Consider the following 72,089-nt stretch of genomic DNA (forward strand, 5'->3'; position numbering starts at 1 on the left):
TGTAGGGCAGAGGACATCGGGAAGTATGGACCCGTTTGTTGAGCTCCCTAAGGTCGGCGCAGAGTCTCCACTGGCCGTTTGGCTTCAATATTCCCAGCACCGGATTATTGAAAGTGCTGTGGACTAGACGGATTATTCCCCGGGACTCAAGGTTCTTAATTATTTCAGTAAGGGACTCCATGGATGCGAGAGGCAAGCGATATTGCTTCACAAACACTGGAGTCATGCCGGGGTCCATGGGAATTGTGGTTGTGTGGATGTTGGTGCGACCACAGTCATATGAGTCTACCGCAAAGAGATCTTGGAAATCCAAGAAAACTTGTTTCAACTTTTGCTTCTGTTCCAGAGTCACGCAGGCATCAGCTAGGTTGACTCTCTCTTCCACCATCTGCCTGAAGCCTGGAAAGACTTCTGGTTTTGCTATCTCAGCGGCCTCCTCCAGCTGGGTGGAGAAGTCCCTGGTCAGAGTGCTGATTTGGACCGGAGGCTTCAGGTGGGAAAGGCAGCCCTCATGGACCTGGAAAATCACCTCTTCCCTCCTGAAGTCACAAGTCACATCTTCCTTACCATAAGGGTAAGAAGTGTACACCAGGAAGTTCCCCCCATGCCGGGTGAAAATCCTGTCTGGTGTTGTATTGTCATCACTGTCACTGTCAAAACAGTCCTTGGGGATTTGTCCTAACAGTTCATTTCCTAAATCAATGGAGAAATGTCGGTCATCAACCGCCATTCCAATGATGGTGCCTGCGGCTAGAGTAATACTCTGTAAGTCGCTGTTATCCACCTCTATTGGAATGGTGTCATGTTCTATGTTGACTAATGGTGTTGGGTTTACCCCTAACCCTTGCTGTTGGAGAGAAGCATTTAGATGAATATAAGCATCAGGGTTTTTCAATTTTTGTCCTCTTTTAACTTTCACTTCCAGGGAGAATTGTCGGGTCCTTTCTGGGATGGTGACTTCCTCTTTAAGCTGAATTTCAACTGCATAAGGTAGCAATTGAGCTGACCTAAATGCTTTTTCTTGATCATCAAAGCCCATGGGATTATCCGCTAATCGGGACCAAGCTTTGAAGTTTATTAGGTCCAAACTAAAGGCAAAGCGATTGAGAATGTCACTGCCTAAGTAAAAGGCAGCAGTGACGTCTCGCACGACCCAACAATTATGGACTATGCTCTTGTTGCCAATGGAGATTTTGAGCATACACCTGCTTGGCAGGAGATGTTCCGAATTGGGTGTTTCCAGATCCATTTCCCATTTGTCTATCAGTTTGAATGTGGGAATGGCTGGATCTTTTGGGAGTTGGCGGAACATGGCTTCGCTGATGAAGCTCTTACCTTTGTTCACACACACTCGAGCGAGAACAGAGTCCTTCCCATCATTTAACTGAACAGGGATGAACAACTGCTCTCCAATTTGCTGAATATCAGCCTGGCTCTGGGCTGATTTCACCTCTTTCTGGACTATAGGAGTGGGAGTGCCTGATTGTGGATTAGTAAAGAATCTCAGAGTATTTCCTTCCAGTCTGGAATACCACCTTAAACTGGAAGGAAGGTTAATTTTCAGAAATAGAGAGGATCCCCCATCACCAGTCTGATGTCCTACTGCTATTACTGTCACATCTGGAATTTGGTTGTTCTGGAAGTGAAATTCTACTTGGTCAGATTTTTGTTCAACTATGTGGCAGGTGCCATTTAAACTAACATGGTTGACACTCTGTTTTAATTTTATTGGTAGGCTAGTCTGGGTCCAGAGGACCTTGTTTCCACGATCTATTAGGGGTGACAACCTTCTCAGGAGGTCATTCTCTAGGAAACAAGGGGTGCCCTCTGGAGTCACTACTATGACCGGGTGTTTCACCTTGTGTCGCCCAATTTTAATGTCCAAGTCTGCAGTCCCCTCGACAGGAATTTCCTTCCCGTCAAAGTTCTGCAGTTGTCCAGGAAGAGAGTTGAGAGGAATTCGGTAATTCTCCCCCCTTCCTGCATTTAGTTCATCAAAGGCCCTTTTGGACAGAAGGGTAGCTTGGGTTCCAGTGTCCACCAGTGCCCAAATTGTACCCTGCCCCTGTACTTGTACCGGGGTATAGTATGTTCCCTCCTTCTCCTCAAGGGGGCACATATAATGCACATTTTTGGACAACTGGTGGGCTAATTTTCTGGTTTTGGACATGGCAAGAGAAGAGATTTGGGCAGAATTCTGTGGGGAGCCTGGGGAATCTGAAAGAAAAAGTTGGCAGCTGGAAATGGTTTCGGGTTCTGGGCTGCCCCCCCACCCCCCTTTATGGAGGCAGTCGTCAGGATAGGTTTGACCCATGGGATTTTGGTATTGTTGGTTCTGGGGTAGAATGATGGGCGGCGACAGTTCAATCCCCATATCTACCCAGTCTGTTGATTCGGTTTTAGGTTCCCCTGGTTCCGGTTCTGGGCCGCCCCTGCCTTTTGGGAGGCAGTCACCAGGATGGGTTTGAATCAGGGGTTTTTGGTTTTGTTGGTTCTGGGATAGGATGATGGGCGGCGACAGCTCAATCCCCACATCTACCCAGTCTGGATTGGAATCTCTTGGGACCCATTTTTCCTTGGGAGGAGTTCCCCCATCTCGGAAGGAGAAGGTCCTTTTCCCAGGATCCTCTGTGGATCCCTTTCCCTCAATTTGGAAGACCTGTACCTCCTCCACAAAATGGGTCTGTTTGGGTCCTTTGTTTCTCCTATCCCCCCTCTGCTCCTTGGGAGGGAGACTTTCAGGGGCAGGAGATTTTGTTTCAGTTCCTGGTTTTCCAGAGGCTGTTTACAAGTTGGGAAGGAAGCTTCCTCCAAGGCTTTACACCCCCCTTCCCCTTGTGCTTCCTCCATGGGAACCGGTGGGTTATCGGGGTGCTGCCCCCGTCATTGTTCTGGCGCACCAGGTCCAGAGTTTGGGGCATTCTGTGGTGGCATGCTCATCTGAGGGTTCTGTTGAGCCCTCAGTATGTGACCCAGATCCTGTGCCATATTTTGGACCTGGCGCTCAAGTTGTTAAACCCGCTCAAGCTGATACGGGGCTCTATTTTATCCCCTGGGCTGATCCTGGGAAGGGTAGCTATCCCTTCTCTGGTAATACCCCAGATTGGGAAGATTTGGGTAGCCCTCCCCCCTTGGCCTCCCATCTCCTGGATTAGGTTGTCTGGGCTTAGGGAATTGGGGAAAGAAGGATGGATGTTTTTGGGGTTGGAAATTGGGTGGATACCTGGGGAAAAAGTTAGGCCCAGGATTTGGTGAATTTCTGCCCTCCTGGGGGAAGTTAGGAGGGAAGTTCCCCGGGTTAGGCGCTTGGGTGGATTCCCCCCCTTGGGCTGGAGGAGTCCACACATAAACCAGGATGGGTCGGTTTCCCTTGTAGCAGGGACTTACATAATCAGGGGAGCGAGGGACCCCATTTGTGGGACTACCTCCTCGACTCCCTGTCTGTGACTGGCACAAGGGTCTTCTGGGCTGTGAATTATTTGGTGCAGGCAGGTTTTTAGGCCCCCCCATCTCCAAATCTAAAACGGGGGCAACCTTTACCTCTGCCACCTTGGCAGCAGCAGGGGTGCTGTTGGTTTTGGGTTTTTTCTCCGCATTACTTTTATTTTCTATGGGCTTCTGCACCTAATAGATCTGGGTGGCTTGCTCAATGACCCAGTCTAAAGATCTTTTCTCGTGAAAATCTCTCACGAGCTGGGTCATTATGTACTTGGGAAGAGCATGGAAAAATGTGTTGATGAATTCTCTGCTGTCCGTGCGCACCCTTCTGGTGGTCTGCGCAAAGGCACGCTTCAATTCTTGCACAAATTCTTGTGGGGCCTGATCCTCCCCACATTGCAAATTGTAGGCTGCCTTGCGAGCCTCTTGGGGATTTCGATGTACAGAAAAATGTTTCAAGATGGCCGCCCTATATGTGGACCATCTTGAATGGTTTTGGTCCTCCAGCCCCGCAAAGAAACTGGAGTATTCAGGGGAGACGTATTGGATGCAGCTACTGCTGTCCTTCAAATGGAAAGTCTACATCATTTGCTCATTGAGCTCCATGTGTTCCCAAACAGAATACTTGGCGTTCTCATGATAAGGCGTGATGACACTCCTGATTGCCTTAATCTGTTTTAAGGGATCCTTAAGCAAGGCCCTTTTCACCTTATTGGCCTTTTTGGTTCGGGTAACCCTGGTCCATTCATCCTCTGATTCAGAAGCACTGCTGCCAGAGGTGCCCGTCTGATCTTCCAGGTTTTCCTGGATTCTGCGAGCCTGGGAATAGCTGGCAGAATGTGGGGACCTGGTCTCCTGTGTCCTGTGACGCTCAGAGGAGTCTTCAGATCCCTCTTTCTACCAGGATTTGATGGGTACCCCCCCTCCAGTGACCTAACTGGGCAGAGGTTTTTAGGACATGGGGGTGGCAGAGTCCAGGGACTGAGAGAGATGAAGGCCTCTGGTACTAGGGCTAGTTCCTCAGTTAAGGCCTTACTAGACTCGATCAGTCTCTCCTGCATGGCTACCTGTTGCTGGAGCCTATCATTGTGCTAAAAGAGAGCCTCATTTTCTCTCTGTGCCTCCTGATTGGTCCTGGAGTACTGGGCCAGTCTCTGCTGCAGGAGGGTTACCTCCTGAGTCCCATCCCTACTGGCCTGCTCCTTTCTTGCCAGAGCCTCCTCCACCCTCCTGGTGTGACCTAGCAAGCCCCGATGCTCTTTTTGGAGGTCACCCAGCCCCTGGAGGGCCAAGTGATTTTCTTCAATTTTTCTTTTTAAATGGCAGACTTCCTGGCCTAAGGTATCCCTTTCCTGACCAAGAGCCTGCATTTGTGACGCCAGGTTGTCCCTCTGCCTTTGAAAGGCACCAGCTTTCTGGCGTTCTTCATCAAACTCTGCCTGGGTATCCAGGTCTTTCAAAATCAATTTATTCTTTCCTCTTTCTCTCTGTCTAGTTGGATTTGCAGGGTGGCTACCTGCTCTGTGCATGGCCTGTTGAAATTGATCTGTTGCGCCAGCTTTTTCTGGCTCTGCAGTAAGGAGTCCAAACTGTCTTGGTGCTCCTTCTGCAAAGCCAGAATTCTGGTATCCTGGTCTGTCATTTCCTGTTGCAGTATATCCATGTCCTCTTTTATTTTAATGATATACTGCCTACTATCATTTTCTGACTCCTGGCTCCTCTGCAGCCTCTGCTCAGAAGAGACCAGGTCAGATTGGGCCTTCTCTAATGCCAACAGTTGCCTACTTGCCAGATCTTGGCGTTCAGCACATTTGTCCTGCATGGCTCCCATACATAGATACAAATATGCCGCTATCCTAACCATCTTGTCGTGTTCATCTTTAGCTTTATCTGCCATGTATAGTTTGCTCAGGGCCACATGTAAGGGACCCTGATCTCTCCAGATATCTAACCCAATTGTCGTGACCTGTTGTTTGATTGCCTGCAACCACGCATCCTGGCCCTGCTCAGTCCATTCACCTCTCACAAATAGCTTATGTAAGAAGTGCTCTGTGGCTATTTTGATGTCTACCAGTGTCGTCATTCTGGAATTTGAGTTCCTTCCTGACTTACAGAAATGTGTATTTTATTCTGCAAAACAGACCGTTTCCTTAGAGCGTTCCTTTGAGGAGTGCTTTCACAGTGTAAAACAGCGTGGTGATCTAACCGGATATGTGTATCCGGTCAGTTGGCACACTGTATTAAGCTGCACAAGCTGCACAAGTGGTAAATCTAATCCAGAAGCTCCGGCTACGAGCCCCCACTTTGTAAGCGGATTCAATTCAACAGTACAGCTAAGTCAATGCCTAGTCTGGGATGCTGAGGGAAACCCTTATTGATATATTTATTATGTCCAATTCGTTTACTCTGGATGACAACCCTTATATAACACCCCTCTCTTAGAATCCCCCTGACCCCACTAGGTTTGTTTTGCAAATTAAAAGGTTTATTTGAAAATTAAACAACATATATATATATATCACACTTTTATAGTAAATTAATATTTGATAGCACACTTGTGAAGATGATAGTGATCAACAATGGATAATGTCACAGTGGTGCACTCTTTTTGATGGCTTAGAAGTGATATAGAGAGGATAAAGTAGCTGAGAATGCTTTTATGGCTTCAAGGATAATGCAACGATGAATGAAAATGCAGTACAGAAAATAAACTTGATATGACTTCAACAAAAGACAATGTAATCACTTTTCTTTGACAATTCACCCCCCCCCCCTCTATGCAAGGTAAAGAGATGGGAGGAAAGCACACAGTTCTCAGGAATGCAATCAAATATAATTCAGTTCCCCTCTAGCAAGGTTAGAGGAAAACAGGTAGGAGTTTTAAACACAACCAAAATCCTTTTAAATTTGGTGGCAATGAAGTGAAAAATGTACTCAAATTGCTTTTAATTCCCTATAGGAGGTTCAGGGTGAGTGAGAGATACTTAAATTAATTCAGGATCACTTTAGCAATGCTCTATGAATGATTGTCAGGTTGCACATGAATTTCAGCAAGGAAAGCAAGGACAAATATTTTTACACGTGGCTGAAATTAAGCAAAATGTCAAACCGCTGCAAATTTAGTCGCGTGCGTCGAGCGCAATTACGGAGGCACTATAAGGAGTAGGAAGTCTTGGCTCGTTGGAAAGCTTAGAATCTTAGTTTTAAGATGACATTTAGAAACTCGCTCCTAGCACAAACGGTTCCGGAGATACGGCCGATTTAGTAAAGGTAGTTTTTCGGATTTGACATTTTAAAGCTCTGAATGACAGATGATAGTCCCGCAAGAAAGTGGAAAGTGAATCTCTCTACCTGGTTTTCAATGTTCCTTTTATGTGTTTTGAAAATGGGTGTGTGCCTGGGCCTAGCTAAGCCTGCCCCACTTATCATTGGCCAAGCTTTCCTCTCTCCCTTGATTGGGGGAAAGAAATGGAGTGTCAGAGTGATGCTGTAGGTTTTATGGTCAGAGGAACCTCCCCTTGTCAAATTGCACACACATATCTATTTCTGACCCAAATACATATTTATCTATGTACCATGTTTCTAATATTATAGGTCCAGTTACCATATTTTCTGTAGCACCAAACCATCCGAATCCTGTCTTTGTACGATGTCGTGTCCACTTATGACAGAATTTTCCCCTTTTCATTCAGATAACGACCTCTAAACCTTTCCAGATTTTACACAAATGTGCACCAAGGATATGGGTTTCAGATGATAAAGTGTCAGATTTTTAACATGCATACATTTGGAGTAACAACCTTTTTTTCCGCTACTATCCCCAAGAACATACCACAGGGTCCTAACAACTCTTAAAATGTGCACAGAAAAATCACAAGAATGATGATGTTATTTATATAATTTTGATAAGTCCGCACTGTGAATTATCCATCTTTTTAAAATCATGCTCTGGCCCCAAGTCTGAGCCAGGGACAGTGCTTTGTTTAGTTTCCTGTAGTCCCCAGGTGCCACTCCCCTAATTCAATCAGAGAGGTGTCATCTCCTTTTGGCAGGGGCACCAGGATGCAGCCAGGCCTGGGAAGAGTTGTTGAGCCAGTTCAACTCCTGTCGGGGGTAGTTGTCAGGGAGAATTCACTCTCTTCCAGCCAGGCTTCAGCTAAATGTCACTTTAGTTCCCAGTTTTCTACATTCAAATTAAACTGACAATTTTTGCACATGCAGCTAGAATGCTGATTCTAAGTTCAAAACTATGACATTTAACAGTTGCAACCTATGTTACACTCAAAAGTAGGTCACTCATTTATTTTAAACATTTCGATTTTAGTGGCTTTCTGTCCATTTAACTTAAGCTGTTGACATCCACAGCTCAGCCAGTTTTGTTATGAACATAGTTTTTTGGCTCTTTCTCTTTCCAGATTTAGTATGCACGCAAGAATACATTCTGCCAAATGTCTGCTGGTGTTCATTGAGATTTTTGAATATCTTGTGATGTTTAAAATAGGCATTTTGAGCTTGCATTCAGGGAAACAAAGGTGATTTTAAAGTGTTTTTTTTTAGCCAACCGGCACTGCTGTTTTTCCTTTGGCACACATTTCCCTCATGGCCCTCCTGGCCCATCATGCTTGCACTGGTGGGTGGCAGGTCAGGGGACCACTTTGCTGTGCGCAGAACTGAACGGTTCTCTAGGATTCTGGTGCAAATGTGGGCTTTTCCGCCCTCTTGGATTTCCTAAGCCCACAGCACCAAATGTTGCAACATAATCGTCGAAACGTGGGTCAGGACACCCAACATCACAGACTTCAATACAAAAGGGCTGATCAAGCCAAGTTTGAGAATCGGGTGTTGGTCAAAACCCACGCTAACCCCAATGGAGCAGATGCTTCAGAACCCATGCAAATCTGAGGGGTTAAAGGATCCTTAACCCAGAAGGAAAGAGAAAGGAGACGGCAAATGCAATCGTGTTTATATTGTGGAACTTCTGGGCATTTTCTACGGGATTGCCCTGTAAAACCACCCAAGAAGGTGGTAGGAGCTGCTGATAAAAGCCATAGGGAGTCAGACTCGGGAAACGACCACGCCCGACAAGCGTAGAGGTCCGCTTGCCGAGCTTGAAGAAGGATACTCAGACCTCGCATTTCATCATACCAATGGTCCTCGTAGATCCAGGGCAGCCATCGCGTATGCACGCAGTAAGGGCATACATTGATAGCGGGGTCATAGGAAACTATGTGGACTATAAATTGGCTTCCAGGATGAATTTACCTCACTGCCGAAAAACCACCTCAGATGTCATCACCACAGTCGATGGAACTGAAATTGCCTCTGGGCCTGTAACTCATTCCACCGCAGAGATGACACTATTGGGTCAGGATGGGAATCGAGAGACTATTGTGTCTGATCTAATCAAAGCCCCACAGTTCCAAATAACACTGGGGATACCTTGGCTGGAAACACATAATCCTTGTATTGATTGGCGAGAGAAGAGAATAACCTTCCCGGATTGTGCACAAACCTGTTACCCAAAGAAAAGTCAGAACGCAGGCCTGGCCACAGTAACGACAGCAGTCATGCAGCTGCCTCCAGAATACCAAGAATTCCAGGATGTCTTCCAAAAAGAACAGGCAAACACCTTGCCTCCTCACAGATCGTACGATTGTCAAATCGATCTCATACCTGGTGAACAATCCCCTTGTAGCAGGATCTTTGCCCATATGGAACCTGAGAACCTTCACCTACGACAATACTTAGACCAGTACCTTGCCAATGGCTTTATTCGCCCATCCAAGTCCCATGCATCTTCAGCTTTGTTCTTTGTGCCCAAAAAGGAGGACCTCAGAACGTGCATAGACTACCATGCATTGAATCAGATAACTGTTAAGAACCGATACCCATTGCCTCTGATCCCTGAACTACAATCAACCAAGTGAAGGACGCTTGTATATATACTAAATTGGATCTCCGGGGGATCTCCGGGGGGCATACCATCTGGTACCTGTAAAAGAATGTGACGAATGGAAGACTGCGTTCCGCACTAAGTATGGGTTATTCGAATACCAGGTGATGCCTTTCGGGTTGTGCAATGCACCAGCAGCCTTCCAGTACTTCATGAACGATGTCCTTCATGAACTCATTGACATTTGTGTTGTCGTATATATCGATGATATTCTAGTATACTCCTTTTCAGAATCTGACCATGTGAAGCACGTCCGAGCAGTCCTTGAGAAATTGCACCAGCACAAACTATATGCAAAACTGGAAAATGCGTTTTTCATTCCACAGAAGTTGAATTCCTTGGGTTTATCCTGACCTCAAAGGGAGTCCGAACGGACTCACAAAAGGTGGACGCAATCCTTAAGTGGCCATCACCAAGTTCAGTTAAAGGAGTACAAAACATGCTCGGCTTTGCCAATTTCTACCGCAGATTCATCCCGGATTTTTCACATGTTGTACATCCCATCACAGCACTCTTGCGAAAAAATAAACGCTTTATGTGGACTGAAGAAGCTGAAAATGCCTTCCAAGAGCTGAAAGCAAAATTCACGTCTGTACCTGTATTAAAGCATCCGCGCCCTGAACTTCCATACATAGTGGAAACTGATGCATCCAGCCTAGCCATGGGAGCTGTCCTGTCTCAAAAGGACCCTGGAACTGGCCAGCTTCATCCAATAGCATTTTGGTCCAGACAGTTCTCGGCGCCCGAGTTAAACTATGCGGTTACCGACAAGGAGTTATTGGCCATTAAATCCGCCTTCAAGGCTTGGCGGCACTATCTTCTCGATGCCAGGTATACCATAACTGTGATCACCGATAACCGGAACTTACAGTATTTAAAGACAGCCAAGGCCCAATCGTCACGTCAACTCTGATGGGCATTGTTCTTTGCCGAGTTCGATTTCGTAATAACCTATCGACCAGGTTGTAAGAATGGTAAAGCAGACACCTTATCCCGAATAGGGATGGGAGAGGCAGAAGTGAACCCAGAACCAGTACCTATAATTTCCGAACAAAGAATTCTTGGCATGACTACTCTACAGCACTAGAGGACATTCAGGTAAAGATCCAGCAACTCTTTGATCCTAAAGCCCTGCAGGACTGGGTAAAAAAAGGCCCAGACAACTCTGTCACCAATGATCTGCCTTATTACCAAGGGTGGCTATTTCTGCCACACAAGGAACTACAAGAGCCAGTCATTTCCCGTTATCATGATACCCTAATGGAGGGGCACCCAGGTATTGCAAAAACTGAAGCTAAAATTAAAAGACAATTCTGGTGGCCCACCTGGTGAAAGGATATTAAATCATTTGTTATGTCTTGTGGCATTTGCGCCCAAAACAAAAGTCAAAAGAAAAATCCAGCTGGACTCTTACAACCTTTAGACATTCCGCCTACACCATGGCACACCTTATTGTTAGACTTTATTACTGATCTACCCCCATGTAATGGATTTAACACCATTCTAGTTATTGTGGATCTTTTTGCCAAGATGGCACACTTTATTCCTTTAAAGGGATTACCTTCAGCTTCAATCCTGGCCAAGGAGTTCCTCGAAAACATTGTTCGCATACACGGATTCCCGTCCATATTGGTCTCTGACCGGGGCAGTCAATTCATTTCACATTTTTGGAAAAAATGCTGTCAATTGGCGCAAATCGATGTGAGTTTATCGACCAGTCACCACCCCCAGACCGATGGTCAAACGGAGAGGACCAACCAGACTCTCGAACAATACCTGCGTTGTTACATCAGACTGAGAGTAATTGGAAAGGCATTCTTTGGATCACCGAATATGCATACAATAACTCAGTACAATCTGGAACTGGACAAAGCCCCTTTTATACCTAATATGGGCACCATCCTCGAACCTCAAACCTTGACTCACCCCAACACTTAGAAATGCTGCAGTGGACCATCTGCACGCTATGATTACACATGCATTTAAGAAAGCAACTACACATTTAAAACAGGCGAATGAAAAATACAAGAAAGATGCTGATCGGCATAGAAGTGATACTCCACAATACCAGATAGGGGACCAAGTATGGTTAGCCACAAAACATATACCTCTAAAGGGAACACAGACCTTTAACCCCAGATATTTGGGACCTTACTCTATTAAGGCCATTATCTACCCGGTGGCTGTCAAGTTGGACTTACCTGCTAATATGCAAATTCACCCCGTCTTTCATGTGTCACTTTTGAAGCCAGTGCAACCAGGGACAAGACTAACCAAGCCACCAGACTCTATCCTTGTAGACAGAGAACCTGAATATGAAGTTAAGAACATCCTGGACTCCAAGCTGATAAAGTCAAAACTCTTTTATTTAATCGACTGGAAAGGTTACGGACCACAGGAAAGGTCATGGGAACCTAGTGACCATGTTCATGCACCCCGATTGGTGAAAAAATTCCACCGAAATTTCCCAGACAAACCGAAACCACAGGGAAGAACGACTTTAGGAGGGGCCTTGGGGGGGAGTGCTGTCATGATGCCTACCCCCGGGGACCCAGACCAAGTCCAGCAACCCCGGAAGCAGGCATCAATTTATCCTAAGCAAGCCCAACAGCCCCTGCTAGGGGCTATTTGGGTCCAGTCCTGGTGCCTATGGTGCCAGGCTCATATGGAGAGTCAGTCCTGATGCCATAGGCGCCAGGCTCATAGATTAAAACTTACCTGATGTAGATCATGCTGCAAACTTACCTGATGCAGACCATGCTGCAAGAGCTCCAAGCCAAAAGAGGCTTGGAAGGGACTACTTTACTTAGGGACTATTTTTTTACTCGGGCGGGGCTGGAGAGGAATACTTATCTGGGACTACTTTGGAGGCTATTTAAACCACGCCCGAAGAGCAGAACACACTTCACGTTATTCTGCATCCAGCAGCGTAACGCTCACCGTGCCTGCAAGTCTGCATCCAGCCTTCTGCCACGCCCGCCTCGAGTTTGGAGCTCCTTGAAAAATAGAGAAAGAAGGAGAAAACGTTAGAACAAGAGCAATACCTTTGATCTTTACCTGAATTCCTGATCCATCGCTCCTTCGAGCTGGAAGAAAGAAGTTATTTTATGCGCTTCGCATCGCCTGCTGCAGCGCCACGCTGAACTCACCGGCCTTCGCAGCATCTTCACATTCCACTGCATCCTCCTGCATGTTCCTGCCGCACTCCGGCACCTAAGGAGAAGACAAGAACAGCAAGGTGAGCCAAGGGAATACACAGAGGAATATTAGTTACCCCTCCATAGACTTACCTGATTTTACCACCGGGGGTACTATTCCCCTTCACGTGTCGGCGCAGCTTCCACTGCATCTTCGTCGAACCTCGGCCCTTAAGGGGAAACAAAAGGACAGCAAGGTGAAACAAAGGGACTTACAAGGGGAACCCTGCTCACCACAATAGACTTACCTTATTTTACCGCTGGAGGTATTATTCCCCGAGACTTCATACTTTCTCTCAGCGCCTGAATAAGGGAGAACGCAACAGGTTACATATTGACATTATTTTATCAAACTGTGTTGGAAAATACAAATCCTTACCAGAATACTACCGGTTGCCACGAGGAACTTTTCATTAGGGTCAAGCTGCAACCTGCAAGGGATCAGACAAGAGTGAAAGTCAGGCTTTGAACTCTTACAAACTTTATACTTACGGCGTCTTGCCGGGAATCTCAAAGTCAATATTGTTGTGGAACTCACCAATTCCTTCGAGCCAGTGAAGCAACTGGTTATCAACGCGCCCCTGCGCTCAATGCAGACCACTTTTCAAACCATCAGGTGAGACTATAAGAGGGGACATCAAAGGTGATCTGTGGGGAGAACAGCGGGGGTGGGGGGATTTATGCTCAACTCCACTGGTGGTTAATGCCCTTTCTCCATTTGCAGAAGAATATTCCTACGGGCCAAGCAAACGAAGCTAGGTGGGCCAGTCCAGTCCGTCATCTCGGCCCTACGCGTCACATTGGTGGAGACCGCAGCTGTCCAGTTCCGATCGACGCCTCTGTGGGAGCCAGGTGAGTGTAACACTGGGTAATCCTTCCCTTTCAAATATGCTTTGTAGAAATTCTATCATGCATTGAGATGGCACATCCCTCACAATTCTAAATTCCGTCCACCTGGAAAACATATCAGTTACCACAACAATATACCTTCCACGCCCACTTCCTAAATCGATTGGACTAACAATATCCATTGCCAAAGCACACAACACACCTGCCTGTGCATCTACCTTAATAATGGGTTGTCATTTGGCCACAATACCCTTTGCAGATACTTCACACTCAACACACGATCCAACTGTTCTCTCTGTGTCTCAGTCAAATCCTGGCCACCAGTAATCTCCCTTAAGTAGTTCTTTGGTTTTAAATACTCCAATATGTCCTTGATGACCAATTTCAAACAACCTTTTGCATAAAATGCCTGGTACAACAACACGATCTCAGCGATATAGAATACCATTCTTCACACTTAACTCTGACCTCACCTCCCACATTGCCCTCTCTTCTCAACTTAGCAACCTTTTTTCAGCACATCCACGTAGAAGAAATCCCATTATGCTTGCCCACATTTCCTCAGAATTCAATGCACTCTCCCATTCTGCACGAGTAATCACTCTGTCATGTATTAAGTAAACCATATCAGTGGGATTATCTTCCAACTCAACCTCATTCTTCTCATACCCTTCATCCTGCAGCCTAGACAGATGATCTGCTTGTAACCTGGCCACCCAACACGCCACCCTCCTTGATACTTTATCCAGTCCTTAGTTCTCAAATATGGCCTTCAGCGGCCTTTGATTCTTCTCTGCTAGCTTCAACATCCCGGATGCATGAGTTACTACAATGTCATTGCCATCCTCTCCAATTTGAGTCAAAACTACCCCAATACACAAATCGCTAGCATCAACCGATATTGTCAACCTTTTTCTGGTCTCAAAGAAAGCTAACGCCTTAGCCATATCAATCGTCCTTTTTATTTCTTCAAACTCGGCCTCGCATGACTTGTCCCACACAAATTCCACACCCTTCTTCAACAAGTTTCTCATCTTATCAACTCTATCAGCAAAATTATCTACTTATCTCTGATAAAAATCAATAATTCCCAAAAACGATCTCAATTCAACCTTATCCTCTGGTGACCTGACCTTATCTTCTTTATCCCTTCAACCAAATCCTTTTTGGGACAAAGTCCCTCCTCTGAGATTCCATGTTCCAGGTAGTCCACAAACTGCTTCCCTATGATACATTTCTCTGCCCTTAGGGTAATTCCTTTACTACTCAACACTTTCACCACTTTCCTTTCATTCTTATCAAGTATTTCCTCATTTTTGCCGCAAACTAATATGTCATTTTGGAAACACCATACATCATCCATATACAAATCAGCTTGTCCATTACCTTCTGAAACACTGATGACGCTGAAATCAACCCAAAGGGCATCCTACAAAATTGGTATACACCATCATGCGTTATGAACACTGTGAGCTTTTTAGATTATTCATCAAGTCGAATTTGGTGATATGCACTCACCATGTCCAATTTCCTAAAGTATTTATCCCTCCCAATTCTACTCAGCATCTCGGACATATTTGGTAATGGGTGCCTCTCTGCCACCACACAATTATTCACCTCTCTCAGATCTACACACACCCTTAATTCACCATTAGGATTTTAACAATTACCAATGGGGATATCCACTCAACCCCCTTGGCAGGTTTGATGATACCTGCTTTTGTCAACTTCTGGAGTTCCTTACGAACACCATCCATAAGTGCAAAAGGAATTGGGCGTAGTTTGGCATTCAAAGGTTTACTACTCTCTTTCATCACAATTGTATGTACCATAACTTTAACACACCCTATTTCTTTGTTGAATACTTCTGGAAAATCATCAATACGATGACAGTTCTCCTCTACATTCAAAACCTGTTTATCAGTATCGGGATCTAATCTTATTCTCAATCCTTTTTGTTCCCTCCATCCTAAGAGAGTTTCCCCACTCCTTGTCACATATATCTTCCCTGGGTTTCCCTCCCTTTAAATTTAAATGTGGCAACACATCATCCAATCACATCAATTTTCCCACAGTTGTATCCTCCGGGTTTCTTGTCAGATGGTAACAAACCATCAACCTTCCCATTGAAAGCATTTTCATAAACTTCTAGTGATATTAGTGTTATCTTAGTGCCTGAATCAACCATCATACGAACATTTTTACCATTGACCTCAATATTGGCAAAAGGACTTTCACACTCCTCCTCATTATCAGATTTCACTATGTTTACTGTGACACTCTCAACCTTTTCATCGTCATCTTCACCAGATGACTGTTGTCCTTCCCCCACTATATACAGTATTTTCTTTACATCTCCAATTGCATAATTCTTACAATAATTATCAAAGTGCCCCCATCTCTTATACCTATTACATTTTGCTCTCTTTCCGGGACATACTGGGGACCTCGCAAAATGTTTGGAACTTCTGCATCGGAAACATAATCTTTCATCTTTTCTGTTTCCCTTCATACCCCTTTCATTTCCCACCTCTGCCCCTTGTAAAGCTTTTTCCTTTCCTTTCTTCTTGACCGTCTTGTGGGAATCTTGTTTTTGTTCACCAACCCTCAATATCTCATTAGTGGGTGTTTTACTCTCCATGTGAGACAATCTTGCCACACACTGCATTGTATGCTCTACCCTTTATGCCATTGTGATGACCTCCTCCAACCCTGGCACATCTTTTAACCATACGTCCTCACGTATTTTGTCATTGGAACAGTGTAACATAAATTGGTCATGGATGAGCTCTTCCAGTTTATCGCTGAATTTACGATATATTCCTCAACACCCTCCCCTTCGTGCTGTTCCCTCATGCCAAAGTTACACCGCTCTTCTACGGTACTAACCCGTACCTCAAAGTGACGGTCCAGTTTCAACAGAGCAGTATCAAATTCATTCATGTTACTCTCAACATCAAGTTCCGCAATATCAGGTAATGTATCAAAAATCCATTGACCTTCATAACCAATAAAATGCATCAACATTGATACCTTCCTTCCTTTCTTTCAGAAGAAATGGTGTTGCCGCAAGCTGCTTTAACATAATGTAAAAAGCCCTTTTTCCACGTACTCCACTTTATCTTAATTAGACCGGGGCTTGCCATAAACATTAGAGGCCCAGCAACGCCTGCCATAGACATCTTTAACAATATTTGCAAACTCGCTCAAATTGCCTGTAATGTTATTGATTAGTATCCAGAAATGGAGGTGATCCAATGGAGGAATGATTTAATAATTGAACACTTGAGGTGTATATACCCTTCCCTAATGGGCCCTTGGTATATTTGTCATCATCAGCGTGATCAATCCTCCATCTGAAACTATCGACTCTGCGCTCCAGTACTTATATTTCTTTAATTGCTTTTGTGAATGCCTCTCTTTTCATACACGCATAGACCTTCCTTGCAGTACTGCGCATAATCTTATTCTGTTTACTATGTAACACGTGCTGCCAGGATATGCTGCGTGTCTGCGCGTCACTGCATCTCACGTGATAATGCCATGTTCCTTGGATATCCTCTGAGCTGTCGTCACAACGCTGCCCTTTCCAGGATGTAGTCACTCCAAATGCAGGTATGTAACACTTCTGAATGAGCCGCCGGCACCCGAGGTAAACTTGAAAGATGCACTATTCAAAGCATGATTCGAGGTAAACTTGAAAAGTGCATTACTCAAAATACGCTTCTTACCTGTGCATTTTCTTTCTCGTTCAGACTGTAAATAATTGTGTGCCCAACCTTTACCTTGAAATGCCACAGAATTGACACAGTTCAGTTAAAATGCGATGCGAAGCACATAGTCTGTGAGTGCCAAACCGCTCTCTAAGATCCTTTGCCGGCCGCTCGGGACAATGCAGGTGTCCAACTGCTACAGTATTCTCAGCAATGGTCCTTTGTAGATTTGTGGCTGTTTCCTCCCGCTCCGTATTTCTGTCAGTCGATTACCATATCTCAGGGCTCATAGGAAGAGGCTGTTCCCCGCAATCCGATTCATCTGCACTGTGCAGGCACCCTCACAGCATAGGTACTAAGTTGGGGGACTTGTAAGGTTCTTTAAAGATCCTCGTCACCATTGTAATGATGGACCTCCACGCTGTTGACATTCTAACTTAGCTTTATTAGCAAGTAACATAGAAAGATAAAGACACCCAACCATCCTGTGACAGCTCTTCCTCCAACTGATCTTTTTCCATCACTCATCATTCCAGGGTGGAATTACAACCTCATGTTCCATCATAACATTCCATGACCACATTTTTAAAGCACAATACATAACAGGTAGAAAAATGCAGCCAATAGTTGTTAAAGCCAATGAAATTCACCAAAAGGAACAAGTGAGAACAACACCTATTTAAATAAGTAGGTCTTTAATTCTGCTCTAAAAGTCAATAGAGAATTTTCCCTTCTTAGATTAAGTGGAAGACTGGTCCACAGTGTTGGTCCGGCAGCTGAAAAACTGTGATCTCCTCTTGAGACACAGTTCATCCTGGGAAAAGTAAGCAGACATTGGTGTTCCTACGTTAGAGCCCGAGTGGGATGCTACTGCTTTAATTTGTTTGTTAGGTAGATTGATGCAAACCCATTGAGGCATTTGAACACCAAACACCCTATTTTGAATTTTATGCTGTCCTGTATCTCTAACCAATGTAGGAAGCGGTGGAGGCCTGAAGTTGAGGTGTTCTTAGATGCATCAAACACCAATCTTACTCCAGGGTTTTGAGCTTTCTGTAAGCAATAGATCTGTTTGGCCAGGGCTCTGGCCAAAAGTCCATTACAATAATCTAGTTTAGAGTTGACCAGAGCTCCCACCATCGAAACACGGTCAGTGTCAGGTACATAGCACAGTGCTTCACGAAGGAAGTGGATACTGTAGAAAACTGACTGTACCTTGGCTGAGACTTGACCACTGCAGCCCAGGTCACTCTGCCAAATACAGCCGAGATGTTTTACTTTGGTGGCATATTTAAGACTAGACCCCAAAAACTGGGGTGGCGGAGGGCTGTTTTTACCTTCAAGCAGGTGTTTGGGTCTGAATAGGATGACCTCCATTTTTTGGGATGAAGTTGCACCCAATTTTGTACCATCCAAAGCCCTATTTCCTCCAGGCACTTGCTCACCAAGGCAAGGGCATCGTCCACATCATCAAGCCTGATGTACAACTGTGTGTCGTCCGCATATGAGTGCAATCTATGGTAGTATTTCTCCAAAATATCCATAAGTGAATGAAGATAGATATTGAATAGGAGAGGGGAAAGGGCCGATCCCTGTGGGATGCCACAACACTGAAGGAGGATTTCAGATAGGAATCGTCCCACCTGTACATGTTGTTTGCGCCCAGTAAGGAATAAGGTAAACCAATCCAAAGCACAGGAATCTACATTCACAAGATTTTTATATGAGCTAGCAGAATGCCATGGTCCACCGTGTCAAAAGTGGTGGATAGGTCGAGCATTACAAGCAGGGAGAGCTTGTTTGCGTCCCCTGCCTGCAACATCTCATCCCATACCACCATCAGTGCCGTCACTGCCCCATACTTGGGGCGAAAGCCAGACTGCAGTGGGCAGAGAATACCATTATCTTCACCATTATCTTCAATATAGTTCTGGAGCTGGCTTGTGACCACCTTTTCCAAAACATTTCCAGGAAGGCCAGCAATGGGACGATAGTTGTTATAATCCTCCGGGTCGAGACTAGCCTTCTTCAATAATGGGGAGACAACTGACAGTTTCAAAGAATCAGGAACTACACCCTGAGTTAATGATGTATCTACAAACCTAGTCATAATCAGGGTAAGTTCTAAAGAGAGTTGCCTAGGAACTAGAACAGGAATTGGAAAGAAAGAGTCATTTGTAGGTTTTAATTGTGACAGGAGGCTACAGATGTTGTCCTCTACTACCTGTGCTGTAATAATGTATTTACTTGTATTTGTGGCATCCGAGTGAGGTATAGAATCAGATTCTCTACAGAGCCTAATATTATTTTGGATGTTCAGAATTGTATCTCTAAAAGACATGTTCAACCCATTGACATAGTTTGCAGATTAAATCTTTGCAGGGACGTTTATATTGGAATTAACAAAGTTGACAATTGTTTTAAATAACTCTTGTTGGGGTAATTTGCCACTGCAGTAATTTTTGTGGTCAAACAATTAGATTTAGCTCTAAAAACTGCTTTTTTTGTTAATCAGTGCTGTTTTTGCTAACGAGGCATGTTCAGGTGATTTCAACAAATACCATCTGTTCTCATGGTATTCATGTTCCTTTTTTAACTCAGAAAGTTGTGTAGTATGCCAGGCCTTAGATTAACTTTTGGGAACAATAGCTGCCAGAGGGGCATATTTTTTACAGATGTCACTCATTATTTGAGTCCCTTGTTGGAATAGGGCATCACACTCTAGTGTCAAAACACATTTACTCAATGCGTTACCTAATTCCAATCCTGGTATACTATCCAGATCCTTCCTCTTTCAAGCAAGTTTAATCTCCCTTGGAACTGGGGTAATGATTTAATGATAAGTTGCCTTAATAAGGAACAACCTAAGATAGTGGTCTGTCCACCGAATAGGGAGTGTATCAATTATACTAACCCCCTTGCCTCTGGCCAGAACTACATCAAGACCATTACCCTGTTTATCTCAAGGTGTTTGGACAAGTATTGACACCTCATTTTGAAACAACAATTCAAGTAATTGTTTTGAGTCTGGCTTACTGTAATGGAATGTAATTGTCCTTTGTATAGTGCCTTTCACCATTGCTATGGTCCCAACGGGCTGTAGGTTGAACACCCTCAGGGGACAGAAGTCCAGGTATGGGAACGTCATCAGAGAGGTTTAGAATGCGTGTCTGCATTTTTGCCAACATGAAGGTAGGTAGGTATGGCCGAGTTGCTGCTAGCCCCCCATGTCGAGCTGGGATGTATATGGGTGCTAAGAGTTAGTTCAGGGAGCATCGGAGAGCAGGGGAGACATTATGTGCGCAGCTAGTCAAAATGTCTATTGTGGGGGATAGCAGCATTCATATGGCAGAAGTGTTGTGAAATATATCTTACTGTAGTGATTGTCGTGGGTGGGTGATGAGAGCTAGTCTGGAGAGTTTGTGGGAGCAGGAGAAATCATTAATGTGTGCACCTAGAACTAATTTCTGTCGGGGGATACGTGCATTCTTATGGCAGGTGTGTGTTGCAACGTGTCTTAGATTAGTGCATGTAGTGTATGGGTGCTCAGAGGTAGTCTGGTGAGTATTTGAGAGCAGGAGAGTTATTGTGCATGCAGCTAGGCCACATTTACTGTGTGGGGATAGCAGCATTCTTATGGCAGAGGTGTTGTGCAATGTGTCATAGAGTAGTGCCAGATAGTAGATGCGTGCAGGTGAATGGCAGTGCCTTTGGCTAGTTTTGGTAAACATGGGTTTTGGTATGTACCCACGTGGCCTGGCTGGTTTCTTGGTTCCATAGATGCAGAATATTTAGAAGGGGGTGAATTCAAAGCGCAGCTAAATTCGACCCATTGATATATAAAAGCATCTATGGTATTATATAGTAGGAACAGTCTAAAATTCACCCAGATTCAATATCTTGGATACACTTAGAAATTTAGCTAGATTCAAAGACATTAGCTAAACTCAGGCATTCATCTAACAGTGATAGATTGGTGACGCTCAACAATACATCTAACATGCAATACATTGGCAACCCTCATAATCCATCTATAATCCATCTATAAGCAATGCATTGGTTACCCACAATATTCGACTAGATGCAATACATTGACTACTAGATTACATCTGTGGATGGATAAGCAATGGCTTGATCTGGGTCTATAATGACCCCAAGGAACTCTTTCTTCTGGTATGGCAGCAGACTAGATTGTTTGGTTTAAGTAGATGCCAAACTTGAAGTAGGTCTACGATTCTCTTAGAGTGTTGTACAGGCAGTTTGCCTGAATACCCCGTTATGAGGCAGTCACCCAGATACGGGGGTATCAGGTAATATAATCGTGGCAAAAATATTGGGGTAAAAAAATATTGCAGCAAAAATGCTGCCGTTTGACCCGGTAAAAGTGTGCCCCATTATACCATTTAAGGGGAGCGGGGGTTGCGGGGGTGTCCCCCGCTCCCCTTAAATGGTATAATGGGTCCAGGGGTTGCGGGGGTGTTCCCCGCATGTTTTACATAGACTGCAGCGCAAAAACTGTGGCATTTTTGCTGCGATATTTTGTTACCACAGCAATTTTTGACGCGATATATCACATGGAACCGATACGGGTACATTGGGATGTTTTCCCTGCATAGATGTTCTGCTACCACGACTAGAACATTTGTCAATCTCAGTTGCCAATGAACATTATTCCAAAAAAGTAGTATCTTTGTACCTCCCCCCCAAAAGAAAATATCTTAGATTCAAGTAGTTAACATTAAAATATGGAAGCATGCATCTTGCATGTCTAGTGCAGTCGTGAATACTCCCTTTCTAAGGAGGGGAATTAGCTCTTCGCATTGTTGTTCTGAAATTGAGGTTTTACATATTTGTTTGTCGGTCTTCGAACGAAATCAAGCCTTTGTATTGTCCTTCTTGGGCACTAGGTAGCAGAGAGATTAAATTCCCTTGATTACCTGGTTTTGGAGGGTCTCGCTTGATGGAGACCATTTGTAGTAGAGCCTCAATTTCCTTTTCTAGGAACTCCTCATGGTCCCAAGTCAATCTTCTGCTGTGGAGACAGTCTGCATGGAGTTTCTAGTAGTTGTATGCAATATCCCTTTGCTACTGGGTCTATCCCCCACTTGTCTGATGTTCTCCCCTCCCACGAGTGAGTGAATGATGTGATGCGATGCGATCCACTACAGGAGTGACATGAGTAATTGTTTAGATGAGGTGGGCAACCCTCGAGCTTTGTCCTCTTCCTCTACACCGCTGTGGAGAGGGGGTTCAACAGGTGTGCTGATTATGAGCATCCTTATGTGTGGGAAACATTTTGGGCATGATCCAACTCAAGACCTATTTGATTCACATGAGGAACTAGCCTATAATGTATTAAGAGTCAATATGATTGATCTTTAACTTAATGGGCTACTCTGTGACAGAGGCTGACAGCCAGTTAATGGGAGACTCCCGAATCAACATGCCATGGCCCCAAGGGTAACTCCACAATTGATTCTTTTATTTTCACTATAGAACGTTGAACGCTCATTGAGAGTTTTACAGCAGCATCCAGGCAGTAAAGCGACCGCTCATCCTTACATTTAGAATTAAAACACCCTCTTAAAGTAATAAAAGTGCAATGACAAAGTGTGTCAAATATAGTAGAGGGCGCAGTGCCAGCAAATAGGTGCCATATACAGTGGAACTCTGGACTGGCCAAACATACATTGGAATTACTGATTAAGAAGAACTTAAACAACTTTGTGTGCTGCCATTTAGGGGCAGCTTACTCAACAACCAAACCTGTGAAGGCTTGTAAGACAAATACATGTTGGCTAGCTAAAGAATATACCTTCCCTGACCCTCTGCACTGCACTGGCCTTTCACATCATTACTAAAACCCAGGACCTCCTGTCCTCACTTTCCTCTACACCACTCCATTCTCCCTCATCCGCTCCCAGGCCTCCCTTCCCCCTTCCCTCCTACTCTCCTCTTTCTTTCCCATACCACCTGATGAGGTCTCTAGACAAGTTCCCTCTATGAAAGTCTCATCCAAACAGGTGCTCCCCTGCTCCACCAGAACTATCAAGGACCACATTGCTTCCCTTGCCCCGGCCTTGGCTAATTTCTGAAATCACTCCTTTGCCACTGTCTCCTCCCCACTACTCCTCAAGCACGCCCTTGTGCACCCTCTCCTCAAAAACCCTTCTGCCGATCCCTCCTGTCCAGCTAACTACCGCTCTATATCCATTACCCCCTTCCTGGGCAAACTCCTGGAGAAGCTGCCCATATCTCAGCTTATCCACCACACTGAATCAGTTGGTTCTCTCTATGATCACCAGTCTGGCAGATTTCAGAGCAGCCAGAGGCCTGGGAACACCTGTGAAGACTTGCTCTCTAATCTCGGTTGCAACTCTCCTTCCGTTCTCATCCATCTTGACCTTTCCTCTGCCTTTGATATGGTCAATCATGCCAACCTTATTAACTAGCTCTGTGATACCCTTGGCATCATGGACCTTTTTCTGAATTTGTTGAGCTCCTTCTTCTCTGACCAACCTTGCCAGATTTAACTGGATCCTTTTCTCTTCTCTGTCACACCCCCCACCTGTGATGTCCCTCAGGGTTTTATCCTCTCGCCATGGCTCTTCAACATTTACCTTGCCCCTCTAGCACATTTGATATCTGCCTTCTCTCTTAACTTTCAATGTTGTGTGGGCAACACACAGCTCTCCCTCACACTTTCCTCTACTGCCTCCTGTTCGTCCTCTCTCATTCCTGACTGTCAGCTATTCAGGCATGTTGCACTGCTAATGATCTCTGCCTTAATGTCAGTAAGACGGAGATCCTTCTCATTGGACCCCAGCTCTTGCCGGCCTCCATGGGCACCCTCTCACCCTCCTGTGAGGCAAATAATCTTGCTGTCATTTTTGACTCCTCTCTCTCCTTCCCTCCTCACATCACGGACCTTGCCACTCTTAACATCTGGGTGTGCGCAGGAACAGTTGTCTCACACTATCTATGCACAGGACGTGTGCTGAGGGAGGTCTGTCCCATTAAAGGCAGGCAACGCGAAGCGTCTGCTCTGTTGTGGTATACTGCTCGAATACATTTCGAGCAATATACCACAACAGAGCAGACGCTTCGCTTGGTTATGCAGCAACAACGCCGATCAGCGTTGCCTGCCTTTAATGGGACAGACCTCACTCAGCACACGTCCTGTGTATAGAGGAGGTGCTTGACCCTGTTCAGACATTCTGAACATTTTTGGATTTATCCTTTACATGGAATGACGGTCCTGATGAAGATGGCTTAAATCTCTATATGCCATTGAAACCGGTCGACCTAACTAGGCCATGAGGGCTCTCATGACCTACAACAAATATCTCTACTAAAAGGAAATAGATATTGTGAGACAACAACTTTTCCTGCATACACCCGGATGTAAAGAGTGTGCATTTTTTAGAAGAGCCTGTCCTCACCCCACAGCCCAACGGCCAATTTAGATTGTGCATCTCCACTATTTTGGACTCTTAGTATCTCCTATCTTCTGTGACCTACGGGAAAGATTAAATATTGACAGATGAAAAGGAATACGAACAATTGACCTGTCCCAGGTCTTTCCAGTTACAAACAAGGCAGCTACAGAATCTAATCCCCAGTTTTGGACAGCACTGTATTACCATAAGTGGGCGTGCCACCCTTCCCCTACCCTTCGCACTCGAGTTTGAGAAATTGTATTTCCAGTTCTTTGTTTCATTGAACCTTATGAATCAACAAAAATGTTTTTCCTATAACACCGTTGCTTTTGTATTATCACGCCTAGTCCTAATAACGGTTCAAAGGAAATCAACGGCTTGTCTGTGCCCCTTTTTTTCCTACAACAGCCAAACCCTGTTTGTTGTTATGCTGCCTTCTCTTGACACAGAGGCCCGGTACGGACTCCAGCTTTATCCGTGCCTCTTCAGTACTGTTTCTCCCTTGTAACTCTACATCCTCTGCCTTCGAGTGATACATAGGCTATGCATGGTCTCCAACATTGTCCTTGCTCATTATGTTTGGATATTTCCTGTCTTCTTTTCAGACACATGCCCTAAGTGGCCTGCAGACAATTCCTGTGACTTTCGCCCCAGGGCCTGGAAATTCTCTTAGATCAGTTATCACCATGCACAGATTCAATGACATCAAACCTCTATGGATTCTGCCTGATTTCTTCATTTCTAAGAAGCAGGTGGGAATCCGTACAGATTCAATCTTCTCTGCCCGCCCCAATATCAGATAGGAGAAGAGAGGCTGTGGGTTTCCCCTCATGGAACAGGGAGAGACAAAGAGCATAGTTCCAGCTCTGTGTCCCGCTAGTCCAGGGGGAAATTGAGCAAAATTGACACAGAGGTCAGAAAACATGCAGATAGCTTGTCTCTGGGCCTCAGTACAATTCTGGTGGTAGCCGTGCCGGCACCGGCACGGCTGCCGCCAGAGTTGCATTTTTACCGGCACCTGCGAATGGGCTAGAACCGGGTCATGCCGAGTTTGGTGGACGCAGTAATTGCCCATGATCGCCGGTGACCACAATAAGGGACTCCCCATCCCCATTCAGCCCCATAGGCCAGGTCTCACAGGCACCCGCGAGCACAGCTCGTAGTATTGCGGACCGGAGCAATGGCACTGGCAAGCTTACCGGTGCCGTTGTATCTGGACCGCCAGGGTCATAATGAGGCCCTTTGTGTATGTTTACTGACCTGTGCCATGTTGCCCAACCACGGAAATTAGACTGTTAATGTGGGAAGCCTTTCTCACAGGCCGTATATAAAACATTGCAGTCTCATTAACAAGTCCAAGGCCAGACTACATGGCACACACCTTCTAATATTGCATCTGGCAAACTAGGAACGGTTGCCTCTCTACGACTAAAAAACACCTTTCATAATGCGTGCCGCCATGAGAAGACACTCAGCTCACACTCAAGGGCTTTGTGACTGCAAATGCAAAACACTGATCCGTGCATTGGATGATGGTAAAAAGTGCTGCTCCTGAGTCAGTCTAAAGGAGGACAATGGGATATACCAGAGCTTAGCTTTCGCTTCATCCACCTGGGCCTTGCGTAGAGGCTGCAGCCTTCCACCTCTGGGTATAATGCACTAGGCCCAACACTGGGCTCACAAGTTAACAATGTCACAGTTTGGACATTTGTATTTGGGGAGGAATAAACACTGTGTAGCCACCTCATATCACTCACATGGACAGGCACGGTTGGGCATGCTTTCTTGATGGCTGTGGAGCATCAGTGACCCTGGCTGTGAGGTGGAATTCAGTATTGCACAGTGAGGCCCAGCACCTCTCGATTCCCTGGGTGCGTCCATGGTATGCACCATGGAGCTTGAGCCGAAGTTGAAATTGTTCATTGGAGGGTGTGACCTCAGACTGAGGTAACCATGTCTAACATTGACATTTCCAGCATCAACCCTCCATTCACTCCACCTGGAAAAGCAAACTTCAGGCAAAGGCCACGTCTATTTGTATTGTCACAAGGACCGGAGGAGACCTTTGTCAGCATGTTTGCGGAATACTTAACTCTTCACAATGTCTTCAAACAAGACACACTGCTTCCTCTGATGCTTGAAAATCAACAGGAAAGGGCGATTCGTTTTCATGGCAGTGCAAATAGCCGGGCTTAGATTGCGTTGCTAGCGTCCATCCTTTCCGTTCTCGCAGGAATGCCCACCCCCTTTAAAAGCAGCCCTTTCGTAATCGTTTTCGATTTGTGGTTTAGTAAGATGGTTTGTTTCCTGGAGAAACACGCAGAGTGGAGGGTTTGAATCAGTGACAGATTTAAGACAAAGCGACACATCGGCCGGCCACAGTGAGTGTGGCGTCCAGGCCTCAATCTGCGGACATAAGGATGGTCTTGGGTGTATGTTAAGGGTACATGTTTCGCCGTCTTGCTGAAACAGATTCATGTATGACAGGCCCTCTCTGACCTCCAAATCTGCAAATGGAAACGTAGTGTTAAAGTCTTATAATTTATGCACTGAAAACAGGAATTGGTCAGCTAGCTCGGGCTATTGAAATACCTGCAGAGCAACCAGTTAGTTTCATGTGTGTCACAGATTGGTTATTCAAAATGTGACTGGGTTCGTCGTGTAAAATGACATTATTTTCCGTTTTGGTTTTGGCGAATTCTTTTGATGTTTTACCATTGTTGCAGAACAGAGAGAAAAGGTGGGTGCTGGGGGTTGAACTGAGAATATAGGGTTGGCATAGCAATATGAAATACCATTGTATCAAATTGCCAAATTACTAACGTTTATTTTTCCAAATGCTTCTGCCGTACCATCCAATTATTGTATTTATTTATTTATTTATTTATTGGTCACTTGTAAAGCGTCTATACACAGGAACAGTGTTTCAAAGTGCTTCAAGGCGGGACAGGAAACAAGGGTAAAATGCAATCAGACAACATTCTTACTAGGCCTTGAGTCATTCTGAATGTGCAAGTGCTAAAGTGTTATAATGGTACAGACACGGAACAACGCAGGACAGTAGTACAGAATACAGAGTAATACGGGCAGTATATAGAACAGGACTACCTTACTAGGCCTGATGACATTTCAGATAGTGCAAGTGCTTTGACATGTAATACAGGACAGACAGACAGATGGAATATAGAACAGAACTACCGTAATCGGCCTGACAGTTCTAATAGGGCAAGTGTTGTGACATAAAGGAAGGAGAGGGGGGCAGCCAAGACAACGAGAGGAGAGTGCAGTGCTGTGACATAAAAAGAGGTGAGAGAGGGTGGGGGAGGAGATGGAAGGGCAGGATAGGGAGCTAGAAGAGGGTAGTAGGGGAAAGTGGAAGCATGCATACGCAATGCAAGATGGATGGTGTAGAGTTGTAAGGCCACCAGAATTCGAATGCCACAAAAGAAAGCAAATGATTGCAGTACAGAAAATGGGGGTGGGGGTACAGATGTTAAAAACACACCAAACTTTGAAATTGCCCAAACAACACACAAATGCAATGCAGAAATGGGGTGGGTGTACAGATGTTAAAAACACACCTAACTTAAAAATTGGCCAAACAGCACACAAATGCAATGCAGAGAAAGGAGGTATAGAGGGCCTGGTGAGGCAGCCCGAAAGGATCTGGCATGGCTCAGTGCAACAATGTGAAAATAGTAGATACCAGATAGTCAGAGAGCAACTCACTGTGCACTGCAACGGGAGGTCAGGGTTCCAGGAGAGTCACACGTTTATGGCCAGCTGGGTGCAGGCTGAGAGTCGGTTAATGAGTGGGGGCGTGTGGAGTTGCAAGGGACGAAATGGGGGTGCCTTCCGAGTCCTCATTCTCTGACAGGATCAGGCAGGGGCCTTAGTTTGGGTCATGGGAGTGGGCGGGTGATCGCCTGACAGCATTGGTCTCCTTCTTCAGGGAAGGGCTGCGGGTGTCCAATCACTCTGAGTTCCCTAACAACATTTGCTCCAATCAAGAGCTTTCTGAGAAGCAAGTCGGGTGCCAGGATTTCTGTTTTCCAGCAACGCAATTTGCAGGGTTGCTATAATGGGCTAAATTGGGCTAATAAAACCTCATCTATGTGGGAGATTATGGCTTTGTGTGGATTGAGGGATGATGGGGGTATTTTGGGCTAATTTTGACAGCAGGTCTATTTTTCTACTCCTACTGGGGCTGCTTTGTTCTTCATGTGTTCTGCCGTGAAGCCTTGATTTCTCTACCCCAGCCCACATCACCCCCACTCTCTCTACCCCCACTGACTGCACCCCCACTTGGTCTACCAATCACAACCCCACTCACTCTACCTCCACCCACCCCACCTCCATTACAGGCAAGTGCAGGTTGTGGAGATTTTGGGCTATTTTGTGATACATTCAAAATGAGAACTGTTTATCTAGTCCTCCTGAGGCTGCTTTGTTCTTCTTCTTTTCTGTGGTGAGGTCTTGATTTCTCTACCCGTCACCCTGGCTCTCTCTACCAATACCCACACACCCCACCCCCACACTCTCTGCCCCCACCCTTCTCACCCCCATTATGGACATGTGCAGTTAAAACATTTTTAGCTGTTGTGGACTACTTTAAACATCAGATCTTTGTTTCTAGTCCTCCCTTCATGTGTTATACTGTTAAGCCTGAATTTCTCCACCCCGCCCACCACTCTCTTTACCAGCACCCATCCCACCCCCCACTCCTTCTACACCTGATCCACCCACCCCATGCCCACTCTCTCTACTCTCACTGACCCAATCCATCCCACTTTCTCTACCCCAACCACCCTCCCAACACCCACTCTTGACACTACATATGCTTACTCTCTCTACACCCACCCTTCCACCACTCTCTGTACTGTCACCCACACACCCTGCTCTCATTCTCTTGGCCACCAGTAACCTTATCCCGCTCTCTCTATCCCCACCCGCCCTACCACCACCTTCTCTACCCCACCCACCTCTGCTAGCCCCACTCTCTCTACTTTCACCCACTGTCCCTATTTCACTTCTCTCTCTACACCCACCCATTTGCCCTTCCCCCTCACTCTTTCCCCCAATTGGCCCCTTAACCTCTCTCTCTTTCCACGTGGCCCGCCCTACCCCCTCTTTCTCTCTACCCCGTCCCATGCATCCTACTACCTCTCTTTCTATACACCTACCCACCTGTCATACCCCCTCTCTCTCCTTACCACACCCACCCTATCCCATCTCTCTACCCAGCAGCCCTTCCACCTTTCTCTGTACCTCCTTCGTCCTCCCCCTCTATTTATCCCACCCACCCTACCCCCTCTAATCTTTCCTCTCACACTCTTGCTTCATTTCCTACACTTTTACCCTTTCTCGCTCATATTTCCTCTTGCTTATCAATGGCATTCATTCTCAATGGATTCCTCCCATGCTCTATTACCCTACTCATTCCCTTGCACATGTGTATCCCTTCTCGCGTTCCCCTTTGAACAGGCTCTTCCTTCCACCTTGGTGCATATAAATTCAAAATGCAAACAACAGCAGTAAAAGACAAAACTATTGGCTTTGCCAATGCCTGTATGCCTAGGTTACAGCAATCATATTTGAGCAGGAAGTTGAAAAGTGAACCATCATTGCAGAACTCAAATGCCAATTTGCGATCTTACATTTCCTAATGTCACATTTTGCTATTTCCAAGGGCAGAAAAGACCCTCATGTTTGTTTTCATTTCCCCCCAACAGGGGTGTTGCTAGGTCTGGAAAAGATCAGGGGCTAAGCTAATGTCGGGACTTGCGAGATACGGGGCTAGTTATAGCCTTTTGGTTGTAGTCCCTGAGCTTCTATCCGGGGCCGCAGCCAATAGACCTGGGTCTATAGCCCCCTCGCCCCCGCTAGCAACGCCTCTGCCCCCCAAATAAATATCGCAGAATTGCAAATAAAAAAATACAAAGCAGAACATACAGGCGGCTACGTGTAAAAAGAGCTAGTGCTGAATTTACTGCCAAGAAGATGGAAAAGGGAAACACAACAGATGTGGTTTCTCTATAAATCAAACGCAGGGGCTGCACAAACAAAGCCAGGCGGCACCAATGCCAAGACGCAAAGTATTTCTAAGCAGATACATATTTAAAAATGATGTGCCATTAAATGTAAGACAGTATTTTCCTCCTTTTTCTGTGAAGAGCGTTGCTCTGTCCCCCAGAACCAGGGGCCAGCACATGACTAACCTGGGACCCAGCACATTACTCTCCTCGTCCCTGCGCCTCAACAAACAGACCGTCTTCAGAAGACTCGGCAGGAAGCGCTATCTAGTCTTCCGAAAGCCGTCTGCTAGTTACATTGCACGAAAGAGTAACTCCTTTTTCATCTGAACTTTCAGAAGATGAGTACTGCAGCCAGAAACTGCCAATGCCTCATATACAGTGTTTCAACTGTCCAAACTAATATATATGTTCTGCAATTTAGACATCTCTTTACTACAGTGAATATTGTGACCAGTCAAAACAGCAGAGTACATTTTTCACTTAAAAGGGCTTCTTACTGAAACACTATTAGACACGTTTAACATTTAACATTTTTGGCATTGTGAGGTTCCCATAATGCTCTTTGCTTTTATGCAAATCACTATCATTGTGTACTATGAAGAGATACTGGGTCTCATCATGAGTTGGGTCCTTAGCCCTTAAATGTGGTGGTAACCCTATTACCGCCACATTTATGGGTTGGGCAAGTCATGAGTTAGGCGGTAAGTGGGAGTTTTAACTCCAGATACTCGCTGCAGGTAAAAATGTCCCCTTACTGGCTGTTTTTGGCTGTCCTCGGTGATATTGCTGATGGCACATTTACTACCGACAGTAACAGTGCCCCCAAACCCCATTGGGTCGAATGGACCAAATGGAGAATGGTAAAATACTGCTGTACCACTACTCGTGAAACAGCGCTACTAGCACCGGCCCAAGTAGTGGTAACGCTATTTGATATTTCCACCAGACTCCTGATAAGGCCCACTGTGTTGCAAACTGGCCAGGGGCCATGCCCCTGGGCCCCACCTTCTCAGAGCCCCGCCTTGTAAAACCATATTTCACATTATACCGCCTAATAAGGAACATTGGCCTTAAGTACATTCGCATCGCACTGAAAACCGTGTCCGAATATTCGCCGCCATTTTAGAATCATCCGCCATTTTGATTAAACTACTGTTTTCTGTCTCATGTTAAAGTGTGTTTTTGGCTCTAGCTGAGCAAAATTAACTTTGCAATGTATCAACATGTTGAGGCTGCTGAAGCAGAATGTTTGTCCTGCACTAAGAAACCTTGGAGCTGTACTGAACTGCAATTTAGATGTTGTCTGAACCAATAGCTTCATCCTTGTTCAAAGAGAGGAACTGAATGCTGAACAACCAAAACCGTGTGCCTTTGCAGAAACCCATTGTGTTTGTTTCTTGAAACTGGATTTACCTTAATATAGAGAACAAATGTTACCATTGTATTTTGTATACAGAAAAGCATCTCATGTGTTTGAAGACAACATTGCTATATTTATCATGTGAACGGGTATGAGCCCTAGTAAATTTTTAACTTGGAGAAGGGCTGGACGATGCAACCGGGACTGTGCATAAAAGATGCATGCTTTGTAATGTCCAGCACTCTCTCTCCTCACAGTGTCTGCTGGTACACACTGCAAGGTTCTGGGATCCAGATAGCTATCTGCATATAAATAAATAATACATTTATCTCTGAACTCGTGATTGGCGTATTTCATTTTGGTGGTACTAAGCCTCGATATTTCTTTGGTCTTTTAGCCTCTCCAAAGAGGTGACCGTGCCCCAAGTAAATGTTTTCCATTTCCAGTACTGCACAAATGATTTCATTAGCAGGTGATGTGTACTTGCAACATAATTGTCGTCCTTTCCCTTTTTGCCATAATCACAGCTTTTTCAAGCTGCCTCTACTATGAAGCAAGGGATGTTTCTTTCTTTCAACAGGGCCGAGCTAAATGTGGCTCCTAGCCACACAATGCCAATATTTTCATTATTGGTGGTTAGATTCTTGCATACATAGCATGATTGCTCAGTGATCTAGTGAAGCCTCTTTCAGACATGTGTAGCTGAACAAAAAAAAAGAAAAAAGCCTCAGAAATAGAAGCCACTCCCTTAGACTACTCATTGTTTACAGGTTGATTTCCAGAGCTTCAGAAGTATTCTAAAATTGCTGCTGGACATTTTCTTTTCTGTTGAACATCTCCATGAGTCCACATATTCACTCTTTGTTTCCAGATTTGAACAAATACAAATCCTGATGGTTGTTATGTCTTCTGAAGCAGAGGTCAGGACTGTTCAACATGGTTCAATACCAATGTATATTGAATTTCTTATTTGTGTCCCCATAAAGTCATATACTGCCAAAATGTTAAGGTTGGATCTATTTTGACTCCCTATGGCATGGAATGACTTCTCATATTCAAAGCATTGAAATGTATGACTTCCTATTCCAAAAAATAACCAAAGCACTGTGAGAGCCACCAGCGATAAACAATGTTTCAAATGTTTCACTGTTTCAGCTGAAAAGGTTTAGCACCATATCTCTATAGGGGAGGGCATGTAGATAGCTCCTACAGGGTCCTAAACCTATTTGAATCATCCACGGACCATTCTCTTTCACCCATCTCTAGCCCTTAATTTCATCTTTGGATCTCCAGCAGCATCAGACAACTCAGGGCTATAGTTTATCTCTTCAAGTTGATTCCATAAAGCCCGCTGCCCTACTATCTCGCCATCCTGCAAGTAAACACTCATTGTTTTATCCACTGACCTTGAAACTGTTCATGCCATAAAAACTTAATGTATTTTTTCTGTTTTAAATACTGTGATCTAGACAGTACTCTACATATTATATTTTCCCCCTTACACACACTCTTACTGTATTCTGGTGGTAAATCTGCTGGAATTCTACCAAATGGAATTACCGTTCCCACTACTTGGTCCGGCAGTTTTACCGTCAGATTACAAATGGTGGTATGGTGGGATTATTCCCCATTATTCCCCATTGGGATTTCACCAGAATTACCGGTATTGGAATTACTGCTGTTCTAACTCTGCCGATTTTGCAAATTTTAGGTTGTAGGGTGGCGGAATTACCTCAAGCAAATTGCTAGAGATTTTTCTTCCACCTCACCACCAAAGTTATGGTATGGTGGTATGGTAATGTGTCTGCAATGCAGTGGTAATCAAGGTGCCACTCCATTACCACTGTATTTTCCTGTACCGCTGAACTTGTCATGAGGACCTTTGTCTCCCACATCTCATCAAGATTTACAGAGATGTAGATACTCTGACTGACCTCCTTTCTCTTCCTCCATCTCCATCCTTCTCTCCTGCCAAACCCTCCTATGCTTCTGCAGATAATTTTGATCACCAGAATGTTAGGGACATTTCACAGCAATCCTGCTTTCACCTTTCCTCGCTCTTTAACTTATTGCTCACCTCAATGATCTTCACAACATACTATCATCAAGTCACCCTTATACCCCACTCTCCAAGGTTCTGAAACCTGTGGTCATCAACCAGGCTAACACTTATTTGAAAGTGAATGAACTTTGTGATCCCCTGCAATCTGGATTCCAAAGCAAGCAACTCAAGAAAAATAGCACTTATCCACATCTCTAACTTCATCACTCCTGCTCATCACTTCCAATTCTCTCGGTCCTATCACCTACAACAGTTGTGATAATCTTTCTCTACTGGCCATCTCAAACAGTGGTGTACTGAACACTGCATTGACACGTTATTATATCATGCTTTTGATGTTGTGTTCTATGCCAGATGTATTCCACTTAAATCACTGTACATTTGTAGCTGGTTTATTAGTCAGTGTAAGAGGACTCAGTGTATTTACCTGGATGGATGGAGGGTTCAGTGGGCCAGGGTGGAATTTTTAAGTGCAGGCTTGTCCAATTTTAGAATCAAACCTTCGACCTGTGAGCTATTCATACTGACATTGATAATTACTCCTTCTCCTTCTCCGTCGACTGGAAAAATTAGACATTTTTTGATGGTGACTAATCCCCAAGGATCTGTTATTGCCCCTCTACTCTTCAAAATCTACACCCCTCTCTGTAAACTCTTGTCCTCCTTCGACTTCTCATATAACCTGTTTGCTGACAACACTCAAATAGTTTTTTACTTTTCACACTTGTCGGGGGGAAATTCTCCCGGGGTCTGCTGGGCCGTCCACGGACCCCCTGGTAGGGAGGCCCCAACTCCTCCCACGTATCCCAAAAAATTAGTATGAGGCACATGCAAGAAGCAAGGTGGTTCTGCTGTTTATTAAACAATGGCAGGGATGGGTCAAGGATCGTACGCGTCCGTCCTGACTCTCTCTCGAAATTCGGGGGCTCACAGGCCCTTTTTACCTCAGCATGACGCGCTACTTGCGTCACCTGGGAAAGTTAGCAAAAAAACCTATCGTCACTCTGGATTGGTTCCTCGAGTGGTAGGGTTAGTATAGCATACGTATAGAGAACGCTGTTACTGGTTAAGGGTCAGTCAGGTGGTATACTTGGGTTGGCCCTTCTATTAGATACATGAAAATTGTTACATGAAGACCCTTGATGATTGGCTAATGTTAATGGCGTCAGTGATAAGTGCCCCATGTTCTGATTGGTCCACTCGCGAGCCCCCCAGCCTGGGACCATCGTTGTTCCCAGCTCGCGGTGCACCAGTCATTTGCAACAATGTTTGTGCAGACAATGCGTGGATCTGTTCATATGCTTGAGGGCAGACTACTCCCACCGCCGCAGATGTCCATTGAGTCGCTTCATTGTTGCTGCCTGTGTCTCAAAACGTGGGACTCAGGCGCCTCCTCCCTCCTGGGTCTGGCACCCTGTCAGGTTCGGCTTGGCCACGTGAGGAGAGACTGTGGTTGAGGCAGAATTCTGCACATTTAATGTTGCATTTTCCACTGTGTGTCTGGCTTAGTTTGTAGGTGTGACCTTGGCTTTGGCTTGTGGTATGCAAGTTTGCAACATCGTTCCCTTGGCTGTCTGTTCTCGCCGGGCTCATTCTGCAGGGTGAGCAATTGTACTCTTACTCGTTCAATGTTCGTGGAGGCTCTTGCTTGCGGCCTACTTGGGCCTGGTGCGTAGGTGGGGATGTTTGATGCACGGCACTTTAAGTTACGGTATCATATTTCTTTATCCCCAGTATTATGTCTTCGTTATATTTCTCATTGCAATGCATGGGTTAGGAGAGGCGTCAGCAAGCATTTTAGATGAGTTTGTTGTGCGTCTTGCGTTTCTGCATTTGAAAAACCTATATGAAAAATAATAAAGATGCGTGTCAGTGGGTGTGTCCGTCACCTACGTCATAGCACTGAATATGGTCTTCGTGTGGATTGGTGTGGGAGTGTCCAGTGTGCATGTTTGCACGGGTGTTCTGACCGTTGGCTAGGTCGTCATGGCATCTCTAACGATGTGTTTATTTACTGTTGAATGGTTCAGTCGAGTTCATCCATGCCGCAGGTGTCGGCTTGGGCAGGGCAGGCTGGTGGGCAGGCTGGTGGGCACATCCGTATGTTCCTGTACCAGGGTATTTGGTCGTCTGGTAGATAGGCAAACTCCTCTCATGGCAGGTGTCTGGGCTGCGATCCTCTAGGCCAGGGGCGTGAGGGGATTGGTGGGACTCTTTTGTCCCATTCTCCCACTTCACTCTGTTATCAGTGAACTAGCTTCATACATTACTAACGGTCCCACACCCATTTGTCATTGGATGGCACGATGTTGTGTGAGAAACCTGCTGGCATTCTTCCACCTACTCGTTCTGGATCTTCCATTCAGGTGGCCAGGGAAGGGTCATCGCTTTTGGATCCCGACCCTGGGGATGGACAAGCGAGGCAGGATCACCTGAGTGGAGGATCACAAGGGATTGGGTGGAGGATACCGAAGGGCAAGACATGATATTCCCCCATTCCCAGTAATACTCCAACCCACTCTCCCTCAGCATTCATGGTGTATTTTCAATTTCCCCACATCTCCCCTTCCCCATTTCCAACAAATACTGAAACAAGGAGGAGACAACTAAAATCAGTGAAGATTACCCACAGAAACAACATGGGAATAGTAAGAGAAACCTACTATGGAAATAATTTCAGCTGTCCCACTAATAGAGTCAGGCCGGGTCTGGCTCCACTTGACTGTTTTTTCAACTATAAAAGGTGTGTTTTTTACAAGAAGAAGAGGAAGCTGGGGATGCATGCTGTCCGGTCCAGACAAGCCAAGGAGCAGAAAGCAGCAGGATGTAAAGCCTGGGGGAAAACGGCATGTCGAGATGCTGGACCGGTGTTTGTGAGGGACTACAGCATGGCTAGGGAGACGTGCCTCCAAGAAGCCAGAGTACAACAGGCTGTATCCTGCTGGTGGTGTTCAGTGCAATGCTCGTTCCCTTGGGACGTGTGCTGGTCCCAACGATGTCTGATGGGCAGGTGCTGAGACCCTGACCTCAAGCCTGTGTATCCAAAGAGACTGCTGGTCAATGCGATGCTGCTCAATGAGTAAGAGAGAGAAACACGGGAGCATGCACTTGACTAAAGAAAAGAAAAGCACATCCTCTCAAAACTGAATTTGTGTTGGAAACTGAAAGGGGTCTGAGCTTGGGGAAGGGAATCCTGAGAGGCCTAGCAAAGTTGGAGACTTATTGTTTTGTAGTGTTGAAATGATTGAAGCTTGGGAAGGGAACCCTGAGACGTGTCAAAAGGAACTGTTACATTTCTTTTACGGTGTTTGGAACTTTGACAAGTTGAAGATTGAGGAAGGGAACCCATAGGAACCAAAGACAGTGAAAATATTTAAGAACATTGCAAAGGCTCCGTGGAGAAGGTCTTATGAACAGCCCTTTTTGACTGAACTCATTTTTGTGACTTTGACCAAACTACACCTGGTGAGAAGACCACCTGAAACTTGCCTTATCTTGCTCTCCACCTCTCAACTTTCCATGGTGCTCTCAGTCTCCCCTATCTTCACTAACTGCTATTCTATCTTCTATCCTATCTTTCTCACTAAATCTGGTAGGAAGAAGCTTAAAAAGGACATGCTGGACTCCAACCAAAGCCTCCCTACTGCTGATACCTACACTAGTGCTTCATCCAGAAAGACTCTCACTGACATTCTCTATGTCGTTCCCTCTCCAGGCCTATGGACCCCACATGTGGTCTCTGTTCTCTCTCCTTTTTCCTCCTCTCCCATTAATAATGCCACCCAGTGGGAAGTCCTCCTGTTCCCCTTCCACTCCCCAAGTCCATCATTAATGTCTAGCGGAATGGCACTGTCTTGGTCCAGGGCCAGCAGCCCAATCTCCTCCTTTTCGATAGATGCTTCCAATGTCTTAACAAATTCCTTCCTTCTCCTGCTACTCCTACCTACACCTCTCGGGCTCCTCTGCCAGCTTCCTCTTCCACACCTCTCCTGCACCCTCCTCTGCTTCTCGGACTGCTCTGCCTCCTCCATCTCTGCCACCTCTCTGGCACCCTCTTCTTCCTCTCTGACTAATCTGTCATCTCCTTCCTCCTCCTCTGCCCACTCTTGGGCACCCCTAACACCTCCACAGGGTGCACCTTATTCCTGTACCCCTCCAGGGAAGTCTTTCAAATGTGGCAATCTGCTTCACCTCGCTACCCTTAACTCTTGCTCTGCTGTCAAATACTCCTCTGACATTTGCCGACTGCTTAAAGAACATGATCTGGATGTCCTTGGTCTCAACGAGACATGGTTCACAGCTAGCTCTGTCACAAGTTTTGACACTCTGCTCCCTGATCCCTACAAAATCCCCTCCAAAGCCAAAACCGTGGAGGCGGTGGAGTAGCCCTGATCTTCCTGGAGTGGATCCCTGCTTCTGTCATTCCTATGCAGTCCTACTCCTCCTTTGATTGCCTGGTCTGCAGGCTCTCTATCTCTCCTGGCCTCTCTCGTACTGTGTCCAGAATCTAGAGGGCACCTGGCCAGGTCTCCCTATTCCTCTCTGAGTGGACCGACCTCTCCTCCTCCCTCCTAGTCTCTACCTCTCAACTTCTCCTCCTTGGAGACCTCAACATTCACTTGGATGCCTCTCGCCCCTCCTCTGGGCTTTTTCGCAATCTCTACGACTCTCCCTCTCTCTCTATTCTTCCCTCTGGCCCGACACCCTCTGCTGGGCACACCTTGGGTGTTCTTATCTCATCAGACATTCCCCTCTCAAACCCTCTAACCACTCCTCTAACCTGTACTGACCACTTTCTTCTCTCCTCTCGCCTGTCACTCTCTGTCCACGAAGCAAAGCCGAGCCAAGCTCTGCCACCAACCTTCTCTGTCATCTGAGCCAAGAAGCGTGTGTCAATGGAGGCTTCTTGCCATTACTTTCCCTCCCTGTCCTTCACCTGTGACTGACTCACTCTGACACAGCCCTCGCCAACCTTCATCTCTCAGTCTCTAAGACTCTTGATGTCCTTGATCCTGTCATGAGCATCTGTCTGAAGTCCACATTCAAGAGCAGCTCTTGTTATGATTCCGACCTTGTCATCCTTAAATGCAAGTGTAGAGTGGCTGAAAGGAAGTGGGGGGCATCAAGCTCATCCTCCAACAAACTGGCATGTCTACTGCTCCAAAGGCAATGTAGACTCTTTGTCCTGTCCAAGAAAAGAGCCTACATCCGCATCTCTGTGGCCTCTAATAACTTGGCTGGACTTTTCAAATCTGCAAGAAGCTGGCCAATCCTGCTGCAGTCTACACCAGTCATGTTCCCTCCCAGGCCCTTTGCACAGCACTGACTTCTCACTTCACCACTAAAACTTAGGACATCATGTCCACTCTCTCCTTTGCCTCTCCCTCTACCACTCCCTGCCCCTCTCTGACCGTCGCTCATAATACTAAACTTTACCTGATAGACACATGACTTGTATGCATGTGCACAACTCTAGTGTGATGACAATGTGTGAATGTATTCACTGCTCTTAAATCAGACAAAACCTACCTGCCGATGTGTATTTGCTAAAGGAGCGTGACCTACCCACACCTGATCAATGTGATGTCTACATATTATGCTGTATTATATTGTTGCTAAGAATTATCAAGCAACTATTGTCACACCACATGGATCAGCCAGTGGTGCCATTAGACCCTATATCTATAGTCATTAGACTCTAGGCTTGCTACCTTTAGAATAATGCGTATTGTGATTAGAATATTGTGTACTAGCCTATCCACTACTATATACTAGCCCAACTTGCCCACACCAGGTATACTAACTACCTCGAGTTGCCCACCAGTACAAAGCTACCTAACATTACGGTGGCCACCCACCAGATTCAAATAACCACTCCCAGATCTGCTAGACTCATGTTGTTACACATAATAATGGCCTGCAGCCTGACGCTACAGAATACTAATGTCTGCACATGCATTTCTTGCCCTAGTGTGAATTCTATATCCTAGTGAACCTTGCCTGCACTTGCATTTTTAGCCATAGTGTGAATACTGTATCTTGGTGAACCCTGCATGCACATGCATTTTTAGCCCTAGTGTGAATTCTGTATCTAGGTGAGCCTTGTCTGCACATGCATCTCTAGCCCTAGTGTGAATTCTGTATCTAGGTGAGCCCTGTCTGCACATGCATCTTTAGCCCTAGTGTGAATTCTGTATCTAGGTGAACCCTGTCTGCACAGGCATTCTAACGCTAGCGTGAATTCTATAAGAGGTGAACTGTGACCACACATGCATCTTGCATCCTTGAATTCAACTAGCATACCTCCCCTGCTTATTAATTGCATTGCATGCTCCCTGTTCCTCTTTATCACCATCATACTGTCCAACATGCTGCCTCAACATCCAACTACCACGTGCGTGACCTTTCCTAACCCCAATTCATCCAGCTGCTTACCGCCAATGAGAAATGAGGCACCCTTAGTGCCACCAGCTAGCATCCCCTGCCTCACTATAGACAGGAAGACTAGACTCAGAGCTAGATTAGCCAAAATCCACAAGCCACTTGCCCTCTCTGTGCCTACCATAAAGAGACCTAGCACCACTCCCACCAACCCTAACAACTTCAAACTTAAATCATCTCTGAACCACCACACAAAACATCCACTGCACCCCACTAACCAGAGAAATACTAAACCCATACGTTGTCAGCCCCTACTACCACTACACCCTTAATGAGCCCCCAAATCAAGGGAGCTCTAATCAACGTTAGATCTTTAGTAGCTCACGCAACCGAAATTGCAGACTTAATTATTAATGAGGACCTAGACCTACTTGCCATTACAGAGACCTGGCTCCATCCGGCAGCAGGCCCCATGCTTATGTTAGCAGTCCCTGAGAATTACACTATCTTGAGACAAGACCGACCTAACGCTAGAGGAGGTGGTGTTGCCATCATTCATAAATGCAGCCTTCCTATAAGAGTAGCTACCACCATCAGTGTCCCCTCCTGCGAACTACTCTCAGCCAAAGTTCCCATCACCAATACTCAAACCCTTAACATCCATGTGATTTATCGCCCTCCAGGCCCACTAGGCACATTCGATGAGGATCTTAACACTATCCTATCTACTAACCTAAAAAACTCTACACAGGCGCTCACCTTGGGAGACTTCAATATGGGTTTCAATGACCCCAAAGACCAAGCCGCCATCACCACGCTGAACACCCTGACTGAATTAGGATTTATTCAAAGAAGCCTACAACCTACCCATGACAAGGGAAGAATACTTGACTGGGTGGCTGACTATAATTGCTTAGCTAACATTACTGACATCTCACCTCTAGCCGGGACCGACCACCACCTGGTATCATTCCTACTGTCCACCACTAGACCCCCTCCTATGCAGTCCAGTAGGACCCCACCCATTCTCACGAGAAACAAAAAGAGCATCACGGTGGAGAGACTTATCCCCAACCTACTCCCTACACTAAACTCACTCCCTGACAACCTGGATCCTGCGAGCCTAGTTGAGGAATATAATAAAATTATATCCACTTCCTTGGACTTAAACGCCCCTCTCAAACTCAGGCCAAGCAAGCCCAAAACACACTTGAACAACTGGTATACACCATTCCTCAAAAGCTTAAGACAGAAAAAAAGAAATTGTGAAACTATCTGGAAAAGAGACCCATCAGCAGCCAACAAAATCAAATTCACCAAACTAGCGGCCATGTATAAAAAAGAAATCATCTTAGCCAAACATACTTCCTTTGACTCCCATATCTCCCGAGTCAGTTCAAATATGAAGGAATTATTCTCTATACTGAAAGAAGTGGAAACCCCCATAGCACCACCAGACACCTGCATTAAAGATAAGAACTGGTGCACCGACATCCAAAATGCCTTAGCCAACAAAATTGCCACGTTACAAAATAAAATATCCTGCAAAAAAGCATCTCTGAATAACCCTGACATGTCCAAGCTACCCGAGAAGCAGACTACTAGTGAACATACCCGCTTCAACTTTACAAAAGTGACCATCCTTGAAGTTGAAAAATTCATCTTGTCACTGAAGCCCTCTAACTGCCAGGGAGACCTATGTCCAGCACAGCTTATAAAAGACGCTGCCCGTGTCCTCTCCCCATTTATCACAAAGCTAATCAATGCCTCCTTCTCCACTGGGTCCATCCCAACCAACCTAAAACAATCCTGGGTTCTACCTTTACTAAAAAAACCTACCCTTGACTCAGCTACCCCCACGAATTACAGACCCATAACAGCGGTACCGTTCCTCCTGAAAATCCTGGACAAGGTAGCCTATGTTCAAATACAGAAGCACTTGGAAGAACACCACTTGCTAGGAGCCAGACAATCAGGCTTCCGACCCCAACATGGGACTGAGACAGCTCTCATCGACCTTAAAACACAGATCGATTTGCTCAGAGACAATGGCCAAGCAGCATTACTCCTCCTCCTCGACCTCTCTGCAGCATTTGACCTGGTCGACCATTCGGTCCTCTGCACTCACCTACACACGGCTGCCCATTTCTCCCCTGAGGCCATTACATGGATTAGATCCTTCCTCGATGGCAGAACCATGAGGGTTTTCTCGCCTATAGATGCTGCAGACCCTATACCCATCACCTGTGGCATACCTCAGGGCTCCTGTGTCTCCCCTACACTGTATAACATATTTGCCAAGCCCCTTTTCGATGATCTGGATCATCTCGGTATCACCTACACTAACTATGCAGATGATACTCAGATCCTCCGTCCGCTTTCTGGAGATTATGGAAAGGATTTGGCCTTGGTGAATAGGGTTTACATCATCATCCAGGCATGGATGGCCCCCCACGGTCTATGCCTGAATGATGATAAAACTGAACTCATCACCTTGGGTACTACGGCCAGCCTAAAGAAATTGAGCCCAGCCTACTCATCCTTCATGATTGATGGTAACACCATTAGAGTGGGACACAAAGTTAAAACACTGGGCTCCTACCTGGACTCCAACTTCTCCTTTAATAGACAAGTGAACTCACTAGCCTCCTCCACGGCTTACACGTGCAAATTAATCCGCACAGTCAAACCTTTTCTATCTGTCACCAGTTGCCTGACCTTGGCAAGAGCCCTCATACTATCCCGCTTAGACTACTGTAACGCGCTTTATCTGGGAACCTCCAAATCCATTACTAGCAAGCTTCAAACCCTCCAGAATAATGCACTCAGAGCGTCCCTGGGCATCTCCAGAAGAGACCACATCACAGCACACAGCCAGCAGAACAACTGGACCCCTATCAAAGACAAAATCTCCCTTAAAACTGCTTCACTTACCCACAAGTCCCTTAATAACGCAGCCCCCATCTACCTGATCGACAGATTTCACAGACTGACATCACCTAGACCGACAAGGTTAGCATACAGAGACTGCCTCTCCGTCCCTAATTACAAACGCTCTACCATAGGAGGTAACAGCTTCCCAGTGAAAGCGGCGAAACTGTGGAACTCCCTACCACCCACTCTTAGAATGGACTTAGGTTACCAAAACTTCCACTCCAACATGATATCCTGGCTGAAGACATCCACTATCTAAACATATTGAGCCAGGACGCCTTTCCTTCCTTAACCAGACACACAATTGTTAACTGTATATATGTATATATTGTTTGCTCTCCTACATTACTACTGTGTATATGCCATGTATATATTTTACTGTCTGTAACTAAGTTTCGCAAATTCTTGTATCTGCTGCGCCCTGTTACCCAAGGGTATTCCGGCGCATTACAAATAATAAACTAAACTAAACTAAACTCTCCTCCTACTTTCTCCTCCTTCACTGTGTTCACTCCCGACAATGTTTCTAGACAAGTCTGATCTATGAAAGTCTCATCAAAGCAGGTCCTGCCCTGCTCCTCCAGAACCCTCAAGGACCACATTGACACCCTTGTTCCAGCCTTGGTTGATTTCTGAAATCACTCTTTTACCACAGGAACCTTCCCTTGCCCACTTAAGCACTCCCTTGTGCACCCCCTCCTCAAGAAGCCCTCTGCTGATCCTTCCTCTCCGGCAAACTACTACCTGATCTCTATAACTCCTTTCCTGGGAAAACTCCTGGAAAAGTTGTCCATCTCCCAGGTTACTCTCCATACTGAATTTGTTGGTTGTCTCCATAACCACCAGTCTGGCTTCAGAGCAGCCAAAAGCATGGAAACTGCTCTTCTGAACACTCGTGAAAACCTGTTCTCCAATTTCGACTTAATCTTCCTTCTGTCCTCATTCTCCATAATCTATCCTCTGCTTTTGATACGGTCAACCATGCCATCCTGATCAATCGTCTCTGTGACAACCTCGGCATCAGGGGGCAGGCCCTAGCATGGTTGACCTCCTTTCTCTCTGATCGACCCTCCCAGGTCCAACTTGGGTCCTTTCTCTCTCCCACTTTTCACGCTAGTGGAAATTGCTCTTCTGTGAAAGTATGGTGAGCTAAAGACTCTGGTTGATACTCTAACCCGGGATATAGGCCGGTAGTAGAGAAACTCCCAGAACCCACTTGTTTTTGAGTTTTCCAGGGTTCTAACCTCTCACTAGGGCTCTTCAACCATTACTTGGCTCCTCTAGCCCACCTCATCTATACCTTCTGTTCTAACTTTCAGTGTTATGCGGATGACACTCAGATTTCCTTCAGGTCCCCCTGAGCCTACTCTGACCTTTCTTGCTCATTCCTGACTGTCTATCCACGATTCAGGAAGGATGTGCCTCCAACGACCTCTGCTTTAATGCCTGTAAGAATTAGAGCCTTCTCATTGGGACACCTGCTCCCGCTTTCCCACTTGCACTATGGCCGCCCACCCGCACCTTCCTGTGAGGCAAAGAACCTTGGTGTCTTCTTCGACTCCACCCTCTCCTTCTCTTCTCACATCACAGACATCCCTAAAAAAGTCACACTACCAGCTGCACCACCTCAGAGGTATTATTCATTTTCTCACTTTCCCCCAGAAGCTCACTGTCTCCAGAGCCCTGGTTCTCTCTAAACTGGACTATTGCAACAGCCTCTTTCTAAATATGCCTGCCTCTATTCTTTGCCCTTTGCAACTAATCCATAACAGGACTGCAAGACTTGTCCTTGGCCTTAAATCCAGGGATCATATCTCTCCAGCCCTAAAACCTCTCCACTGGCTCCCAGCGGCTGCAAGGATCAATTTTAAGATCCTCTGCATTGCCCACAAGGATTTATATGTCGGGGAACACACTACATCCAACTCTCTCTACCTAAGCATCTTCCATCTCGTGCCCTCTGATCATCCATCTCCAACTCGCGGAGGGTCAGATGCTTCTCCAGGCAGAGAGTGGGGGGTAGATCTCTGTCCTCGGCTGGGGCCAATGTTGTACATACTTTTTGGATGTCTTTATATAAGTAACATGTTACTTATACAATCATTTCATCAATTCTGGCCATTGGATAGGCATCACATTTCAGGATCTCATTCAACTTCCGAAAATCAATGCAAAAGTGCAGACTTCCATGGGTTTACATACACAAAAAATGGGTGATGACCATTGACTTTGGGAGGGCTCGATGAAACTGAGTTCCAGCATCTCATTGACATATTACTCTACCACTTTCCGGCTTCTTCTGGAAGGTGGTAGACTCAGAGCCGAACCAACTTTGCAGGCAGTGTTACAATTCAGTTCAAGTAACTCTAAGAAAATGTAAAAATATAATGCTGCACGTATTCTCATAGGTCTTGCATATGCTTAATCAGAATGTCAGTGTGGATAATTCCACGAGTACCAAGGTGCTCAGAGAATTTACCAAGGGGGCCATCAAGGTGATGTGATAAAATGGACTGGTCCTCATGCAGTCATCCTGTTAAAGATGCTAGTTGTGAATACTGGGCCCCTGAAATGAAATGATAATTTATGTATATTGCGCTCGTACACAAGTCTTTCAGACCTGCATAATATTATATGGTCCATGCCATTGGGTCCTTTGCGTTTTCTCTGAAAGCAGCAATAAGACCTGGACAAGGCCTTCTAGCTTGAACTTCCACAGAGGATTTCCGGGGTCATATAACAGCTTCTCTTTCTCATGTCACCCCTACATGTGTACAACGCATCTGGAGATTATTAGCTTGCCTTGGGTACGTTGGAAAATCTCTCCAGTCTCCATACGCATACTGGTCTCTCCTTCTCCTCCTTACTTCAGAGCATCCATGACATCACAGGACTCATTGCCATAGAATAGCTGGGTAGGCGAAGAACCTTGGGAGGATTGTGGTGTTTCCCAGGTAGCAAGGAAGCCTCAAGGTAGCAGCTCATCCTAGTTTCTGGCATCTTCTTATGCCAATTCCATAACAAAAATATTTATAGAGTGGTTGAAGCCGTCCAATGGCCCATGGGCCTGGGCATGGTAAATTGAGGTACAGAGAGTCTCCATTTGTTTGGCCTGGTCATTATTAAGGACACAAAGGGAGTTTTGTAATCTGTGAGTATCTCCTTATTTGGATAAATCACTTTGAGGTGCTACTCTTCAAGGGAAGGCTTCTGGCTAAAGAGCCGAGTAATCTAAGATAACTAGGATGTGATGACTATCTGACTTGGAGAGGCTGAGAGGTCCCATGGCATCCACACTAATTCGGTAAAAGGGCTCTTCAATTATCCATAGGATTTGGGGAGGGCCCTCTTTATGTCATTCCAGAAGAGTTTCAAGCACAAAGAGCAGGCTTTAAAATTTGGGATGTACTGATGTACCTCAGGCCAGAAGATAGTACTAAGTATATGCCCCTGATGTTAGTGGCCACTTGGTTTCTTTCTGAAAGCTTTGAATGAGCAAGGTCTTGGACAGATCCCAGAAATAGAGGCGGGACTAACAGTTGCTACTCAGACTTACCATTCTATTTTAACTCGTTAGCAGCCGGATAAAACAACCCTGTCTTTTACAGAAACTAAGGTGTCCCCTGCGCGTTCTATTCTCCTCTGCGGGGACTGCAGAATCTAAAGCTGGCTTTAAGGCTGGGTATTGTGTTGGGCAGTAGAGAACGCTTCCATAGACATGAATGGCTCCTGCCGCTTGATCTCAGAGGATGGAAGAAGGTGAGGGTTCAGATTCTGGTTCTCCTGTGAGATCTCTACCTCTTCCACTAGTAAATAAGTGAAGCCAAATTCTGAGCTGCCCTCTCTTTAGATTCCAAATTGGGGTTCTCCTCTGCATTGGCTTGCGTTCATTGCTCACAGGTTAATTTGGCTATATGTTCTTCATCCTGCAGAAGGGAAATCAGAGGTCCTTAATCTCACTTCTATATTTTACATCAAAGACACCAGCCCCCAAATATATGCTATATCTAAAAGCCAACACAGAATTTGGGGCCAGGCATCCCCTCTGGACTACCTCCACTGCATAGGTAGTAAACAAGTCCAGTCATGCAGAATCTGGGCGAAATAACCGGGGAGTGGATGCATGTGTGGGGTGGACACCAGTCTCGATGTTCAGATATGATCAAATTCCATAGTGGTCTTGCTGCATCCCCCTTTTGACACCATGTGCCAAGGGTAGGGGAAGCCAAAATGTCTGCGAGTGAATCCAAGCATGAAAAACTCACACCTGATTTCACTTCTGTGTTCTTCACAGAAACAATATTTTTTCATGGTCCTCTTTCACCGGTTTTGCATACTGCATGCCACTTCACGCATCCCAACATTTTGCATGCCTCTTTCTCTTGTTTTGCCGGTCTGGCAGCACTTGGTTCATTCTGAAATTTGAAGCAAAGTGATGCCTGTGTCAGTCACCCCAAATCGCTTTGCGTAAGCCATTATTTTGTGTGGCATTTTGGCATGGATCAGTTAAATGCTTTGTGATTTGCTAATGGTGGGATATTCACAGTGGAGCAAAATTCAACATTTCAACATTTTATTTCAGTTTTCCCAGGCCTTAATGGTGGTTAATGGGCCATCCATTAGAAGCCATTAAAACAATTGTGGAATTGTAAATTCTTGGCCGGTTTCACTTGAGCTGTTAGCTTTGGCTCAATCATTGAGGGACACAGAGTTTTTGACTCACCTGGCTAATACAAATATGTTTGATTGCTGTTGTGTTCAGTCAGAGCTGACTGCCTCGGTGGCCGCCATTTTCTGTTGCTGCTAATTCTGCTACTGCTACTTCTAAGGCTGCTCCTTACGCTGGTGCAGCCACTGCTATGCTGATATAGCTGCTGCATTTTGTCGGCAGCCAAGTTAATGATCTCGGCTCTCGCTGCCTTTGTTGCCTTATGGCCAGTGGTGTGGTAGGGCGAATTATTTGCATTATATCTAAGCTGTTTTTCAGAAGAAGTTACAGCAAGGCACTGCCTGCCAAAAATTCTGCCTTTTTGGGGAAGACTGATAGGCCTGGATTTTCACACATGTCTGACAGTGTAAGGCAGGGGACAGGTTGACATATTGTTTCACAATTCAGCATGGACTACGGGGGAAGTATTGGAAAATCTACTTTCTTACACAGGTCTTACTAGAAAAATATATTGAAAGGTGTGTGAAATAATGGCCCAGCTTGCACTGTTGTATGTCATGCTTGCATATGCACTGTGCCTGTCTGCGCTCCTGTCACCTCATCAAGATCCCCGGTTAGAAAGACAGCACAAGGGATGGCATAGGCTGAAGAATTGTTTCACCTTTTAGTATGGTTAAGCATTTGGGGGTCAGAAGTGTAACACCTGGGTTCTCGCTCAGGTGTTATCTGAACACAAATATTGAAATGTGTGCGGGAATAGGGCCAGTTTATACTGTTCTATATCATGTGTGCACATGCACTGCGTCTATCTGCACTCCTGTCACCTTACCTAGGCCTTTGCTTATGAAGACAGGTGTTGTGACTTGACTGTCGTGTAGTCAGGAGAGACCTCTGTCCACAAGTGCCGCACAGGGAGGAGCAAAAAGACTCCCTGTGCAACCCTTGAGGCCACAGGTGGGAGATCTTCTTCCTCTGGAACCGCAGACCCTCAGAAACCCCAGACCAATGCAAAGAAAGCACCAGTTAAGTTATGCGCCCAACAACCACCACTAGTCAATACAACAACAAATTGGAACAGTCTTACCCAGTGGAGCGGTGAGGTACTCCGGTATGCCTATGGGGTTTTCTTCGGGATTCTCCAGAACCCTCCCAATCAGGGAAGTATTGCCAGAAGGTCCAACGTACTTGAGATGGAACGAGCCCACCTGTTGTCAAAGTTCAGAACAAGGACCAGTGATCGTAGTGCCAGGGATAAAGAAGACGGAGTCCAAAAGCAGTCCGTGGTTCGTGGCCAGTAGTTCTAAAAAGACAAAGCCAAGGAGATCCAAAAACAATTCTGTGAAACAGTCCAAGGTCGGTATCCGGGTAATCAAGAGATGAGGTACGTAGCGCCAAACAGTGTCCAAGGATTTAAACAGCTGTGAAGCGCCGGTTGTACCGACGCGGCCGTTTAAATACTGCCGCTTCGTTCACCATCTGGACACGTGACCCGCAGCCTCCGGTCACGTGATCTGCTGCTGCACGCATGCGTACCTTCCGTGTCACATGACCAACAGCCATGTTTTAGGAACGCGAAGCATTCCTGGAATGCGGAAGTGCGGCTGCACTGCGTCGATCCCTCAATCTCCATGGGAGACGACAGTGAAGCGGGCGCCTTATCAGATGGGCTGCAAAACTCTGGGGACCATGTGGTGGCAACCTAAACGAGGAGGATGCTGGTAAATCCCGGAGCTGGGCATGAGATCGGGAGGGGTTAGGCACCATAGAGGGGGGACTGGAAAACCTGTTGTGATCCCTGCGGTACAAGCTGAAATATTGCTTCACTTTATGACTAAGGCGCTCAGGTGATATTCTGTGTGTGTTGGCTTTTCACAGAGCACGAGCAAATACCATGCTCACCAATAGGCACAATGTGTCTGCCACTCTTGCTTTTGCACATAGAATCACCCCAGACAGTGGTGCTGCCAGTCTGTGTGGGCCATCACAGTCTGTCCCAGTGGTGTTTGCGACTGATGTTGTTATAGATGACAACATAAATTTGGAAGCATATGTCTGACAATGGAGCCTGCTGGAAAAAGATCAATGGGGCTCATCCTCGTTATCACATGCACCATTTCTGGACTCGGGAGGAGAAACTGGTGGAGGACTGCTCTGTGATTGAGGAATATGAGGAAGCCCATGGCATCCATTCCAACACACCACAGCACGCTAACTGGCAGAAAGCAAACATCAATGGCAATGTGTTACATGTTGTCTTTGTCAGAACATGCACCAACTCTTGCCTGAACTGTATGTCTGTAGCCCACCTCTACCGGCACTAGTCGCACGCCCCCAAACTGAGTGCAGCACACCATCTAACACAACATCAGCAGTTTAGGACTACTTCACTGTCCACAAAGAAAGAAGGCACAATGCGGTTTGTTCCTTGCGCAAGAAGGAGGGGAGCAGTACCAAATTAGAGTTACATGTGGGTAAATCGGGCCAAATAACAAACATGGCAAAGCACTACAAGTATTATAGAGCCAAGAAGGCAAGAAGAGAGGCAACAGTGCTGCTACAATGTAGGTGGGTGCAGGCAACATGCACCAGCAAATCCCAACTCAGGCTTTGCAAAAACACGCATCTTATGACTACACACAGCCGGTTTCCAGGCAGCCCAAGATTCTGACAGTAAAGATGGTTGCTATAGATTTGCTGCCACTCATCTTTTTTGAAAAACATGTCTTCCAAGAACTGATGGCGAGCGCAGCACCACTTTGAAAGAGTATGTGCCGCCATCATTTCTTAAAGCTTACAGTTCGAAAGCTGTATGTTAAGGTCTTTGCAGCGCTAAACAAGGCACAACAAGAGGCAGAGGAGGTGCAGCTCATCAGTGTATGTGGACGAGTGTGCAGAGAATTGATCACATGACGGTAACTGTGCACTGAGTATCTGTCACCAAGCCACGCACTGCACAGACAACAAAACAGAATGGGTCCACATGCATACGAAACCCTGCTGCCACACCTTCCAGCACACAAAACAGAAATGTAATGCTCTGCTTGCAGAGCATTGATCGGATGTCAAACAAGACATCATATATTCCCGCAAACTTGAAACAGTTTTCACAGAGTGGGCCTCATTACGACCCTGGCGGTATGGGGTAAACGGCGCCGTAAAATGTGCCGGCGCCGTTTAACCCGTACCGCCTCATTTCGAGGTCCACTCGCGGGACCCAGGAAGCAACGCCTGGTCAAACCAGGCGTGTTTACCGAGTCCCGCATGGGGAAGAGGGAGCAAACAATGGGCCAACTCGTAATGGCCCGTTGTTTGCTCCCTCTCCCATTCCCATTCAGCCTATGGGGGCTGATATGGGAATGGGGAAGGACCGGGTCCGGGTCCTTGGAGGGAGAAATTACCGGGCCTTCCAAACCCGGAATGGCCCGTTAATTCCTCATTCTGAAGACCCGGACGCGATTTCGGCGGCAGCCATGCCGCCAATAGCAGCATGGCTACTGCCGAGGTCGTAATGAGGCCCAGTGTCTTGATTCATGCTCTCAGAAGACAACGGCAGCAATGTTGTGGCATCCCTGAACCAGGCTCGGGAATCCACCGATCCATGTTTTGCACATGTGATCAACCTTGTTGTGACAAATCTCTTGCAAACACCATCATTTTTGACATGTTACAGTGTGCAATCAAGGTGTGTGCAGACCTAAGATGCTCTTAGAATGCTCACCATGCATTGCTCCTCTTTCCAGACACATACCATCTCCCACACCACCAATCAAGCTGGAGGTTTTCACTAGCTGGAACATCACCCTCTATATGTTTGAAACCCTCTGTTATCAATGCCTTGACATAGTTGACTATTGTATGGCACTCCATCAAGCCAAGGCATAATGTGGCAATGCTCTGTCAAAGAAAATTTGGGAATCAAATTGCAGAACCTTTACATGACACAGACAGTGGGCCCACTCCCACCTTAGTGGAGGAGAGTGGAGGGTGTCCTTGTGCTAAAGGTTGCAGCAATGATTGCCACCTTTTTCACTATTGTTTCTCATCATTTTCCTTGTGCTGCAGACACTATAGAGGCATATTTGCAGCTTAAAGGCGTTGCAGGTGCATCAGGTGAGCCCACTCAGTAGTGGGAAGAAAATCGTGTGGCCTAAGGTAGCAGAAGTTGTGGTGAAAATTCTTAGCATCCCCCAAGCAAGTGCCCAATGAATGCATGATTTCAGTGCTGCTGGAGGGATAGTGACAGACAACAGGAAGCTTTTGTCAAGAGCAAGGGTACAGATAATCAAAAATGATTGATAACTGCATAACTTTCCAGCAACCTCTGGGTATTAAGCACGTTATAAATAACTAATTACAATTACAATTCATCCCACTCATATCCTTTTGAGATGATGATGAAAGCAGTGATGGCGATGATGGGTTTCAGTGGTGATAAATTGTTCCCCCGAAGTAAGAGCTTCACATTCATCTAAATTACTTACGACAGTTTGAATAAACATGTGTGATTTACAATACAATTGAAAAACCGCAAATATGTGTCTCCTTTTGTTAAGAGAATTCTGCTATGTAAAACGAAGGCATTGAATGTCTGTCCGTGTGCGCACGTTTGTGTATGTAAGAGAGAGTGAGATAGACACAGAGAGAAATAGACATAGGGAGAAAGAACAAGAAAGTGAAAGAGAGAAAGAAGAAGTCTTCTCAGATGATGATTTTGGTCATCCCATGGAGTTGGTCATCCTGTTAATCCTGGCCTTCTTCTCTGCTGCTGCTGCTGCTGCTCGTGTGCTCATGGCAAGCATCCAACTCACTCATCTCTTTGAACCTCATTTCCAATTCCTAAAACTGGTATGATGTCACCAGATATCAAAGGAACAATTTGTGTGGCTGCGGCTTCTACTTCTACATGGACGAAGCCCAGCTGATTCTAGATCAGCATAAGCAGGTGGCAGCCACCCGTCTGAGGGGTTGTTTGGCGGAGATCAGAGGGTGGATAAATAGCAATTGGCTTAAGCTGAATGGAGACAAGACGGAAGTCTTGGCAATTGGCCCTCTGGCGGCACAGGCATTTTGGTCTTCAGATACCTGGGCTTCTATTGATCCTCTCTCGGTCCTGGTTGATTCTGTAAAGAATGCGGTAATTAAAATCCCCCCCAAACTTCAAATTAATTGCCAGGTGTAGTGTGGGCCATTTTAAGTTAAAAACAATAAAAAAGGACGTTCCTTCATTCCTGTGGATCTCTGGGTTACTGGCATGTGCCTCCTTAGTTCTGCAGATGATTGACTATTGTAATGCTACCTTGCTGGGCCAGCCTAAGCATTATCTTAATAGGCTACATTCTGCAAAACTCGGTCACCGAGCTCGTGGCTGGTCCTCCTAAATGTGCTCATACTTCCCCAGTATTATGTAGCCTTCATAAGCGTCATGTAAATAGCAGGATAAAGTTTAAGGCTATTTGCCTGGTTCACCAAGCCTATCGTGGGCAGGGTGCTTCTTATCTTTGCGACAATCTTACCTTCTACAGGCCAACCAGAAATCTCTAGTCCTCTAATTATTAACTTCTCCGTGTTCCCCAGATCTGGAAAGTGATCTATGAGTGGAAGGGCTTTCTCTGTGGCTGACCCCAATCTTTGGAATGCTCTTCCCTGTGTTTACATTTGATTGAAAATGATCTGTCTTTTCAGAGAGCCCTAAATACTTTTCTTTTCTCATCCCAAAAAGGTAGTACTTTTTTGATACTTTTCATACTGCTCAATTTTTCCGGATTGGGTCTCTCAAAAAAAAAGTGCCAGAATACCAATTGGTCACAGTGCGCTGTAAAAATGACTTTAACATAATACAACATAACATAACATAACATGGCCCTGTCTTGCGGCTACTGATATCCTAAATATCAGAAGAGCAGGAACCTCAGCAACCTGATAAGCAGTTTTCAATGCATGCTGGCCGTTTTCACCCCAGTTGTATTAGACTCGTGGCTGAGGTGCTTACAGAACTGTTGTTGGTTTTTGCTGCTGTGCTGTTGTCATTGCAGTGCCAGTGGTTATCTTGGTACCCGTGGTCATCTATGTTCTTATATTTGCTGCTGAGAAACTTTGCTTGATGTTGTGATGGCATTCCAGGGACAAGGCCAAGGCACATTATCCAGTAAGGACTCCCCTGTGTACATCCACGCCACGGTGGCTGGAGACAACAGTACCAGCAGCCTTCGTAGCAGTCCCTAATGGAAGGTTGGATTGAATTCCTGTTCATGACTTCCCACCTGCTGGTCTGGCTGTGATCGTGGAAGCTGCTGATCTGTGGCTGTTGGTCTAGTGGTTAATGGTACAACAGTGGTCACTTCTGCTGGCCTGGTGGTGGTGGCTGCCACTGGTCTATAAGTGCTGGTAGCAACTGTGTCCAGTAGCTGCTGGTTCAACAATAGTGGTTTTTGCTGGTCTGGGGTGGTGGTTGTTGCTGGGGCAGTGGCGTTGGTGGTGGTATCAGATACTGTTTTGGCTGAGTTGTTGGGAACTGCTGGTCCAGCACTGATTGTGACTGATGGTGGCTGCTGCTCTGGTGGTGGTGGGTGCTGCTAGTTTTTCAGTGGTGGGGTCAGCTGCTGGTCCACTGGTGGGGCTGGCTGCTGGTCGTCCGGTAGTGCAAGAAGCTGCTGCTGATCTGAAGCAGTGGATGTGGTAGGTGGTATCAGATGTTGATCTGATGGTTGTGGCTGATGCTTTCTTCCTGTGCTAATGTGCGGGTGGTGGGGTACTCCTTCTCACATGCCATTTAGCTTACTCATTATCTATAATAAAGACTCTGTCCCCTTCATCATATTAACTGGTGGTGGAAGTTCACGTTCAGCAAAGCATAATGTCGAAGCAGTGGCCCCCCGTTTTGCCAAATCCTCATTCGCATTGATGATGGTACTATCCTCTGAGTCTGATTTGGCATTGGAGTAAGGATGGAGACAGTGCTGTGCTAGCAATATGTTTTAATCCAGTAATTGACAGCTGGAATGCCAGGCTTCTACCAGCTGCCACCGTGCTGCTTGCAAGTGCCATCAAGTACTACTCCTCCTCAGGTGGTGTTGTACTATCCCAACTGCTAGACGCATGCAGGCGATCGTCTCCTGTCACCAGATTGCCTAAATAAATGAAGAAAAGAGGAGTGTGTTTTAAATCTGGAAAGGGGGATGGGAAAATTCAGAGGTCAATAAAGGGAGGAAGCAAAAAGTAGGTGATAGGGATTTCAAATGGAAGGAAAAGGGGGGAAAAACGAAGAAAAGGGGAGGGTAAAGGAGGAAATAGCATGAAAGTGACTGAGTGATGTGATATCAGTGCTGATGATACTACTGATTTGTTGCTGGCAGTTGCTGTCAACGGCTGGAGATGATGAGGCTCCTATCATGACTTCTCTCCTGAACTGGAACATGCATGATGGTGACGGGAGGAAATTATCACGTATATAGGGAGGAACAAAATCCAGTCAATTGCGATTGGGCAAAGCACGTGCTTGAGCAAGAGAATGCATGCTTGGCTTTATGTGAAATGTTGTGAAGCGCATGCACTTGCAAGATACATGTTTGCTTCACTAAGGACGAAGAGCAACATGACGTGAAGCTTATGCCTGAGAAGGAGGAACACATGCTGACCTTTTCCCAAACAGAAGACTTTTGCGAAGCACATCTGTGATGAAGAGATTGCTTGCCTCACTTCATACAAAGCGAAGATGTGAACTGCATGCGTGAGCAAGAGAAACACGCTTTGCTTTATCTCAAGCAGAGCTTGTGTTGCTCATGCATGAGTAGGAGGAACGCATGGTTCACATTTCCAAAAGCACAAGATGCAGTACATGTGAGAGCAAGGGAAAGGCATGCTTCGCTTTGCCGGAAATGAAGCCTGGTGTGAAGTGCAGGCATGAGTAGGAGAAATGCGGCAAATGTATGAACTAATGAAATGTACACTTCAGTAAAATCAAAGCAAAGCGTGATGTGAAGAGTATGCACAAGTATAAGCGACATGTACGTTTCCAGGGCCATTTCTTGGGGTGGGCAAAGCGGGCTGCTGCCCGGGGCGCATGCCGTAGATCGTTTTAGTTGGCCGCAGGAAAGGAACCCATCCACACACTACCAGACAGAAGACGCAGCCGGTGAACAGTTAAGGCTTGTCCGATTATTTTAGACAAGCAGCTATTTTCCCTTTCCGTCCCAGCCACGCTGTGCTGTTGTTAACTCCTAGCCACCTGCGACACCCAGGAGACCTATCTCCTCCCCACACCACTAATGTTGCTAAGCAGAAGCTGTAAGCCCCCCCACTGAGGTTTCACAAGTATATCCCTGTTTTCGCTCTTTGTGTTGACAAAGCTTTTAAAGTGGAGGGTTTAGCGGTGGTCGCCTAAAAACATTAACCCAAACCACACTCCCCTATTAAGGAACTAGTGCAAGTTTCTATGTAAAGCAGGTTTATTGTACAATCGTCCGGGGAGGAGCTAGATGACGACCGAGAGTCAAACTAACACAAGTCTCATTGAACCAAATAAGTTGCCACATTATGTACATTTTTGCACTGTTAAAACACTCACATATTTTATTACAGTCCACCCCCACACATAATTGTACTAAACCTATACAAAACCGATACAATGAAATTCCACCGTTCTCCAATTCTTCCATTCTCATTAGCCACTTGTTATCTTAACTATCATCTCCAGATCATATTCACCCTTTCTTACGATTCATCCGTGGTAGGTTGTGACATGACATCATGACATAATAAAACACTGACATACAAATATAATTCAATACTAGTAACAACGTTCCTGAGCCCTCTAATCTTAACCATAATTTCAATTGGTCCACATGTATACTTTGAGCAACATGAGGAAAGCTGAATAAACAAGTTCTCTTTGAACTGAGTATAACTATCTCATCCGCCATGGCTTACTGGCTCCATAGAAAAAATTTGATCTAAATGATTACCATTTCAACATGCACAGCACACCTGAAAATACCATTGGAACACCTGAATATTGATTACTTTGGCTTCAAGTGCCATTTCACTCCATGTTTTTTTTCTGGTTAAAACAAATGCCCAGCTCACTCTGCAAGAGTGCACTGAAAGAGATTACTTTTGTTCCGTCCAGGACTATTAAGCCATAACCAATGTTCTTCTCAACGGCTAACAATCTGCTTAGTTAATCAGTGTTCCCCTCCCACGTCTCCATCCTGCAGAACTAGATTTTCCCAGCCACCTGAAATTCATCACACAAACTGCTGGCTGAAAAGTCTGAATGCATTCTTATAAAGCCCACTACATGCAGATTTACAAATTCCCTTTGTATGTTCCTCAGTGTGCATGTATGTTTAATAAATATAATCTCTCCTTTACAGTGGGTTCTTCAGGACAGGTCCCTTATTTGCATGTGCATTAAAAAACTGCTTGTCTCTCCATTTCTAAGTACTTCATAGGACACTATTTGTGAATCGCGTAACACTAAAGTTACATATCCCATTCACAATAAACTACACTGGATACATATGAAATTGCAACATTGTGCCCAGTTCACCACACCCCCTCACAAATATGGCATGTGCAACATGAACTCCTCTTCCTTGTGGGAACTTTCCTGACCATTCCAACATTCCCCCCTTTAGTTAATGTCTTAACAAACAAATCATAATCATCTTCTCGGACAACCCTACAATCATCTTTCATACTTTTACCAATATGGGCATTCTCCTCCACTGAACAAACCCAAATCATCCCCCCACCATTTCCACAATCTACCCATTGCTCCATACAATCATCACAATTTGGTGGAGGACATAAAACAGCTTCAGTCTGAGTAACCATATGATATTAAATGGTAGTGATTCTAGCTTTTGACAGGATCACAGTCATCATAACAGCTGCTTTCGGTACCTGGGCAGAACAACATTGTAAGAGAATTTGGTAGGAACAGAGGATAATAAGAAAAAAGACAAAAATTGGTAAATAATCTTCACAGTGAGGCTCATCCAAGGTGGCACCCAAGAGAAAAGTGACTCTAACAATGAAATATTTGCAATTCCATCCTCATTTTCCATAGTTACTCTGAGTTGTCCAAGGCAGCCATAGTTTGTGTCACGGTCCCATTTTCTGAATCATTTGAAGAGAAACGTATAACACATGCTCCCTGTCTTCTGGCACACCTCTCCGTCCATGGCTCTTAGGAGGTTGAGAATGTACACATGTTGTAAAGTCATGGGCCTCAGGGCCTGCAGCTCTTCTTCTTCTGTATGACTAAAGAGTTGGTACTGCTCAGGAATGTCCATTAAAGCCTTTGATGATGCCACCAAAAGGTAATTGGAACGCTTCGTCCATTGCAATAGTTCCTGCTACCCGTCCTTGAATAAAGTCATTGATTTGCCCATATGTGATGATGAGGGGGACACAAGGGGCACAGGGGATAAAGGGGGCACGGTTGTGACTTTGAGAATTGGGTGGGCCAGGACCAAATGTTCCTCAGGGATTCTGAGGATTGGCACATGAAGTTTAGCAAAACTACACACCTCACCAGGCTGGAGGCAACTGCCTTTAGGCATATGATCCAAACATCCAAAAAACATCCAAAAGGGCAGCTGTACCTCCAGCCAGATCAGCAATGTGAAACATGCAGCTGCAGTTTCCATTTGTGCCTACCAGCACTGTGCCACCGACCTTAAGACATAGAGGAAAAGGTGTAAGTGTCTGTATCTTAACTGGCTTTTCTGGCTCTTTGGGCCATGTCAGATGCTACAAATAACCTTGCCACACATTTCCACATCCTCGGTTTATATATGCCACCCCTTCATCCCTTATTACTCCAGCTCTGAAATACTTCACCCCTTGCTTCCATACATTTTTGGTAAGAATATCGCCTTCTAAACTCATTTGGGCTCTTTGTGTACACCAGACATTCATCTGCTCTTTACGATCTGCAGCTGAACATTATTTATCGATAGACAAAAAGGATGCTGTAACTGATTGCCCTTTATAATGCCCTTGGACCCTACACAATGCTAGATGCTCTAGACATTGTATGTCTTCTACCTCTACTTTATTTGGGATAAATGCCCTAGGCACGCCAGAAGTGTGGGGGATGAAAGAGCAAATGTAGCAATAGCCTACTGATCTTTCTCTCCCACCCTTTCTAATATGGCTGGATCATACATTATCTACTGCAAAACCATGTGCATTTACTGTGGGGTCTATGTCATCATCCTCATTGTTCGAGAAATAAACATCAATATCTCTTGTTAATCCTAACTATACATCCTCTGATTCTGTAAATCTAGATACATTTAAACCTTTTACATATACACTTGTTGCCATCTTAGAACATGATGACAAAATAAACACCAAGAACAAATAAACACTCAATCTAGGACCTAAGCAAGACTCCACTTACTGACCTCATGGCGTTTCCAGGATTGAACTCTTCGCAAATTATGCAGTTTCCTATGTATCTACTTACAGTTCCTGGAGGTTCGGTATGAATCATTCCTCCAGGAGCTCTTCTGCAATTTGTCAGCAAGAAGTGTGCAACTGGTAATGTAGTTGCCCTAGAGCCACGAGGAGCAGCTCTATGTGCATTTCTACCTTCCCCGTCATCTCCTGTGTTTACAGCAAATCTGTAGACAAGAGTGCACATCCTCTCTTTTTCCAGAGCTCCTGTACATCTCCAGGGGCTTTTACTTGCATCTCTATTATTTGAAGCACCTGGATTGCAGTGGATGGGGCTGGCAACTGCAACTGCTTTGATACAGCTTCCATTTTCTGGGAATCTGTGAATTGTAAGTATGCTACTTCCTTCACCCCCTTGTCTGCAGGATTGGTGCTGAGGGCTATTGGATTAGTATGGTTGGTGTGTGCAGCACATTTAACTATGCCTACCTGTGCAGATTAATGATTTGATAAATTCTAGAGCAATGCAGCAGGCTGGACAGGGGTCCTGTCAGATTTCCTAAACCCTCTTCTCTGCCACCTTGATAACCCCGAATGCACAGTGGAGGTGAACTACTCAGAGTCAGAATAAATAGTGACTTTTACCAGTGTCTTGATTCATTGTTGAGGACCCACTGTAAAGACTGGAGGGGGTGTCTGTACGTCTGCTCTCTATATGGTAGAGGAGAGGCACAGAGGACCCCAGCCAAGATTCTCTATTATTGGTACGTGGTCGAGCAATCAAGGCTTAGCTTCTCAGGAGGTGATGCAGGCTGGTTCTTAAGTACAGTGTACCCCAAGCCCCCACAAAGGAATGTCCACACACTGTATTACTGAAAACACAGTATTATATAATTAATATTCAATGGTATGTACACTATCATAATAGCTCACTTTGTGCTCAGAAATCAATAATGGCAAATATATACAATTCTAAAGTGGTACCACCAATATTATCAGATTAAAGTGCACCAACTATACTGTCAGAATGTCAAACAGATCAATACCAAGGAAACCAGCAGTAGAGAAAGGAAGAAAAGCAAGATGGTTGAAACAATAGGCAGATTACTGGCCCCTACCAATAGGCACAGTTCTGTGTGGAGATCCCCCCACCCGGGGAACCTGTAAAATACAGATATAGCACAAGCCCAGTCCATATATTGATCAATAAGTCTTATTTTCTCCTATGTTTTTACCCCCCCAATGTACCTGGTGGAGCAGAATTCTTCGGAGAAGCGTTGACGGATCCTTCTTGAGTGAACCCCTTTCAAGCAGGAGTCACGGATCGTCGAGAGGCGTCGAAGAAGGCGAACTTGACGTCGATGGCGTCAATGAGAAGTTCGAGGATGCTGAGACCACAGCATCGATCCAGGTGGTGCTCGTCGGTGACGTCCTGCGAGGATGAGATGTGCGGGGCACCTCAGCGTTTGATAGTTCTGGACTGCAAAGAGTTTCAGAAGAACTGTGGCCCAGCAAGGGCAGTGAGTCGTCAAAGTCTTTGTGGCCTTCAGGTGGTGGGAAACCCACAGACGGATTCTCCTCGGCGCATCCGCGGCCTTGACTCTCTCCGGCAGGATAAAGCGGTCGTCGATGTAGACAAGGGAGTCCTTCGATTCAAATGTTCTTAGGCAAAGGAGCGGGCGGCTCCCGTTGTCGGCGGCACGGCGTCAAGCGGTCCCCCCTTCTGGAGCAACACAACTTCGACAGGCCTCAAGTGGTTACACAAACCTGCGAGCCCTGTTCGATGGCAATGGACTTCGACAGCAGCGAAGTCCTGGTGCTTCACTTCATTCTCCTCTGCGGTCCCATCTCGGGTCGGCAGCCTTTCGAGGGTCTGACTTCCAGGGAGCTTCGGCGAAGATTAGCAGTGCTCGATGGTCGCTCGGAGCACTGCAAGAGGGTGCCTTACTAGGCCCTCTCTCGGATCAGTCTTTGACGGATTCGGCAGCTTTCAGATCAGCTTGAAGCAAATGCAACAGCAAGTCTTCTTCTTCCAGCTGGGCGTCGAGGATCAGCAGTTCCAGTTACTTTTCAAGTGTAGACACAGCTTCTGAACAATTTCCAGTGGTGAGAGGTCCCCAGATATACTATTCTGTCTCTCATCCACACTGCTGGGTCACACTCAGCAGCCAATCATACAGAAGGGCATTCATGCAGTCAGTCAGCCAATCAGGCACACAGTGCATTCAGGCCATCCTCCTCCCTCTCAGACACGCACAACAAGGGATGTGGATTGGGACAAGTACCCAGCCATTCAACACTACACACTGCATTCAGACCAGTTTCGAGCAGGGCTGTCTCAGTCTTTGTCTCTCATACCAGAAACCAGACAGCCACAACAAGAAGTGTATATTGGTCACACTCCATTCATCCAGGTCCCACCCACAGGGTGTACCCACAACATACAGTAACTGGGAAGGCTCCAGCCAGTCTGGACTGGACTTCACAACAACACCATATATGGAACGTCCACCCAACAGCCAGTCAGGGGGAAGGGACAGAGTCAGGGCTTCCCAGGACCTTGGAAAACAAGGTAACAGGCAATAAAAAGCAAGAAGCCACAGGGGACATCTTGTTTTCTATCAGGAATCAACTGATTTCAATGGCAGGGCATGGGTATCCCAAAATGGAGGATACTCAGAGCACCTGTCAAATTCAGCATGGATCTGCCACCAACCCATACCCTACTCTGTGGGCCACCAACAGGCACCCAAAAACATACACTAGGGGCACAGGGTTGTTCCCCCACCAATGGATGCCATAAGGGTATCCCTAGGGTCTGTACGCCAAACCAAAAACAGGAAGAGCTGCACTGCCAGGAGTCCCACATGGACTCCTTGGCAGAAAAAAATACAGCACACAAATGACAAAGGACTACAGGACAAGGATAGGGAGGCCCTGTCCCTCCAATGCATTTCCAGCATCACATTCGCCCCCACAGACTGAGGATAGGGTGCCTAATCTCCCACGAGATAGACATCCTCATCCAGACGGCCAACATACCTTCTGGAAAGGCCATCTGCATTATCGTGTCTCTTCCCTGGTCTGTGCTCTATGGTGAAGTCTAGCCCTGCAGGCTAATGGACCACCTGAGCAGTTTTGGGTTTTCACCCTTCATCTGCATAAGCCACTTCAGGGGCTTATGATCTGTTTGGACCTTGAAGGTAGACCCTGTAGGTAGGGCCTAAAATGCCTAAGGCTCCAAACTATACTGAAACATTCCTTTTCAACAGAAGCCCACCTAAGGTCTCTACCCTTGAGTTGTCTACTGATGAAGATGATTGGATGTTCCCTCCCTTTGTCATCTAACTGGGACAAGACAGCTCCAATTCCGGTGTCGCAGGCATCCGTCTGGACGATAAAGGGTCAGCTGTAGTACAGGTGCCCTACACAGACTTTCTTTCAAGCCATCAAAGGCCCTCTGAAAGTCTTCAGCCCAATTAACCTTCCTAGGTTGTTTGGGTGAAGTCAGAGCTGTCAGTGGTGCAGCTATGGTTCCATAGTCCGCCATGAAATTGTGATAATACCCAGTGAGGCCCAAAAAGCCTCTCACCTGGGTTTGAGTAGTGGGAGTCTCCCAGTCCTGTACATCCTGTACCTTACTGGGGAGAGGTTGGATTTGACCCCCTCCTACCTCATGACCAAGATATGTGACTTGCCTCTGAGCTATCTGGCACTTGGTGGCCTTGATAGTGAGGTTAGCCCTTTTCAAGGCCTGCAACACCTTATCCAGATGTGTCAAATGCTCTTCCCAGGTGGAACTGTAGACGGCGATGTCGTCTAAGTAAGCCACACAAAAGGCTTCCAGCCCACTGAGCACATGGTTGACCAATCTCTGGAAGGTGTCAAGGGCATTCTTCAACCCAAAAGGCATGAACCTAAACTGGTAGAGTCCCTCTGGTGTTCAGAACGGCGTCTTTTCCTTGGCATGGTCCGTCAGAGCTATTTGCCAATAGCCTGAGGTAAGGTCAAAGGTGCTCACAAATTTGGCAGCACCTATGGTGTCCACGAGCTCATCAGCCCTGGGAAATGGGTGCGCGTCAGTTTTGGTGACGGCATTGACTCCTCGGTAGTCCACACAGAACCTCCAATCCTTGGTACCTGCCTGGGAAATTGCCTTGGGGACAAGGACCACGGAACTGGACCAGGGACTATTTGAGGGTTCAATAACACTCATATCCAACATCTTGGCAACCTCAGCCTGGATGTGGTTCTTAACAGTATCTGACATAGGGTAGCTCCTGCTTTTGACAGGCCCACTGTCACCAGTGTCAATCTCGTGTTTACACCACGGTGTAAGGCCTGGTGTCAGTGAAAACAGAGAGGCGCACTGCTGGAGCAAAGCCCTGCAGGCCTTCTGCTGCTTTGTTGTCTAATCTGGAGAGAGATGCACTCCCTCCACTGAGCCATCCTGAGGGTTGCTATACAGCAAATCAGGAAGCGGCTCACTCTCATCCTCTTCTTGCTCTGAAGCTAGCAAGAGACATGAGACTTCTGCTCGCCTGTGGAAAGGCTTGAGCCTATTAACATGGAATACCTGAGGGGCTACCCCTGGGATTCCCATGCCAACCAGATAATTGACCTCGCCCATCTTGGAGATTATCCTGAAGGGTCCAGTCCATTTATCTGCCAATGCCTGAGGCTTGGTGGGCTCCATCACAAGGACCTCCTGTCCCGGAGTCCAATCCACTTGCAATGCTTTAAGGTCATGCCAGTACCTATTCAATTCCTGGCTGGCCTTGAGATTCGCTGTTGCCTGACCCATCATCTGTGTCATCCTCCGTCTGAAGCCTAACACATAGTCCCCCACTTGCTTGGAGGGACCTGGAGGGGTGGCTTCCAAACCTTCTCTGATCAAGGCAAGGGGCCCCCTCACGGGATATCCAAAGAGTAACTCAAAGGGGCTGAAACCAACACCCTCTTGAGGTACCTCTCGGTAAGCAAACAGCAGGCATGGCAGGAGGAGATCCAATTTCCTCCTTAGGGGCTCTTCCAAAGCACCTATCATGCCCTTGAGAGCTTTATTAAATCTCTCAACCAGACCATTGGGATGGTAAGAGGTGGAGAACTTATAGGTTACCCCGCACTCTTTCCACATGGTTTTCATGTAACTAGACATGAAGTTGAATCCTCTGTCAGAGACAACCTCCTTAGGGAATCCAACATGGGTGAAAATGCCCAGGAGAGCCCTGGCAACCATCTTGGCAGTAACAGTCCGAAGGGGTATAGCCTCAGGGCACCTGGTGGCATGATCTACCAAGACTAGGATGAACCAATGTCCACCTGAAGTGGGAGGGTCAAGGGGACCGACAATGTCGATGCAAACCCTCTCAAATGGTGTGCCAACCACTGGCAATGGCTGCAGTGGGGCAATTACACTGCTCCAGTCTTGCCAGACAACTGACAAGTTGGGCAGGTCCTGCAGTGGGACTCCACTTCTACTCCCATCCGAGGCCAGTAGAAATGGGCAGAGAGCCTCTGCTTAGTCTTCTTGGTACCAAGATGACCAGCTAAGGGCACCTCATGGGCCAACTGCAGTAGGAAGGGCATGTAAACCTGGGGTACCACCAACCTTTTGAGGGCACCAGGTTCAGGCTTAGTGGGCTCACTAACAAGGAGCTCACCCTCCCAATAAATCCGGAAGGTCCTAGGCACTTCTCCTTGTGCCTGGGACAGGGCCTGTTTCCTCAGACCCTCGAGAGAGTGGGACTCTCTCTGTCCCTTACAGAAGTCTGCCCGGGAGGGCCCCCCTTCAGCTAACAAGCACTGAAGATCGGGTTGATCCTCCGGGTTGAGAACCTCTCCCACGGGAGAGTCTTCTGTCTCTTCTCCCACAGGAGTTGAGACATGGTTTACCACTGGATCCAGCCTGTCCAGAGCATTGATCTCAATGGGTGCTGTAGGAACAGCAGGAAGAGAAGGAACCACTGGCACAGAGGTTGCCTTCTTGTACTTCCTTCGTCTTGCCTTAGGCCTCGCCTTTGGCTCGGGTGCCTGACTCACAGCCAGACCCTGTGTCACCTGTGACCCAGTGACAGCAGCAGCAGTCATGGGAAGACCATCCAAGATCAACCCTAACTCTACTAGATCATTACCTAACAGAATGTTAGCAGGGACATTGTCCTGAACCAGGACAGGAAGCTTTGCTGTCTTGTCTCCAATTATTAGTGTGGCTAAGGCTACAGGTGATAGTTTGGGAGGCCCTCCAGCTAACCTGGTGGTTCTCAGACGAGCACCTACATAGTCCTCTGGCTTGAGCAGGGTCCTGTCCACCACTGTCATGCTTGCCCCAGTGTCTCTCAAGCCAGTCAAGAGGACACTTCTCAAAAACCTAAAGGTGTTCTGTGGGATAGTCACCAGTACTTCTGCGTACTGGTCCCAGGCCCCGAAGGACACTAAGGAAATCTCTACAGGAGCACCAAATGTGATCCCTGTAGAGGATGGGAGGACAGTGGCCTCCACCTCAGACATGGGGTAAGGGTAGGTCAGGCTAACACCCTGTACTCCAAGCGCCTTACCTTTACACTTGGAGTCACCCCTCTTGTGATCCAGAGCCCCACAATCCCAACACGTGCCGGGAGTGTGGGGTACGGGACTGGAACCACTGGGAGCCTGCCTTGCAGCAGGTGGACCAGTACTCTTATTCCCACCCACAGATGGCTTATCCCCACTAGGGTTATGGGTCTTAGGAGAGGAGGGTTTAGGTTTACCCGACTGTGACTGCTTTTGGGACTCCTCAGCTTTCTGAGAGGCCCCCTTTTCTTTGTCATTGTCCTTCCCACTGGAGTCCTTAGGGGACACCTGGTGGGAGACCCACTTGTCAGCCAACCTAGCCAGCTTAAAGGGATCCAAAATGTTCTGGTCAGCAACATACTGACGCAGCTTTGGTGAACAGGCTTCAGTAAAATGCTCAAAACACAATAGGTGGGACAATTCAACAAACGTTTTCACCTTGCAACCATCAATCCACCCCATCATGTTCATGTGCGCAGCACTCACCGAGTCAACCCAAGACACATTCTCTCTTTTCTTAAAATCCCTGAACCTCTTAAGGTATTGGGTAGGTGTCTTGCCAAACTTGGGAATCAAAGCAGACTTCATACACTCATACTGACCCCTGTCTTCTACACTCAGCTTCAGAATACAGTCATACCCAGTTTGAGGCACTCTGCTTAACAAACACTTAGCCCAATCTCTTTTGTCAACATTATGAATTGCAGAAGCCATTTCAAATGCTTCAATCCATTGGAGGATATCAGAACCCTCCACAAACACACCAACCAAATCTTTCATAAACTTGGTGGCTGGGGACCTGCCACTCTCAATTGGTTTCACTGAGGTCTCCACTCTAGCTTTCTCTAGCTGGATTCTCTGACATTAAGTGTCCTTGTCTTTGAGTTCAAGATCCCTATTCTTGAGTTCCACTAGATGTGCCAGCTCCTCTTTCTTAAGCTCAGCTTCTATCTCCCACTTGCGGTATTCAAAGGCCAATTTCATCCTTATTAACTCAAGTTCTATGGAATTGCTGGGGTTCGGAACAGAGGCAGCAGGAATGGCGGCATTCCCAGAAATAGATTCAGAAGAAACCCCTGGGGCAGAGTCCTCATTGGTTGCATTCCCCCCCCATCAAGAGTTTCACCATCAGTCTGGTAGTCCACCAGGAAGCTATCAGCTCGGCCCTAGACTTATCCAAAAAGTCTAACTCCCTGGCTTCACAAGCACTCTGAAGAGCCTCTAAGCTCATCCTAGTCAATTTATCATTTGCAATAGACTCCATTGATTGTAATGCAGTTATTTTGTACACAACTAAACCTTAATTTAATAAAGTGCAGATATTTTGTAAGTGTCACGGTTATACACTGATTCTTAAAACCATAAGCATCCCACCGCTGCCACCAGTGTAAAGACTGGAGGGGGTGTCTGCACTTCTGCTCTCTATATGGTAGAGTAGAGGCACAGAGGACCCCAGCCAAGATTCTCTATTATTGGTACGTGGTCGAGCAATCAAGGCCTAGCTTCTCAGGAGGTGATGCAGGCTGGTTCTTAAGTACAGTGTACCCCAAGCCCCCACAAAGGAATGTCCACACACTGTATTACTGAAAACACAGTCTTTATATAATTAATATTCAAAGGTATGTACACTATCACAATCACTCACTTTGTGCTCAGAAATCAATAATGGCAAATATATACAATTCTAAAGTGGTACCACCAATATTATCAGATCTCATTAAAGTGCATCAACTATACTGTCAGAATGTCACACAGATCAATAACAAGGAAACCAGCAGTAGAGAAAGGAAGAAAAGCAAGATGGTTGAAACAATAGGCAGATTACTGGCCCCTACCAATAGGCACAGTTCTGTGTGGAGATCCCCCCACCTGGGCAACCTGTAAAATAAAGATATAGCACAAGCCCAAACCATATATTGATCAATAAGTCTTATTTTCTCCTATAATGTTTTTACCTCCCCCCAATGTACCTGGTGGAGCAGAATTCTTCGGAGAAGCGTCGATGGAACCTTCTTGAGTGACCCCCTTTCAAGCAGGAGTCACGGATCGTCGAGAGGCGTCGAAGAAGGCAAACTTGACGTCGACGGCGTTGATGAGAAGTTTAAGGGTGCCGAGACCACGGCGTCAATCCAGGCGGTGCTCGTCGGCGACGTCCTGCGAGGATGAGATGTGTGGGGCACCTCAGCGTTTGATAGTTCTGGACCGCAAAGAGTTTCAGAAGAACTGTTGCCCAGCGAGAGCGTTGAGTCGTCGAAGTCTTTGTGGCCTTCAGGTGGCAGGAAACCCACCGGCGGATTGTACACGGCACGTCGGCGGCCTTGACTCTCTCGGCAGGATAAAGCGGTTGTCGGTGCGGACAAGGGAGTCCTTCTATTAAAATGTTCTTAGGCAAAGGAGCGGGCGGCTCCGGTCGTCTGCGGCACAGCGTCAAGCGGTCCCCTCTTCTGGGGCAACACAACTTCGACAGGCCTCCAGTGGTTACACAAACCTGCGAACCCTGTTCGACGGCAATAGACTTCAACAGCAGCAAAGTCCTGGTGCTTCACTTCGTTCCCCTCAGCGGTCCCGTCTCGGCAGCCTTTCGAGGGTCTGACTTCCAGGGAGCTTCGATGAAGGTTAGCGGTGCTTGATGGTCCCTCGGAGCACAGGAAGAGGGCGCCTTACCAGGTCCTCTCTCGGATCAGTCTTCGACGGATTTGTCAGCTTTCAGATCAGGTTGAAGCAAATGCAACAGCAAGTCTTTTTCTTCCAGCTGGGCGTCGAGGATCAGCAGTTCCAGTTACTCTTCAAGTGTAGACACAGCCTCTGAACAATTTCCAATGGTGAGAGGTCCCCAGATATACTATTCTGTCTCTCGTCCACGCTGCTGGGTCACACTCAGCAGCCAATCATACAGAAGGGCATTCATGCAGTCAGCCAGCCAATCAGGCACACAGTGCATTCAGGCCATCCTCCTCCCTCTCAGACACTCAGAACAAGGAATGTGGATTGGGAAAAGTACCCAGCCATTCAACACTACACACTGCATTCAGGCCAGTTTCGAGCAGGGCTGTCTCAGTCTTTGTCTCTCATACCAGAAACCAGACAGCCACATTAAGAAGTGTATATTGGTCACGCACTCCATTCACCCAGGTCCCACCCCTAGGGTGTACCCACAATATACAGCCACTGGGGAGGATCCAGCCAGTCTGGACTGGACTTCACAACAACACCATATATGGAACTTCCACCCAACAGCCAGTCAGGTGGAAGGGACAGAGTCAGGGCTTCCCAGGACTTTGGGAAAACAAGGTAACAGGGAATAGAAAGCAAGAGGCCACAGGGGCCATCTTGTTTTCTATCAGGAATCAACTGATTCCAATGGCAGGGACTGGGTATCCCAAAATGGAGGATACTCAGAGCATCTGTCAAATTCAGCATGGAGCTGCCACCAGCCCATTCCCTGCTCTGTGGGCCACCAACAGGTGTCCAGAAACATACACTAGGGGCACAGGGTTGTACCCCCACCCATGGGTGCCATAAAGGTACACCATGGGTCTGTACACCAAACCAAAAACAGGAAGAGCTGCACTGCCAGGAGTCCCACATGGACTCCTGGGCAGAAAACAATACAGAACACAAATGAAAAAGGACTATAGGACAAGGACAAGGAGGCCCTGTCCCTCCAATGCATTTCCTGCATCACACCCACCAACAAAAAGTACCTCAACTCCCTCCACGGCATCCTATTTAAAATCTGTCCTTTCTTCCTCTTCTCCTTCATTATTGGCACAATAATGAATAATGTCATCAGGTTACACTGGCTCGGCCACAAATGTCACAGGATTGACTAGGTGACACCGCACGAGATGTATTGATGCATTTGACAGAATTACCTCTTATCCCAAATCTTTTTGGGTCATCAAAGTCGACCTGGATTTCTCTAAGATAGCGAAGAATGCATGTTCCACATATTTTATTTATTTATTTAATTTATGTGTAATTCGCTGGAACAAGGGGACTAAGGCATGTAACCATAGACAAGACACACAACAAACAATATGAAGAAAATCATCAGGGCACAGACTTTGGAAGGAAAGAGACAATAACAGATTATCCAAATAGGAGTGTCTTAAGTCTGTGTTTGAAGGATACTTGTGAGGGGCAGGACATGAGATCAGGTGGTAAAGCATTCCAGAGGCTGGGATCTGTCATAGGAAAACAGTCTTCTGTGCCAAGTGAAAGTTTGTCTTTGGGGATTACTAGCAAGCCAGTGTTGTTGGATATCAGAGTGCGTCTGGCAGGGAGCCATTCAAGCAGAGATGAGAGATAGGCCACACTCTTTCCAAAAAGACAATTGTGGGCAATACGAAGTGTACGGAACACAATACAATTCCTGACTGGGAGCCAATGTAAAGATTTCCTGGTTGAAGATATATGATCATATTTCTGTAGTCCACAAACAACCCAAACTGTATTGTTCTGGATCACCTGGATTTGATTGAGTTCTCCTTGTCCTTGGCCTTACAGGAGACTTGAACAATAGTCCAAGCATGACACAATAATAGCCAGAGGTGCTGTGGCACAGCCGTTTGGGTTGAGAAATTGCCAAATGAGATCTAGAAGCTTCAGTTGGTAGAATGAACATCAGACTAGATGATTCACCTTATGATTCACTGGGATTAGGGGAAGTCTACAAATGCCTGAGAAAGTAATTAGCACATTCAAGTGACATCGTTCAGAAGAAGAGCATACAAATAAGCTGATTTAAACAACAGGAATATCCGTTGACACTCAGGGACCAAAATGCAGAAGGTTTACAAAGCTGCAAAAATACAGAAAATTCATGCTTTTAAGAGTTTTAATGCTTGTTTAATATGAAATGGAGCAAAGACGTCTTACATAACGATAACTCTGTTTGTTGTGTTTGTGGCATAAAATGTAACACATTTTGCCTATTTCTCCCTTTGCAAAAGTGAAGTCACTTTACTGTTTGTTTATACCTTATTACTCAAAAATAAAACACTGAAACTCTGTTTGAAAATGATTGGTAAATGAGCGCTAGCTAAATGCCACTCCCATTTGCTATATTCCGTATGATGCTGGAAGAACAACAAAGGCAACATCATTTCACTACACTGCGAAAATCGTTATGTAGCATGAGTTGTGTAGCATGTTTGGTCCATTACGTATTATACAACCAACACAAATGAGGATAAGTGCAGTTGTTTCATTTTTAACACTGGTGCTAATGTTGGACAATCTAGTCTGCAGTTGAAAGAGTGTTGCCATTAGATGTTTGTGTCACATATCTGCAATTAAAAGTGATGGGTCTGACTCGCTAAGATTTTTTTATAAACTAAGTGTGACGGAGGAATGGCTAAAACGAGAAACCTAAGCCTCCTGAAGTTTCATCAACTGGAGTAAAAGCTCTTCAAAAAAGGTTATATGCATTCATACCAAGCGCCTGCCTTTCGACCTCCACAGTAATTCCACCAAAATCTCCCATTGAGTCCTATGGACTCAAAATAAATGGGGACTGACTCCGCTTACCACCACTTGTAATCTGGTGGTAATACCGTCAGGTCAAGTGGCGCTAAAGGTAATACAGTTTGGTTTTATTTCAGGAGATTTACTGCTGTGATACCACCAAACTTATGCTGAGGCTCAATGTCTGTCATGCAGGTGATGTTGGCTATAGACTCCATCCATATCATAACAGAATTATTAGGCTACCTCAAATTGTTTTCACCAAATGTCATTCCGCTAGATTTAATTTGCTGATTTTACCACCTTTTTACTGGAGAATGCGGGGGAGAACCCCCACACCTATCCTTAGCACCCTTAACCAAACCACACTATATAACATACCCAACTTAACACATATAGATTAAAAAAGAAAAAAATCAGGAAGAAAATGTTGCCAAAATGTCATTCGGTAAAAGGGAGCAATACTGGTCAGGCTACCGATTATTCGTGGATGAAAAGTCAAGGTATTTCATTTGAAAATGATTATACTATGTTGCTGATGGTTCACGTGACATAATGTCCTGTGATGTTATCATTATGCTAATTACAATTTTTGAAACTTGAAGAATCCAACAGATGTTTGGTCACATGTA

Source organism: Ambystoma mexicanum, chromosome 1q (assembly GCF_040938575.1).
Source record: "Ambystoma mexicanum isolate Mex_15411 chromosome 1q, UKY_AmexF1_1, whole genome shotgun sequence".
In the NCBI taxonomy this organism is placed as follows: domain Eukaryota; kingdom Metazoa; phylum Chordata; class Amphibia; order Caudata; family Ambystomatidae; genus Ambystoma; species Ambystoma mexicanum.